General features: G+C 35.8%; 3 protein-coding genes across 6 annotated transcripts; 2 read left to right on the top strand and 1 right to left on the bottom strand.

The window, feature by feature from the left end:
* Positions 1 to 10105: 10105 nt before the first annotated feature.
* Positions 10106 to 16516, top strand: LOC120181113. Its single transcript, XM_039186316.1, has 4 exons — positions 10106 to 10622; positions 11065 to 11155; positions 16015 to 16280; positions 16398 to 16516. Exons 1-4 carry the CDS (start codon positions 10106 to 10108, stop codon positions 16514 to 16516), a joined length of 993 nt encoding a protein of 330 aa, XP_039042247.1.
* Positions 16517 to 23867: 7351 nt separating this feature from the next.
* LOC120181112 lies at positions 23868 to 24197 on the top strand. The gene has a single exon (XM_039186315.1). The coding sequence runs from the start codon at positions 23868 to 23870 to the stop codon at positions 24195 to 24197; it is 330 nt and encodes a 109-aa protein (XP_039042246.1).
* Positions 24198 to 29708: 5511 nt separating this feature from the next.
* On the bottom strand, positions 29709 to 34338 carry LOC120181099. 4 transcript variants are annotated; one of them, XM_039186305.1, is made up of 11 exons: positions 34012 to 34338; positions 33253 to 33459; positions 32984 to 33111; positions 32736 to 32844; positions 32559 to 32598; positions 31917 to 32006; positions 31703 to 31802; positions 31456 to 31595; positions 31212 to 31314; positions 30161 to 30813; positions 29709 to 30047 (listed from the first exon to the last, which is right to left on the bottom strand). In XM_039186305.1, the coding sequence occupies exons 2-11, from the start codon at positions 33395 to 33397 to the stop codon at positions 29819 to 29821; spliced, it is 1737 nt and encodes a 578-aa protein (XP_039042236.1). In that variant the 5' UTR covers positions 33398 to 33459; positions 34012 to 34338; the 3' UTR covers positions 29709 to 29818. The 4 variants fall into 4 exon arrangements, with proteins under 4 accessions (XP_039042236.1, XP_039042237.1, XP_039042238.1 ...); XM_039186306.1 differs by having other exon boundaries at positions 34108 to 34338; XM_039186307.1 differs by lacking the exon at positions 34012 to 34338 and adding an exon at positions 33853 to 33997.
* Positions 34339 to 55666: the final 21328 nt, after the last annotated feature.

Raw genomic sequence — 55666 nt, 5'->3', positions numbered from 1 at the left:
ATAGAATCGATCCCTACAGGTGAATATTTTGCAAAACACGTGCAAGTTAAAGGACTAAACAGTAAATATACCAAAAATTATAATGCATGCATGAAAGTCGGTAAATATCAATTTTAGCCCCTACATGTACTATTTTGTGAAAACAAACTTAAAGTAGGGGGACCTAAGCATGATTTACCCCTAACTTTTTTCTATAAATACAACATTAACTCTTTTTTTAACCTAATTTTTAGAAGGAAAAAACACTAAAAGCTCTTTTCTCTCTCTTTTTCTCTTCGATCGGCTAACTGCCGGCCGCCTTACAACGCCTCCGGCCGTCGTCCGACCTCCTTTTTTGTCACCACACACGGTGGCCAGAGCTCCAAAATGAACCCAAAATGAGCCTATTTCCTTTTCTTCACTCTCCTAAACCCAGATCTAGGACTTAAATCATCTGATAATACCCCTAAATACCAAAAAAATCCCTCAACCCTTCGACTACCCATTTTCCGATAAACTCAAAACCGAACCTAAAACCTCCCAAAAGCTCTGATCTAACCTCCTAGACGCAAATCCAACTACTCCTCCTCAGGTAAACTACTTGACCTCTTTGTTTTTTTTTTCTATTTCGTAAATGCTTGGTTTTTTATTTTCATTTTGCTTTGTTTCGAAAACAATAAAAACACAAAAGAAAGTACCTTTAATGTTTTGGCCTTTTTTTTTCTTTCTTTTTTTGCTTTTTTGAAAACTGAAAAGGGGGAAACCTTTTTTTACAATGGATGTCTAGGGTTTTTTTATAACCTTTGCACAATTTCTATTCCTTTCTTTTTACAAAATCAAATGATTACAAAATGTTGTTTGCGTGTTGTTATGGGTGGCTTGATTTGGTCTCGATTCTTGCTGACTTGGTATTGATGTGACAGGGGACTTGGTGCATGGTTGGTGGTAGGGTCAAGGCTGGGGATTGGTGCAACAAGGCGGCAGATCTTATTGGTGGAGATGAGCGGCGGCAAAAGACTCTTGGCGGCGGTGATGGGGGTGGCTAACCCTAATTTTAGGATTAGTCAAAGTTTGTAATAGTATGAGTCTTTAGGGTTTGGTAGTTGATCCTGGGTCTAGGTGAATTGGGCTCGAGTCTTGGGCGACATTGGGGGTTCTGGGCCGGTTCTGTTGTAAACCCATATTAAAGTTGCGTTCTTTATCATTACATGATGCTCACAATTGACATAAATATTTTTTACAAGGGAATTGGAAGCGACTCTTCGTGGTCGAATCTGAGCCTTAATATTAATTTAGACTCCAATGATTTCATTTTTCGTTAAATCAAATATTATTTTAAGGTTAAAAATACGCTTCAAGTCCATTTACTCTTTGTACATTTGAAATGTAGTCATTCTACTTTTATTTCTATGAATTTAGTTCCTTTGTTTTTAAATTTAGAAATCAAAGCCCAAGTGTTATCAACATTAAAAGCTTTATGTTAAATTTAACGGAGTGATATTTTTTAAATAAATGAACATTAACTTGGAATCCATATAACTAAATAATGGTGTTCTTAATGATACTGAACTTAATAATAGAACTTTAATATTATTAACAATTGAACTCGAATTTATAATCTAAAAAATAGATAAACTAATTTCTTAAAAATAAAAGTATATGAACTGCATTCCGAACGTGCAAAAAGTACAAGAGACTTGAGCATATTATAACCTGTTATTAAATTTAGCATTATTTATTAATATTAAAATTTAATATATTTTTTTTACAGAATTAATGGATTTATTTTAATGGGGGTGTTTGTTAATTAATTCGTTTAAAACTTATTCATTGATTACCCATATACCAAGAATATCCCTCATGCACCATGAGTTTTCTCTCTCTACCTCATAATCAATTTAATTAATGGAATCATGCAAAGCAATTATTCTTTCCCATTTTTAAACCTGAATAAAAAAATAATCAGTGAATTCTTTCATATGATGCTTAAAATATTACATAAATAACGAAAGTTAAATCATAGAAAAATATGCACGTATTCACAAGCTGAATTTAAAAAACAAAAAAATGCTTTCATTTTCTGCCATTGATAGATGAGGGACTGTATATAAGCAAGTTGAGATTGTTGGGATTTGCAAATTGAAACAAAACAAAACAAAAGATCAGTGGAATGGCATCCAAGGATATAGCAACTCACCGAGCTGGTGCCGAAGTATATCATGGCGCAACGCTTTGCAAGCATGCGTTGAAAAATAGCTGAGACATTCTCAACTAAATTTACCTTTTCAGTGCCAAAAAGTCTCCTTTTATTCGTGCAAATATCTTTCAGAAATCTAGCATATCTTGGTACTTTTTGGATTAATTTAAGAAGTGGTATGTTAATCTCCACTTTTTGAAAAACATCAAGAATTTTCTTTTCCTCGACTTGTTTGTCGCGGTTTACTAACTTGGAGGGAAAGGAGGTGGCGTGGCGTAAAAAGAGATTGTAAGAGGTGTTGGCTTTGAATAATTCTTTTTTTGTTGTTAACTCCTCATTTTCTTCTTAGGATTTCTCTTTCTTTTCTTTTTCTTCCTCTTCTGCATCAACCCCTTCCTACTCCTTCTCGGATCTCGATTTTTCCTTTTCTTTGGAATTTATGATAGATTATTTAGGGATTAGTGTGATCATAGTGCCACATTGAAGGGTAATGGCACTAAAGTTCTCTCGTGGGTTTGCCTCGGTTTGAGTTGGTATCTTTCCTTGCGATTCTATTCGTCCCACGGTCTAAGCTAGTTGACTTATTTATTTATCTATTTCCTCTAGATGTGATTCAGTTCAATTTTGAAATTTCTCTTGAGACAATGCCAAACTCTCTATAATGGATTCTAGTGAGGACTTTGGCAGTTGGTACTGCTGTTGTTGAGGTGGTGTTTGTTGATATGGTTGTTGAGAAGGCTTTTGTTTATGCACATAGCTGAAGTTCTGATGGTTCCTCCACCCTGGATTGTAGGTATTTGCGTTAGGTTTGTAATTTCTCTGGGGAGGTCCCAGAAAATTTCCAACTGTGTTTACTTGTGCGGTAGGGTCTTCTTGTAACATCATATAACAATCCGTGGGAAGGTCTAGCATTGTGCATATTCTGCAAAGTCTTGTCGTAGTCATTTTTCCTACAACAAGAGTTTGAAAAATATTAGCTAATTTATCAATTTTATTTTCTAAAGAAATTATATTTATCTTGTGAATCCATCGAATGGGTTCACTCGCAGATCCAAATTGTTGAGAATTTGTAGCCGTAGTTGAAATCAGATTTCTTGTTGCATGTGGTGTTATGTTCACAAGTGCTCCTCCGCTAGCTGCATCAATCATCTTTATCTCCAAATGAAGTAATCCTTCATATAAGTATTGAAGAAGTATTTGTTCTGACAATCCATGTTGTGGGAAACTAGCACAAAGTTTCTTGAATCGTTCCCAGTAATCATACAATGATTCCCCATTTATTTGTTACACTCATAAGATTTTTCTTCTTAATTCACTCGCTTTTGCTGCAGGGAAGAACCTGTCAAGAAAAAGACAAGTCATATCAGCCCATGTATTAACATAATTAGGATGTAAATAAAATAACCAATCTTTAGTTGAGTCGGCTAAAGAAAAAAGAAAAAAACAGAGTTTAATTTGATCATTAGATACTCCTATTGGTTTCATACTAGAGCAAACCGGATGAAACTTAGTAAGATGCTTGTAAGGACTTTCGTTGAGCAGTCCGCGATAAGTAGGTAGAAGATGGATCAAACCCGTTTTTATCTCAAATGATATTTCTCCATGATGGAATACGATGCATAAACGGTTGTTGTTCGAAAGGTTCCACATCTAATTCTCAAATTGTTTGTTTATCCATTGGAATTGGTTTCTAAAAGTCTTCTTTGGTGTCAGAAAAGTTTCTGGAGTCTAATGGTTTCTCCATATTAAGTTTTGGATTGGATTCTGATTACTGTGATTGTTGTTTCTGTTGTTTTCGCCTTTCTTATAGTGTTTCTCCATATTAAGTTTTGGATTGGATTCTGATTACTGCGATTGTTGTTGTTGTTGTTTTCGCCTTTCTTATAGTGTGTGTGACCGTATTCTTTGGGCTAGTGCTTCGATCGCAGGTACCCAATCTGCTAGTTCGCATGGATTTCTCCTGGTCATAAATCAAAACAAATTTTAATAAGTAATTTTGTCGTGATCCCCGAAAACAACACCAATTTGACAAGCGTCGTAATTGTCAAATAATTAATCTTTTTTCTTAAATAACTATGCTAAGAACGTAGTATATAGAGAAGAAGGTGTCAGTCCACAAAGATTTGGAAATTTATAATGTAAATTTGAATTGATCTTTAACCAAGAAATATGTAAAATAAGAAAATTTAAAAGATAGGGGTTTTAAATAATAAAGTAAAATAAATAATTAAAATTAAAGCGAAAGCAATAATAAAAAAATAGAAGAATTAAATTGTAAAGAAATAATAAAGATGAGAGATAGCCTCTATCTTCACTTCACCTTAATCAGTCTCGAGCACTGAAATAGATTTTATTTCGGATACTTGTCGGTTACAGTCTACAAGGCCCAACCCTTGTAACTTGCTCTTCTCTCTAGTGAACTGATTTCCAAAGTCAATCCTTGAAAATAGCCCTTGTTTGGATTAATATCGACTATTGATATTAACACAAATGTTGGTTTGGAACTTCGAAAAGCTCGTGCTCGTATTATGGTGTTTTAATGAGAATCGAACCCGATTTTGATTTCCCTTAGAAGACCGCCGCTAAGTTTGTTCTTAGGGAATTGAATTTGCTACAAGCTGATTCTTCTCTCCAACAATATATAAAAACTTCAATCAAACTGATAACTTCATAAAAAGGCTATATTTAGGATATTTTCACTAATTTATTGGTTTTCTTAAGGCGTATATAGGGTCATTTAGATGCATATATGAGCATATAACTACATTTGGTGGTTTGGATTTTTTGTGGCATATTATTATGTAAATGGTGCTATTTTACGGGGAAGGTTTGTTCTTTGCTGGTGATGTATAGGTCAATGAAGCAACAGGTGAACATGGAGGAAGGCCAATGCCATTTGAGATGACTGAGCATGAGAAAAATGTTGTTGCAGTTAGGATGGTATTTCTGGGCGCAGAAAAAGACATAAATCTAAAGATATTTTATGGTGTTATCTAGTGCACACGTGAATCTCACTTGTTAGCTCATCCAACCCACACATGTGATGTGAATAAACAAATTTTAAGAGATAAGGATATCCCATTATTAAGGAGGACTTATGGAATTTATGAGCTTGGTAGTTAAAGAGTTATTGGGTAATTTATTAGCTTCTTGGTAGTTTTTTAATTGATGAGAATTTAAGAGCCTCTTAGAAGTTATATGTGAATTTAATAGCTTCTTGGAAGTTGGAGAGTCTTTTGTTTTTAAGTATAAATAAGATAAGAGAGAAGAAGCCAAAGGGAGGCAATAAAAGGCAAAACAAGGAACTCATTTATTCTCCATTTTTCTTCCTTTCATCTTTTCAAGGGTTTCCTCCATAGCCAAGCTCAAGAGAGTGGCAAGGTAGACGTTCGAGAGGATCTAGCACGCTAAGTTTCTGTTCGTGGTATTCCGAGGAGAAACCGGAAGCACGTATTGGGAGTTTCTTCCACTATTTTGCTTTTATTTTCATTCAACAACTTGGGTTGTATGGAATGATTTATTCACTTGGATATTTCAAACTCCACTAAGAACTAAACCTTATATGGTGTGGGTTTTATGGATGATTAAGTACTTGTTTTAATGAACATTTTGAGTTTCTATGTTCGTCTATTTGTTTTTCTCACTGTGCTTAATGACTTAAGATTGTATAAGGCATGAGAGTGTCCATTTGTTAAGTAAATTGATTAGTGTTCAAGAGAAACTAGGTTATAGATCCTTAGTGTTCGAGAGAAACTAAGGGAGGATCTACATGAGCAATGGGTTTTAGTTGCTAACTGAGAGCTAATCCATCTTAGAGATAAGGATAGGAGTTCATGACTAAAACGGGTAGCACTCATTCGATAGGTTCGATGTTACTGTTCACGTCGAGAGGTATTGACGTGACATTTTTATCTATCAGGTCCAATGACTAGAGATAGCGTAGGGGCACTCTTAGTTAACTCTATTGAGCAAATAAACCATAGAAGCTTGAATCATTCTGAGAGGTAAGGCTTAGGATTCCTTAGTAACCCCATCATTCATTCCCATAGTAGCTTGTTTTTTTGAGGATTATTAAGTCTTCTTATTTATTTCTAAATTCTCAACTCATTTTACCTTGACATTTTCAGTTGTTACAATTTAAAAACATGTCCACTTGCCATGACATTTCCATCTACTACATTGTCACATTGTCATCACAATTCGCAATCACATTTCCATAATACCATCCGCATTCATTTTATTTCACCACATTATTCTCATTTGTGCATACTACCACACTAACTATACGTAGATAATTTAGTATTTGTGCTTTAACTTAACTTTTAATTTCCTTCAATCCTCATGGGAACTATACTCACTCACTCTTTAGTACTTGTTCGATTGTGTATACTTGCACATAATTTGCGTCTATATTTTAGTACTCACAACACGCAATAAGTTTTTGGTGCCATTATCGGGGATTGACAATTGAAAGTTTAGTAGTTTTTTTATAGCATTTTTATTTTACTTATTTATTTCTAGTATAGTTTTACTTTTTATTTTCTTTATTTTCTTTTTCAGGCTTTGCCATTGCATGTCCATAAGGTATGTTAAGGAACATCTTTATCCTCTAGTACCTGAGATTGAACAACTTTTCAGACAAAGGAGATGTGCTCAACGTGCTAATAGAGCCATGAACAAAGATCAAAATAAAAGTGTTCCACAAGTGCAAGATCTAGCAGATCCAAATATTGCGGCAAATCAGAATGCTGAAATTGTGCCCCGACCCTAAGTTATTCGAGATCACTTAACTCGTATCTTGGATGATCTCAATCTAGGCATTGTAGCACTCAAGATTCATGCAACCCACTTTGAACTTAAATAAGTCATGTTCAACATGTTGAACTCGATATGAAAATTTGGTGTCATGCCTCACGAAGATGCAAGGCAACACATTCGTGCTTTCTTGGAAGTTTGTGACTAATTTAGGTAAAACAGAGTGCATGAATATGTGTTGAAGCATAAATTATTTCCTTATTCTTTGCGTCATCGAACGAGGGTTTAGTTGAGTGGAATTCCATCTGGCTCGTTGGAATCATGGACTGATATGTGTAAAAGCTTTTTGTTGCGATATAATCCACCGAACATGCATACTCAACTCATGAATGACATATAATTTTTTTTTCAAGTTGATGACGAGTCTATGTATGAATGTAGGGACAGATACAAGAGATTGCTTTGAAAATGTACTAATCATGGATTTCAAGATTGGACTCAAGTTGTGATGTTTTATAATAGAGTCAATGCACCCACTAGGATGATGCTAGATGCCTCAGCAAATGGCGCTTTGCTAGATAAATCACCTGAGGAGGCTTTCGACATTCTTGACAGGATTACCAAAAATGACTACCAGTTTCCTTCATCAAGGCTTGGAATAGGAAAGAAGGCACCAGGGACGTTGGATCTAGATGCTAAGGATTCAATCTCATCCCAATTCTCCGCTATTACAAACATGTTGAAGAATTTGCAACGTTTCAATAAGGTGAAAGAAGTGAAGGTGGCCAACTCAACATGTCTATTATGTTGTGGCAATCACCATGAGAGTGAATGCCCGGACAATCAAGAATCCATCAACTGTATGGGCAATTTCAATCAAAGTAATAAGAACATCCTCTACTCCAACACCTACAACCTAGGATGGTGTCAGCATCCTAATTTTTCGTGGGGAAATCAAGGAGCCAATAATGTTAGTCATCCAGCTCGGCAATAACATATGAACGAGCCCCAAGGTTTTCAATCAAATATGCCTTGGCATAATTCTAACAAGGGGCAATGTATTCATCCAATACCAACTCATTAGATGCCACCATGCAATAATTTATAGCAAGCACGAGGACTATACTACAAGAGCATTGTACACCTATAAAAAATCAAGGAACATTACTGCAAAGTCGCAGCACATTACTGCGAGCTTTGGAGGGTCAGGTTGGTTAAATTATCACGAAATTACAAGAACATCAGCCAGTTTGTCTACCAAGTGGCACTAAGGTAACTAAATCTCATAGAAATGAGCAATGTAGTGCACTAACACTAAGGATTGGCACCCAAATCAACCAACAAGAAAAGTTTGGAGGAATAAATATCGATGATTCCAACCCTGTGAATGTTCAAGAAGAATCAAAATTGACAAATTGGATACTCGGGGAGAAGGACAATGATGAGGTTTCAACAAGTGAACCTACTGATGGGGCAAACAGAAATGCCACAACAAAAGTAGTTTCCACACCATCAGTCGAAGAAGTCAGGCCCCTACCATCCTTCCCTTAAAGGTTGAAGAAACAGAACGATGATGTGCAGTTCAAAAAGTTTGTTGACATTCTTGACAAGCTTTATATCAATGTCCCACTCTAGGAGGCCATTGATCAAATGCCATCATATGCTAAATTTCTCAAAGAAATTATCACCAATAAGAGAAAAGTAGAAAAGTCTGAGACAATTACCACCACAAAAGAATTATGCTCTGCCGCCAAAGTAAAAGGATCTGGACAACTTTATCGTTCTATGTTCTATAGGAAACAACTATGTTGGGAGAGCCTTATGTGATCTTGGATCGAGTGTGAAGTTGATGCCCAAGTAAGTTTTGAAGCTTAGGATGGGAGATGTGAGACCTACATATGTTATTTTACAACTAGCCGATCGATTCCATGTTTGTCTTGAAGAAATGATTGAAGATATTATAGTGAGGTTGGACAAATTCATATTTCCAATTGACTTCCTTATACTTGATTGCGAGGTTGATTCTAATGTACCCATAATTTCGGGGAGTCATTTCTTAACAATGGGTCGCATTCTTATCGATTGTGAGAAGGGTGAACTCACGATGTTGGTAGCTGATCAAAGTATGACCATGAATATCTTTCGTTCTCTCAAGCATGTGGATGATTATGAAAAATGCCTTAGCATTCTGGAAATGAACTCAATGATAGAAAGGGAAGCAGAACAATTTTGTCACAACAATGTCATACAGTTGGAAAAGCAAGAAAATTTCTTGGAAGGGACAACAAAAAAGGGTACGAAGACTTTCCATTGAAGGTACAACAGTCTATCTTACTCTCAGCTAGACCAGACATGTGTTTTGAACCTCTTGATTTTGATGAATTTATTCCTCCTAATCCCTCACTACAACATGCACCCAATTTGGAGTTGAAAACTTTCCCACAACATCTTAAATATACTTACTTAGGTTAGAATGACACTTTGCGTGTGATTATTTCTTCTAGTCTTAAACCTGACCAAGAACATAGTTTGCTAGTTGTTTTCTCACAGCATAAAAAGCGTTAGGTTAGACTATGGAGGACTCAAATGGGATAAGTCCTACAATTTGCATGCACAAAATTTTGCTGGAAGAATGTTACGGTAATTCCATAAAGCCACAAAGAAGGCTAAACCCTGTCATGAAGAAAATAATGATGAAGGCGATTATCAAGTGGCTTGATGCATGAGTTATCTACCCAATATCCAATAGTTCGTGCGTGAGCCTGGTACAATGTGTCACCAATAAAGGAGGCACAATCGTTGTGAGCAATGAAGATAATAAGCTCTTACCTACACACACTGTCACTGGATAGAGGATCTACGTAGACCATTTTCCTCTACCTTTCATTGATCAGATGCTTGATCAATAAGGCTATCAAGTTCAATAAGGCTACCAAGAAGGACCATTTTCCTCTTCCTTTCATTGATCGAATGCTTGATCGATTGGCGGGAAAATGATACTATTACTTTCTAGATGGATATTCGGGGTACAACCAAATTCACATAGCACTGGAGGACTAAGAAAAGACAGCATTCACATGCCCCTATGGAACTTATACTTTTAAGAGGATGTTCTTTGGTTTATGAATTGCTTCGACAATTATTCAACGATGTATATAAGCTATTTTATCATACATGGTCGATAACTTTTTGGAAATATTCATGGATGATTTATCCATCTCTGGAGATAGCTTCGACAAATTTCTTGGCAATCTGAAGAAGGTTCTCAAGCGTTGTGAAGAGGTTAACCTTGTGTTGAATTGGGAAAAGTGTCCCTTCATGGTGACTGAATGCATTTTGTTAAACAACAAGATTTCACAAAAGGGTATTGAGGTGGATAAAGTTAAAATTGAGGTCAATGAGAAGTTTTCTCCACCAACTATAGTCAAGGCCATTAGGAGTTTTCTTGGACATGCTAGTTTCTATAAGAGATTTATTAAGGACTTATCCAAAATTTCCAAGCCCTTATGCACCTTGATGCAACAAAACCAACTTTTTGTGTTCGATAAATTTCGTAATGACGCATTCACAGAGATGAAACAGAGCCTTATCTCAGTACCCATTATTGTTACCTCATATTGGACATTGTCATTCGAGTTGATGTACGACGCGAATGATTATGCCATGGGAGCAATGTTAGAGCAATGCCGAGGTAAAATCTTTCATGTCATATATTATGCAAGTCAAACTTTGAATGAGACACAACATAACTATACTACCACTGAGAAAGAATTACTTGTCGTGTTAATTGCACTTGATAAGTTTAGGTCATACTTGATAGGCACCAAAGTCATTGTTCACACTGATTGCTCAACTATCAAATACTTAGTGAATAAGAAGGATGCCAAGCCTAGACTTATTAGGTGGATACTACTCTTTCAAGAATTTGACTTAAAGGTTGTTGATAGGAAAGGTACTAAGAACCAAGTTGCTTTCCATCTTTCTAGGCTAGAGAATAATTCAAAATGTCATGATAATTTGGACATTAAAGATGAATTCCCTTATGAGAAAATCTTATATGCCACAATAATTATGTGGTACACCAACATTGTTAATTTTCTTGTTAATAGTATTTTGCCTTATGAAATGAACAGCCAGGGAAGAAAGAAATTTAGGCACGATGCACGATTTTATTTTTGGGATGAGCATACTTGTCAAGCGATGTGTCGACCAGATGATCCGAAGGTGTGTCCCCAAAGATGAGCAACCAGATTTTATATCATTGTCACACGGTTCTATATGGAGGCCATTTTGGAGGTGCAATGAATGTTGTAAAGGTCTTTCAATCAGCCTTCTATGGGCCTACCCTTTTCAAGGATGCATATGCATTTTACAAGGCTCACGATAGATTCTAACGCATAGGAAACATCTCCAGGCAACATGAAATGACATTGTACAATATCTTGGAGATAGAGCCTGTTGATGTGTGGGGTATCAACTTCATGGGACCCTTTCCATCATCTTTTTTAGATTTATATATCTTGCTGGCAGTGAACTATGTGCCCAAGTGGGTTGAAGCAATCGTGACGTAAAGGAATGATTCCAATATTGTGCTTAAGTTCCTTCATAAGTACAACTTCATGAGATTTGCCACACCTAGAGCTAATATCAGTGACGAAAGTACCCACTTTGACAACAAGTTAATTGTCAAGGGATTGCAAAGGTATGGGGTGTGGCATAAAATTGCCATGGCATATCACCTTCAAACCAATGGGAAACTGAAGTCTCTAATTATGAGATCAAACATATTCTAGAAAATGAGTTGAACCCCAAAAAAAGATTGGTCACTGATAACTTCGTAAAAAGACTCAATTTCTAGTCTTTTCACTTAAGTTATTGCTCGTCTAAACAAAGTATGCACAACATTTTAGTTGCATTTAGGTTATATTTTCTTGTGGTGGATAAGTTTTGCTTCAGAAAAATTTATTTGGTTTAACTGATGTTACTGAGGAGAAAGGGTTTGTGTGGATTGTATATGTGCAGGAAACTTACAGAGGAAGAATATTTCAGTCGTAACAACGTAATTTGCAAGGGCCAATGGAACAGAGAAGAACGTGAGAAGGAGATTTAATTCGCCAAGGCAAGGTTTATCTGAAAAGTCTGAAGTGGGTATTATGAAATTGCCTATGTCACATGCCAACTGGATGACCTTCTTCACGTGTAAGCAAGCCCTAAATATTCTGACAACCACCAACCATCTTTTCTTTTTAGTCTGGACGAATAATAACAGTTATTTAAGAAATCTCCAATCATGTGAAACCCTAGGAGATTCTTCCCTATAAATATACAGCCGTAGCCACCAAAGAAAAAAAGGAAGAAGAGAGAGAGCTTTACTGAAGATGATAGTGAGCAACTGCAGTGCTTTCCCACCATTTACCAACTGACCTCTTTTGGTGTCCTCTATAGCCAGACTATAGTAGAGTGGTGATCAGGTCTCGAGAGAGGCTGATCACCAAGGCAGACGCGATGTTGATCAAAATTATCACGACAGAGCCCCTAATTTTGGGAGTCGTTCTTCCTTTGTTCTTAATTTCTTTATATATTTGGGGTTGTATAAAACGATGATACTTAGATGAATTTTTGATAGCACCATGACTGTCTTACTTGGTGTTAATCTTTGTTTTGTCTAGACAATTATTTTCTGCTTTACGAATGTTGAATTTTGATTTTGCTAATGATTGTATTGTTCATTGTTTGAATATTTTACCTTGACACTATAAGATCTTCGAGAGAGTGCCTGGGGTTTTGGTAAAACATGTCTTACAAATGTAAGAGCATCGAGAGATCCCCTTTTATCTAGATAGTGATTCTTAGATTCGAGAGAATTAAGATAGATCTACGTGAACAATGAAATGGATCCAGGATAGTGATGCTCTAGCTTTTCTACCTTAGAGATAAGGAGCGGGTTTCAATCGACTAAAAGTGATAGACACTAGAGTAGGATAGCAAGGACTATAGTTTGCACTGAGAGGTATTGCTACAACAACAGTCTGAAAAACCAAGGGTTGTAGTTAAAACTGAGTAGTATTGTCGTAGCAACCGTCTAAGAATACTTAGTAATCCTGTCGAGCAGCTTAATCAAGTCATAAAAATTCATTCTAGACTTAGAGTAATTGTTGTCAATGCAAAAGATTAGCATAAGTGCTCTGTGATAAGTCAAAATATGTGAGGTTGTTTGAATTATATTTAAATCAACATTTGTCTTATTTTGTTTTATTTCAGTAGTTTGCATATTTATTTTGTCTCGACCAAACTTTTCTGCAATCATACATTATAGTATTTCCTTGTTTTAGTAATATTAGCTTTTTAGTTTGACAATATAGTAGGAATTAGCTTGTGACAACTAGTTATGGTTGTGGTGAAGATTAAAATTCTAGACCAATCCTTGAGGAGACGATAACTCACTTACCCTATATTACTCGATTCAATTGTGTATACTTGCACAACATTGCTTGCCTTAGCATATACTAGCGATCAAGTTTTTGGCGCCGTTGCCGGGGATTGGTAACTGACGAAATTTTTATTCGTCGTAACAAGTTTTTCTTGTCACCCTATATAGTATAACGTAGTTTATTATTTTCTTTTATAGGATTTTATTTTTGCATGACCCTGAGATCTGATGGTAAACCATTGGAACCATTTGACCCTGAAGTTGAATAATCGTTCAGACAGAGACTACGTGACCAAAGAACCCGAGAACATTTAAACCAACTACATTACAAGGCAACAACATGGGAGATCTAGGAGATCCTGATGAAGCAATTAATCTTGAAGTTGCAAGACCAAGAGCGATAAGAGATCATTTGAACCCAATTCTCGATGACCTCAATCCATGTATAGTGTCACCTGAAATACAAGCAACTCATTTTGAACTTAAACCGGTGATGTTTAATATGCTAAATTCTATTGGCTAATTTGGTGGTTCACCTAATGAGGATGCTACACAATATATTAGTGCTTTCCTTGAAGTATGCGACTCGTTTCGACAACAAGGAGTACATAAAGATGTGCTTAAACTAAATCTTTTTCCTTATTCCCTACGCGATAAAGCGAGAGCTTGGCTCAGCGGAGTTCCTTCAACTCAATGAAGTCATGGGAAGATTTATGAAAGAGTTTCCTACTTCAATATAATCTGCCCAATATGAATACACAGCTTCACAATGACATTGCAAGTTTTCTCCAAGGAGATGATAAATCAATGTACGAATGTTGGGATAGGTATACAAGTCTACTTCGCAAATGTGTCAACCATGGATTTTATGACTGGACTCAAGTAGTGATGTTTTATAAAGGAGTTAATGCACATACTCGAATGATGTTAGATGCCTAAGTATATGGCACCTTACTTGACAAATTACCCGAGGAAGCCTTTGATATCCTCGATAGGATAGCAAATAATGATTATCAATTCCCAAATACAAGATTGGGAACCGGCAGAAAAATATCTGGAGCATATGAATTAGAGGGTAAGGATTCGGTAGCTGCTCAACTTTCTGCCATAACTAATATGTTGAAAATTTTGCAACGTCCTAATGAGGTAAGAGAAGTCAAGGTGACCAATAACGCACACATATTTTGTCACGAAAACCATCATGAGAGTGAATGTCCAGAAAACCATGAGTCAACCAATTTTGTGGGCAATTACAACCGAGCAATAATAACCCCTATTCAAACACGTACAATCCTGGTTGGAGACAGCATCTGAACTTTTCATGGAGCAATCAAGGGAATAGTAATAATCAAGCAACAAATTACAGGAAACAGTAGACCAATTCAGACTATCAACATTTTCAAAATCAACATCATCAACATCCTTGGAAAAACAATAAATGTACAACTTCTTCCTCTAATATTAATTCCAATACTAACTCCTTGGAGTTGTCATTGCAAGAATTTATGTCCTCGACAAAAGATTTCATGGCCTCAATAAAGACCTTGATGCATGAGCATTCTGCAACAATTAAAAACCAAGGAAATTTGTTACAAAGCCAAGCCACACTTTTGCAAAGCCATAGTTCATCTCTAAGAGCATTGGAGAATCAAGTGGGCCAAATTGCTACGACATTACATTCTTGCCCACAAGAAAATCTCCCTAGTGATACTGAGATCACTAAACATCATGGAAAGGAGCAATACAGTGTACTTACACTAAGGAGTGGAATATAGGTCAACCAAAATGACAAGTTTAGGGCAAAACACCCAAACAGTCCTCGCCATGACATAACACAACCAAATGATCTAGTTGAAAATGAGGAACGAGATGAAACGCCTGAAGAGAAGGAATAGAATGGAGGCTCATAAAAAACATCATCCAAATAATGAGAAATTCATGGCCAAGGAAAGAGATTCCTCAAAACCAACATCAGATAATGTGAGACCTCCATCACTGTTCCTTCAACGATTGAAGAAGCATAATGATGACATATAGTTCAAGAAATTTGTTGATGTTCTGGACCAGTTGTATATCAATGTGTCCTTACTTGAAGCCATCGAATAAATGTTTTCCTATGCCAAGTTTCTTAAGGAAATCGTTACGAAGAAGAGGAATGTAGAACATGTTACCACGAGAACAAAAATCTATTTTGTAGTAAGCAAACTCCCACCAAAACAAAAAGACCTAGTCAGTTTTATAATACCATGTTCAATTGGTAATGACTTTGTAGGATAAGCACTTGTTGATTTGGGATCAAGTATAAACTTGATAACAAAATCCATATTTATGAAACTAGAATGGTAACTCGCTTGTCCAACCACAGTCATCCTACAGCTGACCGATTGGTCTTATGTGCGGCATGAGGGCATAATAGAAGATGTCCTAGTAAAGGTGACAAATTCGTATTTCCAGTTGGTTTCCTCATCTTGGACTGCGAAGCCAATGAAAACGTACCTATCATTGTGAGACGACCCTTTTTAGCCACCAGAAAAATCCTAATAGATTGCGAAAATGGAGAGTTCACAGTGTGAGTAGAAGAGTAAAGCGTCACCATCAATGTATTCAAATCCATGAAATATGTGGATAACTCATAGGAATGCCAATGCATTAGAAAAGTAAAGGAAAAGGCAATCCTTGGACATGATGGATCTTTAAGGCTAGACGAATACAGTGCTTTGTACTATGACCCTACAACCAAGATGCACGAACAAGAAATCTTTGGCTCAGGTGAATTATGTTCAGAAGATGATTATAAGAATTATGGCCCTGACAACATAAATCTGAATAAAGCACACAATGTGTGTCCTGAAAACGAAACCAATACAGGATACAAAGGAAAGACAAAGGAACAATCGAGGCTTCTTCATAATAGATCAGGTATGAAATTTGAACCCTTAGATTATGATGAAGTTAAGTCTCTAGAGATATATTTACAACATGCACCGAAATTTGAGCTTAAAACTTTGCCATCACATTTGAAGTATGCATACTTAGGAATTAATGAAACTTTACCACTAATAATTTCTGTCAATCTAACCTCCGAACAGGAGAATAGTTTGTTAAATGTTTTATCACAGCACAAAAAGGCTCTAGGATGGACAATGGAAGCTTGAAGGGAATTAACCCTACCATATGCATGCACAAGATCAATTTATAAGATAGCCATAGTACTTCAGTGGAATCCCAAAAAAGGCTCAACCAGATCATGAAGAAGGTAGTCATGAAGGAAATTATAAAATGATTGGATGCGGGAGTGATTTATCATATATCTGATAGTTCATGGGTCATCCTGGTGCAGTGTGTGCCAAAGAAGGGTGGTGTGATCGTGGTTAAAAGCGAACATGATGAGCTCCTCACTAGTAGAACAGTCACAGGTTGGCACATATGTATAGATTACAGGAAACTTAATAAAGCGACAAAGAAAGACCATTTTCCCTTACCTTTTATCGACCAAATGCTTGATAGGTTAGCGGGAAAAGCATTTTATTGCTTCCTCGATGGATACTCAGGATATAATCAAATAGTCATAGCATTAGAGGATCAAGAGAAAACTACTTTCATATGCCCGTATGATACATATGCATTTAGACGAATGCCGTTTGGGCTGTGTAACGCTCCAACTACCTTCCAAAGATGCATGATGGCCATCTTTTCAGATATGGTGGAATAATGTATGGAAATATTTATGGATGACTTCTCCGTCTCAGGTGATGATTTTAACCGATGTCTCGACAATTTATCCAAGGTACTGAAACGATGTAAAGAAGCCAACCTAGTACTAAATTGGAAGAAATATCATTTTATGGTAACCGAAAGAATAGTGTTGGGTTACAAAATTTCATATCTAGGCATTGAAGTCGATAAAACCAAGGTGGAAGTAATCGTAAACCTTCCCCCACCCACCAACGTGAGAGGTGTACGCAATTTCCTTAGACATGCAGGCTTCTACAAGCTATTCATAATAGATTTGAAGAAAAAACTTTCGACAACACCAATAGTTATCCCACCTGGCTGGATCGAACCTTTTGAGATCATCTGTGATGCTAGTGATTATGCAGTCGGAGCAGTGCTAGGGCAACAAAAAAGTAAAATCTTTCATATTATCTACTATACGAGTCGTACTATTAATGATGCACAGGTAAACTATACCACCACAGAAAAATAACTTTTAGCAGTAGTATTTGCATTCGATAAGTTTAGGCCATATCTAATAAGCACTAAAGTAATTATGCATACATATCATTCTGCCATTAAATATTTTATCAATAAAAAAAGATGCAAATCCTAGGCTAATTCGATGGATATTATTACTACAAGAGTTTGATTTAGAGATCAAGGATAGATAGGGTACATAAAAATCAAGTGGTAGACCATTTGTATAGACTAGATAACAAATCTGATTGTCATGACATAACAAAAATTCAAGAGGATTTCCCTTATGAGAAAATATTCTTTGTCATGGATGCGCTGTGGTATGCTAACATAGTTAACTTTCTTGTTAGTGGTATTGTTTCTCCTGAATTATCTAGCCAAGGCAGGAAAAAGTTTCGACATGATGTGTGACACTATTACTGGGATAAACCATTTCTATTCAAGCAATGTGGAGACCAAATAATCCGAAGATGCGTTCCAGAAGAAGAGCACAAAGAAATTCTACTTTAATGTCACTCGTCACCGTATGGAGGGCACTTTGGTGGAATGAGAACAGCGGCGAAAGTACTTCAGTCCGGATTTTATTGGCCAACCTTGTTCAAAGATGCACATGAATTCTATAAGTCATATGATAGATGCCAACGAATAGGGAACATATCAAAACGACATGAGATGCCATGTTAAAATATTCTGGAGGTGTAACTTTTCGACGTATGGGGAATAGACTTCATAGGACCCTTTCCCATATCATTTGGAGATTTGTACATTCTCTTGGCAGTGGATTATGTATCCAAATAGGTTGAAGCCATTGCAACCCCTAAAAATGATTCCAAGACGGTGCTAAAATTTTTGTACAAAAATATATTCACACGTTTTGGAACTGCACGAGCTATCATTAGTGATGAGGGCACACATTTTGATAACAAAATAATTTTCAATGCATTGAAACGATATGGAGTGTGACATAGGATTGCTATGGCATACCACCCTCAGACTAATGGATAAGCCGAAGTGTCTAACCGAGAAATCAAATAGATCCTTGAGAAAGTGGTCAACCTAAGTCGAAAGGATTGGTCGCCAAAGCTATATGAAGCACTATGGGCCTATCACACAGCGTTCAAGACACCGTTGGGAATGTCCCCGTTCAAACTGGTCTACGAAAAAGAATGCCATCTACCTATGGAACTTGAACATAAAGCCTATTGGGCCATCAAAAAGTTAAACATGGATGCTCAGCTTGCTGGAGAAAGAATACTCTTGGAACTAAACGAGATGGATGAATTCAGAGCACATGCATATGAAAATTCTCTCCTATACAAAGAGAAAACAAAATGATGGCATGCCAGAAAAATATTGCCTAGGAAATTTTATTCTTGACAACAAGTACTGCTCTACAATTCACGTCTTAAGCTATTCTCAGGCAAGCTAAAGTTACGATGGTTAGGACCATTCATCGTACATCAAGTCCATAACAATAGAGCAATATAAATAAAGAACCAAGATGATGGTTCCATTTTCAAGGTGAACGGGCAGAGGCTAAAGGAGTATAAAGGAGCCCCAGCCATGCGCAACAAATCGACATCAATAGCACATGATGCCCAAGAGTTTGTCTTACTTACTTGAACAAATATTCATTGCCTAGGCAATAAAATTTTGAATTTTGCATGCAGCGCACATGTGGCAGCATGGGGAGATAGTTCACGCATGAAAAGAGAGAAAACCCTAGGGCAAGAAGTTTGGGTGACAGAATTAAAGAGGGAAAGTAATCTTTTTCCCAACTTTACGTCCAATCAAATATCACTCAATAAATGCCAAATCTTTTCCCCTCGTGTTTTGACCAATTTACCCTAAATAAACCACCCATTATTTCCAAAAAAAAAACCACCCACACTCTATCTTCTTTATCGTGCCTTACTCTCTCTCTATAGCAAGAAACTTTTTTCTCTCTTTCAACTAAATTTCCTCAATCTCCGCCACTAATGTCACTACACCAAACAAGTATCATGGTCAGATCAAGGAAAACCTTAGCCCCAACACCGAGCTTTGAGCGTTTATAAACAGCCGAATCACGCTTCAAAATCCTCCAAAAATGACAAGTGTATTTGGAAGACAGGTTCGTCTTTCCATCAGAGGATGAAGAGCCATTTTGATCGGAGGTCGTGGATATGATTAGGAAGCACAACTGGGAGAAGTTTTCTCTCCACCCTAAAGCCGTAGCACCAGGGATAGTCAGGGAGTTCTACGCCCATCTCGAAGACCCGTCCAACCACACGGTGTATGTCAGAGGGAAACTCCTTCGATTTTTCACTTTGTCACTTAACAAATATTTCAAGTTAGGGAAAGTGGAAGAGCAGCAAAAGAAATTTGTGGCTGAGGCAGACCAGGAAACATACAGTGGAGTACTTGAAGATCTTTACTTCGGGTGGGCCAAGTTCAAAGGGAATTCTCCAACGAGGAAGAGAGTCGATCGTCGAGCCATTAAACCGATCGTTAAGTTATGAAACCATTTTATCAAGGGCAAGCTTATGCCAAGATCTCACAACACAACTGTGCTCGTGAAATGATACTCTTACACTCGATAATATACGGGAGGAAGATCGATGTTGGAGAACTCATCTTCGAGCAAATCCATGAGTGCACCAAAAGAAACTGGGGTAATTTATTATTTCCAAACTTGATAACTGCACTGTGCAGGAAAAAGAAGGTCCCCGAGAAACCCTTTGAGGATTTGATTAAATCCAATGAGGGTATCACCAAGATGAAAGTACTCGAGCTGATGAGTTTCGATGACAACACCCCGCATTAAGGTCTGGAGAGGGGAGCAAAATCTATTACTATGACCAAAATGGAAGAAATGGTTACGTACATGCGAGAGACACGTGAGAAGATAGGGAACCTAGAGGATCGCATCGAGATATTCTTCGAGTACATCAAGGCAAGGGATACATAACTCAACGCCTTTTTCAAGGAGTTGGTCCCGATCACAACCGATAATCTACCACCTTTCCCCAACGTCATTCTCAAATACACTGCAAGCGGTAATACATTACATGCCTTGACATCGAATGTCCCCCTAGAAGTACCCATAGACGTACCACCACTAGCCATCCATGTCTCACTTGTACCAGAGGAAGGCCATGGTGACACAGACGAGTTCCTCAGCTCCTCATCCTTCTCAACCTTTGAGAGCACTCAAGAGACTCCACCCAACTTCTTCTCTGATAAAGATTTCCCTCCAGCATCGCAATATCCCGGGAGAGGTCCCACACAATCCCCTGTTCGTCAAGCAACGCCAGTCCCTGAAGCAGCTCAAAGTCCAGCACCAGTTCCTGGACAATCGACTTCTACTGCTGAGCAACCAACTCCAACATGAGCCTCGACCAGCAAGAAACGCATCAAGCAAATGGCAGGTCATATCCTTCAGCCATCACCCTCGACGATAACAGCAGTAGACTCAGGATTAAAGAGTCTCTCTCCTCCCAAATGAGAACGAGGGCGTCCGGTTAAGCCACCCCACCAAAGTAAGTTTACATTTTAGTTTTTTTTTATTTTCGAATTTGCAAATAAATTCACATAGTTTTAGTTCTCATGCATTGAGGATAATGCATCCCTCAAGTTTGGGGGAGGTATTGTGCCATATTTTGCCATACTTTGTTAAAAAGCAAATGATGATATTTGGTTGAAAATTTTAGTTGTCATGACATAAGCATGTTAAGATTATTGTTTATAATAAATTAGGGATGCCCAATGATGAATGCATAATTTGATTGCCTAGGCTATAATTATTATTAAGACTGTCTAAAGAAGAGAACCAGCACTAGGCATGATTCTTTGAAATTTACAAACACGATTGTAGGATGTCCCTGCTTAAGGTAATCAGTAAAATTTTTAGGAAAGAACTTTCTTCTTGCCGAGACTTCAAAAATATTTTAAGGTTAAGGTGGAACTTCGTAGTGTTTAAAACTTGCAAAATTAAAGGGACGCTCCTCTATACAAAGGTATGAATAGAAAAAACTTCATAAGAAATTAAGAGTTATCGAGGCATATGATTGAATGAATGTAGTCACAGGATGACTCTACCCAATTAGCGTGGGTGTGGAAGGTATGCTCCCTTTCACCTAGAGTGTGGGATGCTAGGTGTGATGAGCTAACTTCCCAAAAAAAGTTGATAAATAACTAGGAGTATAAACTAAGCCTGACAAATAATTTGATGCCTTGACAAACCAGAATAACTTACTTTAGGTTTTCTAATTACCTTCATGCATAGACTGATTACAATCACGCACACACAATTGCAAGGAATCCTGACTAGGGAAGGGACTTGACTGATATGACTATCGAACATGTTGAGGCCAACTATTTTTGTTAAGGACTGAAATCTCAAACCATATGATTTTCTTAACAATGCTTTGCCATGACAATTTTAATTTTCTTCTAGCTATTGTACATTTCTTGAGGACAAGCAATAACTTAAGCTTGGGGGTGTGATAACTCCGTAAAAAGACTCAATTTCTAGTCTTTTCACTTAAGTTATTTCTCATCTAAATAAAGTATGCACAATATTTTAGTTGTATTTAGTTGCATTTAGGTTATATTTTCTTGTGGTGGATAAGTTTTGCTTCGGCAAGATTTATTTGGTTTGACTGGTGCTACTGAGGAGAAAGGGTTTGTGTGGATTGTATATGTGTAGAAAACGTACAGAGAAAGAACATTTCAGTCGTGACAACATAATTTGCAAGGCCAATGGAACAGAGAAGAACATGAGGAGAAGATTTATCTTGCCAAGGCAAGGTTTATTTGAAAAGTCTAAAGCGGTATGACGAAATTGCCTATGTCACATGCCAGCTGGATGACATCCTTCACGTGCAAGCAAGCCCTAAATATTCTGATAACCACCAGCCTCCTTTCTTTTTTTTAGTCTAGACGAATAATAATGGTTATTTAAGGAATCTCCAATCATGTGAAACCCTAGGAGATTCATCCCTATAAATATCCAGCCATAGTCGCCAAAGAAAAAAAATGAAGAAGAAAGAGAGCTTTGCTGAAGGTGTGAGTAAGCAACTGCATTGCTTTCCCACCGTTTACCAATCGAGCTTCCTTGGTCCTACATAGCCAGACTATATCAGAGGGTGATTAGGTCTCGAGAGAGGCTGATCAGGCGTGGTGCTAATCAGAATTATCATGACAGAGCCCCCGATTTTGGGAGTCGTTCTTTCTTTGTTCTTAATTTCTTTACGTATTTGGGATTGTATTAAACAATGATACTTGGATTAGTTTTTTATAGCACCATGATTGTCTTACTTGGTGTTAACCTTTGTTTCGCCTAGGTAATTATTTTCTACTTTATGAATGTTGAATTATGATTTTGCTCATGAATATTTTACCTTGACACTGTAAGAGCTTCAAGAGAGTGCATGGGGTTTTGGTAAAACATGTATTGGCAATGTAAGAGCATCGAGAGATTTCCTTTTATCTAGATAGTGATTCTTAGATTCAAGAGAATTAAGATAGATCTACGTGAACAATGGAATAGATCCGGGATGGTGATGTTCTAATTTGTCTACCTTAGAGATAAGGAGCGGGTTTCAATTGACTAAAAGGGTTAGATGCTAGAGTAGGATAGACAACGAATATAGTTTACGCTGAGAGGTATTGCTACGATAACAGTCTGACAAACCAAGGGTTGTAGTTAACGCTGAGTAGTATTGTCGTAGCAACCGTCTAAGAATACTTAGACTTAGAGTAATTGTTGTCAATGCAAAAGATTAACATATGTGCTCTGTGATAAGTATGAATATGTGAGGTTGTTTGAATTATATTTAAATCAACATTTGTCTTGTTTTGTTTTATTTCAGTAGTCTGCATATTTATTTTGTCTCGAACAAACTTTTCTGCAATCATACATTATAGTATTTCCTTGTTTTATTAATATTAGCTTTTTAGTTTGACAAGATAATAGGAATTAGCTTATGACAACTAGTTCCGGTTGTGGTGAAGATTAAAATTCTAGACCAATCCCTTAGGAGACGATAACTCACTTACCCTATATTACTTGATTCGATTGTGTATACTTGCACAGAATTGCTTGCCTTAGCATATACATTTACAAGCGATCAGTAACCAAAGATTGATAAACCACTATGGGCCTATTGCACTGCATTCAAGACTCCGTTGGGGATGTCCCCATTTAAGTTGATGTATGGTAAATGTCATCTCCCGATTGAGTTGGAATACAAAACCTATTGGACCATCAAGAAGCTTAATTTTGATGCCCAATTAGCTGGTGAATGAAGATTATTGGAGCTTAATGAGATGGAGGAGTTTAAGACACATGCTTATGAAAATTCTAAGCTCTACAAGGAAAAGACTAAGAAGTGGCATGATCAAGCCATTTTGCCACGGTATTTTCATATTGGTCAACAGGTCCTCCTCTACAACTCGAGATTGAAACTCATCCCGAGAAAGATTAAGTCAAGATGGTTTGGATCATTTGAGGTGCACCAAGTCTATCCCCATAGAGTTGTAGACATAAAGAATCTGGATGATGGGATAATTTTCAAAGTAAATGGCCAACACTTGAAGGCATACACTAGAGCCCCCATCGTGCTAGACAAGTTATCGCTTTACTTGCAGGATGCCTGAGTTTGAAAATGCCTTGACATTTTGCTTTTACTTCTATTTATAAATAACATTTATACTTTTATTTTAGTGCTTTATTTATTTTAGTTATTGTCCATGTCATTCTCCTAGGTGAATATTTTATGTTACCAATGCAAGTGACACCTAAAGTTGTCTACATCGTGTATGGAGAGCCCAACCAATGAGGAACCTGCATGAGTTCAAATCCCACCCACTGAGCCTTCTTCAGAATCAAAACCGAACTTGCCCCATTGAAGAGGCGCACAACGTGCAGCGCAGCTACCACATCACTACCACCATCTTAGAAAGCCAAGGTACCTTGTATTGCATTTCATAGCATGTAGTTTAGTTTATACTTTAGTTTATTTTGTTGTATTGAGGCCAATACACCCCTCAAGTTTTGGGGATGTATTATTCTTATTAGGTTATTTGCATGATAGGGTTAACTGAATTAATTTGCCAAGGCATTTGTAGGATTTAGGACAGTTTGTTGGAATAAGTTGATGATGTCCAATGATGATATTTTTCTTTATGACTAATGTGAACTGAATGTACGTGACTGTGGATTTGAATAGGATTTGCTTTAGGACTTAGCTGTTTGTGCTCTTAATTGTTACACGACTGTATGTTCTCTATGCTTGGGAATTTTAGAATTTTTTTTACAGAACGAAAGCTTGAATGCCTTATTGTGTATTAATGTGAATGAAATTAATTGTTAAATTAAACTCCCTTATGTTTGTGAATTGTGGTAAATTGCGAATAAATGATTCAGCATAACTGTAGAGGGGCACTCCTCTTTGTCATGGTATTTCCTTGATACTGCATTTTAATAAATGGCAGCCATAGGCATACGAGTGAATGAAAGTAGTCATGGGGTGACTCTGCCTGACTAGTTCAGGGATAAAAGGTATGTTCTCATTCATCTAGAGTGTGTGATGGTGGTTGTGACAAGCTAACTCCCCCGTAACAGTGCTAAAAAATTAAACTAATTAAGTGTTAAGGAAATGGGAGTAATGAACTTGTGCTTAAACTTGAAAACATGCTACGACAGAATAGTAGACTTTCTTTAGAATTATTCTAACTTGACTAAGTATAGATTGAATATAGTCACACACACACTCTTACAAAAGACCTTATCCTACGGTAATATTCTTGAAATCTCTTCTTTAACTTGTTGAACTTTGCCATGACATTTTTCTTTTGCTAACCACTGTCCATTTCTTGAGGACAATCAATAACTTAAGTTTTGGGGTGTTATAACTCCGTAAAAATGCTATATTTAGGTCATTTTCACTTAAGTTATTGGTTATCTTAAGGCAGTTTGAGATGATTGAGCATGAGAAAAATGCCACGGCAACTAGGATGACATTTTTAGGCGTAGAAAAAGACAGAAATCTGATGATATTTTATGGTGTTATCCAGCACACACATGAATCTCACCTGCTAGGGAATTTATGAGCTTGGGAGTTAGAGAGTTATTGGGTAATTTATTAGCTTTAAGAGCCTCTTAGAAGCTATATGTGAATTTAAGAGCTTCTTGGAAGTTAAAGAGTTTTTTTTAAGTATAAATAAGACAAGAGAGAATAGCACAAAGGGAGGCAACAAAAGGCAAAACAAAGAACTCCTTTATTATCCATTTTTCTTCTTTTCATCTTTTCAAGGGTTTCCTCCATAGCCAAGCATGAGGGAGTGGCGAGCTAGACGTCCGAGATGAGCTAGCACGTTAAGGTGTTGTTCGTGGTAGTCTGACGAGAAATAAGCAGCGCGCGTTGGGAGTTTCCTCCACCCCTATGCTTTTATTTTCATTCAATTACTTGGATTGTATGGAACGATTTATTCACTTGGATATTTTGTATCCCACCATGAACTAAACCTTATAGGGTGTAGGTTTTTATGGATGATTAAGTACTTGTTTTAATAAATGTTTTGAGTTTCTTTGTTCATCTATTTGTTTTGCTCATTGTGCTTAATTACTTAAGATTGTAGGAGGCGTGAGAGTGTCAATTTCTTAAGTAGATTGCTTAGTGTTCGAGAGAAACTAGGTTATAGATCCTTAGTGTTCGAGAGAAACTAAGGGAGGATCTATGTGAGTAATGGGTTGTAGTTGTTAATTGAGATCTAATCCACCCTAAATATAAGGATAGGATTTCAACGACTAAAAGGAGTAGCGCTCATTCAATATGTTCGATGTTACTGTTCACGCCGAGAGGTATTGCCGTGGTATTTTTATCTATCAGGTCCCATGACTAGAGATAGTATAGGGGCACTCTTAGTAAAATATGTCGAGCAAATAGACCATAGAAGCTTCAATCATTTTGAGAGGTAAGGCTTAGTATTCCTTAATAACTCACCATTCATTCCCATAGTAGCTTGTTACATTTCAAAAACATCTCCATTTGCCACGACATTTCCATCTGCTACAATGTCACATTGCCATCACAATTTGCTATCACATTTCCATGATACCATCCGCATTCATTTCATTTTGCCACATCATTCTTATTTGTGCGTACCACCACGCTAACTATACTTAGATAACTTAGTATTTGTGCTTTAACTGAAGTTGTAATTTCCTCCAATCCTCATGGGAACGATACTCACTCACTCTTTATTACTTGTGCGATTGTGTATGCTTGCACATAATTTGCGTCTAAATTTTAGTACTCACAGCACACAACACAAACCAATGTGCACTGTTTGGATTGAAGATGTTAAAATGTTAGAAGAAAGGTCGATTGTCTCCCCTTGTCTGCCAAAAATCAAGAAAGAAATCTGAAGATATGAATTGCTTTTGCAATTCTTACTAGAATGGATCAAGTCTTCGCTTAGCTATTAGCTAAAGAAAAATTTAGCCAAGCATGGTAAAGATCATGCTTGGCGTGTAGAAAGAAAGAAGATGGAGAAGAGAAATAACTTTATTAAACTAAAAACCTAAAAACAAAAGAAAAGCCAGAACCATTTTGAATTCTCAACTTGTACATCTCTCAAGCTTCACCCCTAGGGGTATTTATAGTCTTGAGCTAACCTAATGAAAATAAAATATTAACACTTAAAATATTCAAACTCTTAATTCTAACAAACTAGAAATCCTAATTAATAAATATTAAAAATCCTGAATAATAATAAACTAATAATTCTATGCAAACTAAATTCCTAATAAAATATCAAATGTTTGGTTCATCTTCCTTTCCTCCTTTGATCTTGTTACTTCGATTTGGATCGATCTTTGAATCTGATTGGCACCGACTTTTCCCAAATAAATAGGAAAATATGTTTAATTCATCTTTTAATTGTTATTTCCTAACAAATAGTCCTGCACAGATTCGAACAAAAACAGTCCAAATTAGCACTATAAAATGAAGTAACACGGATTAATTAATAACAAAATATTAACCGAATAAAAACTCATTATACGCCTTTTATGGCATTCAATTCTTTGGCAGCCTGCCATTTCAAAGAGATTACAAGTAAACTTCATATCTAATACTGTCTGTTGTGAAGATCCGTTCACCTTCATACCAAGAATTTTTTTTTTGTTTAAACTTATTTAAGGCTACAAGTTACAACATATTCCATGGAATTATTAATTGAAGTTACATAAAAATAGTTGTTTTTCGGTTTTTGTGTAAGATGTTACAAAATCCACTATGGAATTATTAATTGAAGTTACAACATATTCTATGGAATTATTAATTGAAGTTACATAAAAATAGTTGTTTTTCGATTTTTGTGTAAGATGTTACAAAACCCACTATGGAATTATTGATTGAAGTTACAACATATTCTATGGAATTATTAATTGAAGTTACATAAAAATAGTTGTTTTTCGATTTTTGTGTAAGATGTTACAAAACCCACTATGGAATTATTGATTGAAGTTACAACATATTCTATGGAATTATTAATTGAAGTTACATAAAAATAGTTGTTTTTCGATTTTTGTGTAGATGTTACAAAACCCACTATGGAATTATTAATTGAAGTTACAACATATTCTATGGAATTATTAATTGAAGTTACATAAAAATAGTTGTTTTTCAATTTTTGTGTAAGATGTTACAAAATCCACTATGGAATTATTAATTGAAGTTACAACATATTCTATGGAATTATTAATTGAAGTTGCATAAAAATAGTTGTTTTTTCGATTTTTGTGTAAGATGTTACAAAATCCACTATGGAATTATTAATTGAAGTTACAACATATTCTATGGAATTATTAATTGAAGTTGCATAAAAATAGTTGTTTTTCGATTTTTGTGTAAGATGTTACAAAATCCACTATGGAATTATTAATTGAAGTTACAACATATTCTATGAAATTATTAATTGAAGTTGCATAAAAATAGTTGTTTTTCGATTTTTGTGTAAGATGTTACAAAACCCACTATGGAATTATTGATTGAAGTTACAACATATTCTATGGAATTATTAATTGAAGTTACATAAAAATAGTTGTTTTTCGATTTTTGTGTAGATGTTACAAAACCCACTATGGAATTATTAATTGAAGTTACAACATATTCTATGGAATTATTAATTGAAGTTACATAAAAATAGTTGTTTTTCGATTTTGTGTAAGATGTTACAAAATCCACTATGGAATTATTAATTGAAGTTACAACATATTCTATGGAATTATTAATTGAAGTTGCATAAAAATAGTTGTTTTTCGATTTTTGTGTAAGATGTTACAAAATCCACTATGGAATTATTAATTGAAGTTACAACATATTCTATGGAATTATTAATTGAAGTTACATAAAAATAGTTGTTTTTTCGATTTTTGTGTAAGATGTTACAAACCCACTATGGAATTATTGATTGAAGTTACAACATATTCTATGGAATTATTAATTGAAGTTACATAAAAATAGTTGTTTTTCGATTTTTGTGTAGATGTTACAAAACCCACTATGGAATTATTAATTGAAGTTACAACATATTCTATGGAATTATTAATTGAAGTTACATAAAAATAGTTGTTTTTCGATTTTTGTGTAAGATGTTACAAAATCCACTATGGAATTATTAATTGAAGTTACAACATATTCTATGGAATTATTAATTGAAGTTGCATAAAAATAGTTGTTTTTCGATTTTTGTGTAAGATGTTACAAAATCCACTATGGAATTATTAATTGAAGTTACAACATATTCTATGGAATTATTAATTGAAGTTACATAAAAATAGTTGTTTTTCGATTTTTGTGTAAGATGTTACAAAACCCACTATGGAATTATTGATTGAAGTTACAACATATTCTATGGAATTATTAATTGAAGTTACATAAAAATAGTTGTTTTTTGATTTTTGTGTAGATGTTACAAAACCCACTATGGAATTATTAATTGAAGTTACAACATATTCTATGGAATTATTAATTGAAGTTACATAAAAATAGTTGTTTTTCGATTTTTGTGTAAGATGTTACAAAATCCACTATGGAATTATTAATTGAAGTTACAACATATTCTATGGAATTATCAATTGAAGTTACATAAAAATAGTTGTTTTTCGTTTTTTGTGTAAGATGTTACAAAATCCACTATGCTCGAGGTTGAAAATGAAGTGCCTTGCTTTCATCCAGACAAAGTCTTCTTCCAGGGTTTGAGGCATCAAGCTACCCTGAATAGAAGCCAAAGCAACAGAACCTATGCTTCCTCGATTTACTCAGCTTCTCAACATCATTTACACCCTTTTCATGGAAACCATTTGTCTTGGTGGCTCCATTTCCAAGATAATTCAAACCAACCTCGTTAGTCTCTGTTGGTATTACATTTTGCTGAGGCAATGCCGGTACTACTTTGTTATGGTTCACTTCCCTGGACAAAGAATTCGATCTTGCCGACCTGCAAGTACATCCGTAGACCGTAAAACCCATCATTAGCAGGCGTAATTTGGATTGACATGAAAACTGGGGAATGATGGAGAAGGTTAAAGATATGTGTAAATATCGTATTACCTTTCGTCATTAATGTCATTGCTATTCTTGGAGTCATCCAGGTTCTCCGTGAACATTTTGACAGCACCCTCAGCTTTTAAATAAACATCGTCTTCTGCAGCACAAATTGGGTCTTTGACAAAACCCTCTTCGAAATTTGGAGTTTCTGGATCAGAGAAACTAGGTGTCCTTTGAGTATTAAATCCGTACCGTCGTATTATTGAAATGGCCTTCTCCAATGTTCCTAGAGCTTCTTCCACCTCCGGGCGAATAGGAATCTTTTGCTTAGCATATACGCCAATTGAATCCGGAAATTTATTGGATGAAAGTTTATTTGCAGCTGTAATGCCCTCATCCAGGCATGTACTCCCTTCAGTTTCTTCTTCCTCAATTTCACCAAAAGCTTTTCTCTTTCTGTCTTGTGCCTTCTTCGGCGAAGATTCACCAGCAGGGTCATTAGCATGAACCGTCAGCTCCCCATCATGTGTGTTGTCTTGTTTGCCTTTAATTACATTCTCGTTCGGCAAAAGATCAGGTTCAGTTTTTAGCTCTTGGGCTTCAAGAACTTTGACTGATTTGTTACCGGAGTAAAGAGCTTCACGTATTAGACAAAACAGAGGCTCTCGCAAGGCCTTGCTGTAATCTTCATCGGTTTTAGTGACAGAAGCCACAGTCTGTAAAGCATTGAAAATTCGGAATGTGAGAGAATAATTGGCAGATGGTAATAATCAGCATTGGGAGAAAATAAAGTTCCTAATCCAAAAGTTCTCAGCAATGGAAGCTTTTCAGAAAAATTATGAGTTGCATCGATTTATAACCCCATCCAGGGTTTCAAATAGCGGTCGCGGTCGTGTTTCGGTCATTTCGGGTTTACCGTGATTGTGGCCGTCGCGGGCGCTATTGCGGGTAACTCGGACGGCAGCGAAACCTCTATTTCGCGGGCGCTATCATGTTTTCGCGGGTAACCCTGACCCCATCACTTCATTGCATACGGTGCCAACCCGAATGAGTGACACTTACTGGTAGCAATTAAAAAGGGAAATTAAGAAGTCATGTCAGAAGAATGTGTAACCTTTTGATAGAGTCTGAAACCGTTTCCGATAAGCTGCCTTGCGATGAAGTTTATAAGGGATGGAGGTACAAAATCAAGCTTCATATCCATATTTGCTATTGTCCTAGAAAGTTAACAACCTTTTAATGTGAAGAGGAGAAAAAGGAAATTATGAGCGAATACGACTTTCAAAATGTGCTATGGACACGGTTTCTACAGCCATAATCGCTATTGACCTTGCGGTATTTAAAGAGTTACAGCTTACCTGAAGTAGCTTCTTTCATTGTTCACCTTCTGCAATGCAAAGCCTCCAACTACATCAATTCTTACAACATCCTTTGCTTCAGGGATCCCATGATTAGTAAACCCATGAGTTGCTCTATCAATGCTGCTCACATCTGAGATCTAAAAGCATAAGAACATAAAAATATTTAAATAAAAATTTCCAGCCAATGGGAAGAAAGTAGATTGCAAATGAAGTGAAACCATATTCGAGTCTTTGAAGTAACTACCGTGTTCATAAGAATAACAATCAGATCATCTTGAAAGTACTCAAAGGAAAAAAAGTGTACTAGAGCCTCCCTAGCTGACAGTGGCCACGCGACCTTCACCCTTTCTTCCGAAAATACAAAAACAAGTAAGCATTTTACAATTCCAGGCTTCAATGTATTACTAAAAGAAGGAAACATATTTGAATAAAATGTTATGGTTCTAGGCTTGACAAACCTCACTAGAGCTATCTGTTCACCAATTCGGATCTTTCGCACACAGGTGGAACTAGTTACTTTGAAAGGTGGAAAGCTAGACTGAGGCCACCTAGGAAGAGTAAAAGAAGATTAGTATTCAACACTTTCTCTGTCCCATTAACAAAATCTTAAATCTAATGCATGTTATTCTTATATGTGTCAAGTGACCGTCTCCTTCCATCAGCCTGATGCGGAAAACTCACACCTATTTTTTTATTTATAAGTATACAAATGTAGACAAGAAACAGATATCGACAAAACATTCTGATTTACAAAGTTGAAGAAAAGAAATAAAAGTATGGCAGCAACATTAAAACAATAGCATCGACTTTGAAAGTTCTAGATGATGCCGATTTAAGGAGTTAAAAAAGAAAAACAGCATTTCAAATGAGATAATATTGATACTGCACCATGGTTTGGGACCAGATCCAAAAGTTAACAACTATAAAATCGTAGAGATATTTCTTCAACAACACGCAACCGAGGTCATTGATACGCAACACATAACTCACCAAAGATATAAAAAAGAATGAAACCGTGCAGGTTACAGTGTTTTAGCAGTCAATAAATAGCATGTTAATTCTACATTGGAATCAAGTGGAACACCAGAAACAATTCTCACCATTTCTTGTAGAGGGCCGACTCCCAAGAGATACATAAACCTGCAATTAAGTTACTATGAAAAAGGTTCCTTATACGAGGGCTGGTACTTAAGTCTTGAATTAATTTCAATTGCATAATTTTTTGCTCTTGATTTAGGATTAAGCTTGAAAACAAATAAAACAAGAGTAGAACTTACAAACATCCAAAGGCCCATCTACATAGCCTTCAACAAGTAATGTATGAAACGGGGTACCATGAGGTCCTTCACGGTACATTACACGGAACTCTTCATTATCATGCTTCAACTGTCAAAAAAAGGTTGACCGTGCATTTCAGTGAACAATAATCATGATTCGGAACATAAAAAAGTTTATTCCACTAAGATATGCTTACTAAAAGTCATTGATAGAAGTGAAATAAGGGAAACTAGCCAATAGAGCATACTTTCCATTGACCATGTGATGTCACACTGGATTCTGACAATTGATGATCATCAACAGAAGTACTCCTTAACATGTCAAGAAAATTCGATACTTCCTGAGCCCTTTTGCCCAATAAATGTTCACTAAATTCTGTTGACCAAAATGAAGAAAGAAGAAAAGGTTCCACAGTATACACATGAGATCATACTCTAAATTTAGTAAGTTCATATAGGGATTCAAAGCACACATATGGAAGCTAAAACAGAAAAAGAGGAATCAATGCTCCAAAACCTTCTTGCTCATCTTGTGCATATCGTAAAATCTGATTCTTGACAAGCGTTCCAAGCGTCTCGGGATCGGTCAGTTCAGGGGAAGACAGCGTATGGTCCAGCCTCTCTCTGTATTGTGAGATTGTCTTTTTCTTTTCCATATTCATATCTGTAAGAAAACAGCATCCAGCTCCAACTCAAGCGCCCGAAGAATCAGTTAACCTTGCAACTAAAAACCAAATTTGTAAATACAAGCATTAAATTCTCAGTCAAAACAGTTAAGGATACAGCCCAAAGCAAAAATCATGAACACAATTGGTTTCTATCTGCAGAATATGCAACAGTCAAAGACAATTAAGGCCTCCATGTGACTTGTACAGGCAAAAAGCATCATCCGCAAAACAAACTAAATAAACAAAAAACATGAATTTATACAAAAAAACTGCAAAAAAAAATAGGGGGGGCCACGGCTGATAGGAATGCTATTAAAACAAGAACATAAAGCCATTGAAAACTCCTCCAAAACATTCATATCTCTAACCTCATAAGATCAACAAAATCAAAGGAAAATCAGAAACAGATACTTTGAAGCAAAGTAAGCAGTCAAAGGAGTTCAACTTACATGAAGCTCATGAAAATCAAACCGAAACAAGAACATAAAGCCATTGAAAACTCCTCCAAAACATTTATATCTCTAACCTCATAAGATCAACAAGATCAAAGGAAAATCAGGAACAGATACTTTGAAGCAAAAGTAAGCAGTCAAAGGAGTTCAACTTAAATGAAGCTCAATGAAAATCAAACCGAAAACCAAGGATTCTTCCTCCAAGGAAAAATATAAGAAGAACCCAGAATCAGGAAAGTAAAATACACAAACCCAAAAGGGGTGCTGCAGATCTCAATGAAAAAGCCACTTCCTTTAAAGTTCCAAGAAACCTCTATATCTAAATCATGTTAAACAAGGCATGGGACAAAAAAAAAACACTTGATTCGAGACCGCTACAAGCAAAATTAACATGGCCAATTCTCTTCTCGGGTATAACGGATGCACGACAGTCGGCAGAATCACCAAATAAAAAAATTACAGCTTTTTCCTGCTAAACAAAATAGAGAATATTATTTTCGAACTTTTTTATTAATTAATGTAATTGGTTTTGGAATTTGGATACGGTACGGGTCTTCGGACAACTAGAAGGAAGGTCCACCAGCACTTATTTCTTCACCAAACCTTTACTACCAAATAGAGGTGGGTATACGGGTTATCCGCCTGTTTAGCCTACGGGTTTTGACGGTACGGGCTTAAATGGTGCGGGCTAAAAAGCCCGCATTCATAAACGGTTTTGAATTTTAAGACCCGCGGCCTGTCCATTTAACCCGCGGGTTAAACGGGCTTACCCGTGGCCCGTTTAATAAAAATAATTTTAAATGCTTTAAATACAATAAAAAATAATATTTTAACTTACTACACCTTTAAAAATGATCGAACAACTTGAAAATGAAGGTAGCACTGTCAAAATAATAAATAATATTTAAATTTTATTTTAAATAGCCGGAAATGATTATAAAATAATACTTTTTTTAATTTTTTAATCATTAATATATATATATATAATTATATAATTACTTAAACTCAAATTAAAAAAACAATATTCACTTATATCACCAAATTGAAAAACAAATAAAACAATAACCACATTATACTTTTATAAAACACGATTATTCAAGGCTATAATATGAATACACAGAAGTGTCTGAAAGTAGAAATTCAAACATAAAAATTTAACAAAATCAAACATTATACAAATCTAACAAGAAAGTTGTCAAGTGTTTCTAATAATTGTATTTTATGGATACTTTAGAGAAATACTAAAACATAATATGAAAATATAAAATAAAATACTTACAGTATAATAGCAAATTTGAAAGATACAATTATACTAAAATTGATAAAATATAAGTCATTAATTTGTTAAAATATATTTATTTTGTAAAAGTCTTTAAAAGTTGAAAAGTATATTTTCAATTTTTTATTTTACTTCTCTTTCTTATTTTTAATCCAAATATTACGTGTCATGTGATATATTATTAGAATATCACGTGACTTTTTATAATTAAAGAACAAAATGGATAACATACTTCATGAAAAAAAAAATAAAGGTCAAAATTAAATAAAAAAACTTTAAATACCAAAATGATAATGATGTATATTTAAATGAAAAAAATATCAAGCAACGGTAAAATTATGACAACACCCTAATAAATTTAAGAACTACAATAGTTATTGATCAATATCAAGCAATAGTAGCTTAAATTTATGACAATCATATTTATAAGTAATTTATTTTCTGTTTCTATAAAATTCTTTAAGTTTATTTTCTCTAAAATTTTATAAATTTTAAATTAAGCGGGCTTTAGCGGGTTTAACGGGTAGCCCGCGGTTATACCCATTAAACCCGCGGGTTTAACGGTCCGGGCTAAAAAGCTCGCAATTTAAACGGTCTTCAATTTTTAAGGGCCGAAGCCCGCACGGGTCACGGGTTAAACGGGTAGCCCGCGGGCCTTAGCCCATATACCCAGCTCTACTACCAAATAAAACTGAGTAATCCAATTAGTTTAGTTGATGGTTTAATATTTGGGTGAATTACACCATTCTTCACTTAATTTTACTTATTCTTAATTTTTTGTAATTTACTCAATGAACTTTGGATTTGCTTTTGTTTTATCATTCTGGATTATTTTATTATTATTTTTGTATGATGTAACATTTTTATTATTATTAAATATAAAATAATTTAAAATAAATAATAATATAATTTTTGATTATTATTAAATTTAAAAAAGACTTAAAATAATCACCAACCATCGTCGACCTTAGAAATAATTATAAAATTTATTTTTATATTAAATAATAATATATAAATGTCATGCCATACAAAAATAATAATAAAATAATTTAGTGTGATCAAAATAGGAGCAATTTGAAAGTTCAGTGAGTAAATTAAAAAAAATTAAAAATATAGTGAGTAAAATAGGAGAGAGTAAAGTTCAGTAAGGAATAATATATTTTACCCTTAATATTTTTGAAAATTAGCATTTCTTTCTTTTTATTCAAATAGTATTTGTTTATCACGAGTAGGGTGAGAGTTAGTCAAGTTATTTGAGTTTCTATGTTAATTTTATTATAATTATTTATAGTATTATGGTAAGGATTGGTTCCAATTTTTCAAATTTCTCTAACCATATAAGATATATATTTCATATTATTTTCACTTAGTGTTATCTAATATATGAATATAATCTAAAATTAAAATATATTCGCAATATATATTTTTAAAGAAAGTATTTTGAAGGTAAAATATTGATGAGTATAAATGAGTACATAAATTGATGGGAAGAAAGAATTTGAAAACAATTGCAGTCAAAACACAAAATTGAGTAAAATGCAAAGTTAAGGGACTAAATAAAAATAGATGATATATTTTCAGTAAAAAAATAAGAATTGAAGTTACATAGGTATTCTATAGTGGTATATGAGCATGTGGTTCAAATTTGATAAAAAAAAGAACTAAAAATAAAGGATGAATTGATGGACTAAATTAAAAAATAGAAAATTTATTATCAAAAAGAGGAATTGAAAGTACATATATATTCTATGATTGTTTAGTAAGATGTGGTTCAAATTTGATAAAAAAAATACTTAAAATGAAGGAGGAATTGAAGGAATAATGAAATAAGGGACTAAATCATAAAATTTTCAAAATTTTTTTTTTTTTGAGTAACTAAAAATTTACAATTTCAACTTAACTCGAACTAAAAATGAATCGATAATTCGATTTGACTCAAATAATTAGAAATTAAAAAATTAATTTTTCGAGTCGAGTTAAGTTTTGCTCAGTCCTAATCACGAGTATTAATATTTTTATTTTATTCAATTTTCAAATAATTTTATTCATAATAAGAGAAAGACATAATGATAAAAATTATTTTTTAAAGTTTATTTAAATATTTCTATTTTTTTTTTAATTTTTTAACATTTTACTTTATAGATAATATCTAAAATATGTTTTTATTTTGATATAGGCATTCGGGGCTTACATATGTTCAGTAGTTCTGTTGTGCATATAGGAATTCTAAAATTAATTTGCGACGAATTTTAATTTAAAATATTATTATATCTATTTTAAAAACTTATAGGTTGATAATAATTAGTGACGTTTTTTATCTAAAATATTGTATTGTTTAATCCAAAATGTTAAACAATGCTAATAATTTCAGTTATAATCTAGACTGTTACATAAGTTTTTTGACGATAACTTTTTAGATTACAACCAAAATAGTTATGCAATTTACGTAATTTTATATGGAGAGTATAATATTTTTAGTTTCAGCCTAAAATATTATTCAGTTTACTCTAAAAAGTTACGTAATTAATAAAATTTTCAATTACAACCTATTGTAGCCTTTTACTTTTTTATCTTATAAGAATATTAATCATTTATATTTTAGATTCCCCTATTTATGTTGCATTTACTTTTATTCAATTGTTTGGATGTATTCTAAATTTTAGGTATTTTGATATAAACAATATAAAGAATAAGTCTTATTTCGATATATGTAAAATTCAACTTTAGTAAAATTTGAATTTTTTATTGATTATGTAGGTCTATATTTTTGAAAAAATATATTTTTCTATATTCATGACTATATAATAACTATTTAAATTCAATTTTTATTATATTTAAATTCAAACTAATTATCCATGACAAACAAGTTTAGCGGTAAAACTCAACATTATTTTTTGAGGGATGGCATTTAAAAATTAAGCAAACGAAGAATATTAATATTGCTTATGATTTTTTTTTTGACAAAATAGATAACTAGAAGACGGATTTGATGTGGACCTGCACTCAAGTATGTTCATCAAATTTTATCTCGTTAATTAACTAGATATTTTTATATTAGCCTACGTAACCTGAGATCACGGTTTATAAATGAAAGATTAACGTTTTCAACCTCAACGACCAGAGACACAAGAGGAGATTGACTACAACAATCGATGCTCAAGTCTTAGAGTTTTCAATGACATGCTAATTTTTATATTATCTATATTTTAATTTTTTTTCGTTATAGCTTGTGTTGTTTTCTATATATAATATCAACATTTTTCTTTATTTTGTTTATCGGGCGATGAAACCAATTTTGATGTTGGTTGTCGTATGTCGATTCTTTTTTCTCTTTGTTTCTTTTTTAGTTTTGTCGTAACCGTCTTTCGGTTGGGCCCCGGAATTGGGCTTCGACTTGAATTGATTGGGTTAGAGTCGCCACCGACCACTTTAAAACGAATTTAGGTGGGCCGGACACCATCTTACCTGATCTGCGTTTCACCAGAAATATCTCGGGCTCGGGAGTCGGTTACGGTCAAGGAAGGATTAGCACCCTTGAACCGCCCTTTCGGTACCAATTAATTTGTCGGTTGTCTTTAAATGCGAAAATTGAAAAATTTAATTTGAAATTTAAAAATCCGATCCGAATTACTTACCTTTGATCAATGAAAATATCTCAAAAAAGTCAAAAATATGGTTTAGATTATAAAATAAAAAATAAAAACGAAAAAATATTAATATAATAATGATAAATAAAGTAAATAACAAAACAATAAATAAAAGTTAGTAAAAAAGAAAAATAATCAAAAAAATAAAATAAAATAAATGATGTAAGTTGTATGGGGTTGCATGGTTCCTCCACGTGCATGGTTTCCATGGCCGTCAACCTCTTGTTCTTCAGCAGCTTCCAGCGACAATAATTGAAAGTATATCCTATTGTGATCTACAGTTCCACGCATAGGATGTTCTCTCCATTCTTCTCTCTGCATTTATCGGGTTTGGCAGCACAATGTGTGGAACCTCGGTTATTTTCAAGTGTCCGGCGAAGGTGGCGAGCCACTTAGTTCTCAAGAGGCACAGTGGCCGGATCAACCACCAGTAATAGTGCTGCAAACGGATCAACCTTCTGGCTGTCAATTAGAGACGACGATAGCTACCTTGTAAAGGAACAATGGAGAAGTTGTCATTGATATTGAGTGTAAAACATATATTGGCGCCTTCAATTACAGCAAGCAGAACCCCACCAAGATCTCGAAGCAGCACCGAGTCCTTAAAAAGAAACCCTCCAGTTGCAGCACCGGCTATAATCGAGTTCCCCGTATCTTTGCAAACGAAGGTGGAAAATGATCCAGACCAAACAACCAAACAGCGAATCCACCACCAACACGATGGGCGGGCATGCCTCTGCACTGCTTGAGTTGCTCCGGCTTGTTGAACTTTTCTCTCGAGCAGTTGACTGAGCAGTTGGAAATCAATCACGAGGTCGGTGCTTCGCAAAGGAGCAGCGTGAGAAATCCTGGCGACATACTGGAGAGTTGCAGCGTCTTTAACAACGAGATCGGACCAAAATTTGATCGTAAACCCAGAACAGGGAACAAAAGAGAAAAAGAGGAGGCAGTGAGTCGATGACGCCATGGGAGTGAGGTTGGGAGTGTTTTAAAAGCAAAGGAAATCCAAAACAGAGATGGGAGAGAAGAAGGGTCCCACTGAGTCCACCAACTGATCTCCACTCTGCCTTTTTTCTCTCCCCCCCTTTTGCATTTTTACAACTAGTTTATATAACAAGCCTAGCATGTCGAGAATCATGGAGAAAGATCATAACAACCTCAACTGCCCTCTTTTTTTATGGTGTCGTGATCCTTATCCAGTAAGTGGCAACCTAAAATCCACTTTTTAAGGACCCACAAAGCCATTTCTCTCAAAGTCACCGGATTTCATGGGATTCCAAGTAGATAACTAACCCAATATATATATAACATAATAATAGTAATTAATAATAAGAATTAATTATTATAATATTATATATATATATATTTTTTAAACCCGGTCAAAAACGGGTGTCTACAGTTGCCCCTCTTTGCACATTCTTGTGTTAATAAGAATAGGGCAAAGACGAAAAAGACAACCAGTTTTTGTCCAATCTTCTCAAATGTGATTGAGCTTCCTGGAATTGGGCCTCTGTTTTCTTCTCGGTTTAAAGATTTCGGCTTGAAAATTCTTCTAGAAAGTAGTTCACCACTGTCATCGAGCTAAATGAAATCGAACTCGTTAGGTCTTTGGTTGGCAGATAGCCCTTCTCGACTTGAGCTATGTTGCAAATGATGTGCCTTGGAGTTGAGCGTAGTCGAACTCAAAGGTCTTTGTGTTTCAAGAGAAACATATTGGTTGGTATTTCAAGGGAAACTGTCTCAAGAGAGACAAAATTTGTTTCAAGAGAAACCGTCTCAAGAGAGACAAAATTTGTTTCAAGAGAAATTGTCTCAAGAGAGACAAAATCTTTAGTTTCGAGGGAAACCATCTAAAGCGACACAAAATCTTCTGTTTCGAGGGAAATAATCTCAAAGGCGACCGATAATCCACTTGTTCCTGCATGTTAAAGAAATCCTCTCAGAAGCTCTAATCATTGACTTAAGGAAGTCAAATCTGTGGATGGCATGATTGCTTGTGGGCACGATTCCCTTCGTCGTGAAGTTGAAACAGTGGGTGACCCCTTCGCCATGAAGTTGAGCCAGGAATTGGATATCATTCGTCGTGAAGTTGAAATTAGCTCTGAAACTAGAAAGTTTGTTGACAGATGCTCCTTCTTTGAGTTGGATATCCTTCGTCGTGAAGTTGAAATCCAATCTAAAGATGGATTCTGCTCGTGTGTACGATTCCCTTCGTCGTAGAGTTGAAATTGGTTCTGGAACTGGAAAATTGTTTGTTGACAACCAGCGGTCCCTTCGTCGTGAAGTTGAACTTGCATTGTCTTGAGTCCAATATCCTTCGCTGTGAAGTTTAAATTGACTCTGAAATTGGGAAATTGTTTATTGACAACCAGCGGTCCCTTCGTCGTGAAGTTAAACTTGCGTTGTCTGGAGTCCAATATCCTTCGTTGTGAAGTTGAAATTGGCTCTTGAAATTGGGAAATTGTTTATTGACAACCAGCGGTCCCTTCGTCGTGAAGTTGAACTTGCGTTGTCTGGAGTCCAATATCCTTCGTTGTGAAGTTGAAATTGGCTCTGAAATTTAGAAGTTGTTTGTTGACAACCAGCGGTCCCTTCGTCGTGAAGTTGAACTTGCGTTGTCTGGAGTCCAATATCCTTCGTTGTGAAGTTGAAATTGGCTCTAAAATTGAGAAGTTGTTTATTGACAACCAGCGGTCCCTTCGTCGTAAAGTTGAACTTGCGTTGTCTGGAGTCCAATATCCTTCGTTGTGAAGTTGAAATTGGCTCAGAAATTGAGAAGTTGTTTGTTGACAACCAGCGGTCCCTTCGTCGTGAAGTTGAACTTGCGTTGTCTGGAGTCCAATATCCTTCGTTGTGAAGTTGAAATTGGCTCAGAAATTGAGAAGTTGTTTGTTGACAACCAGCGGTCCCTTCGTCGTGAAGTTGAACTTGCGTTGTCTGGAGTCCAATATCCTCGTTGTGAAGTTGAAATTGGCTCTGAAATTGAGAAATGTTTATTGACAACCAGCGGTCCCTTCGTCGTGAAGTTGAACTTGCGTTGTCTTGAGCGACCCGATATCCTCCGTCGTGGATTTGAAATCGTGGATATTTGGCTTCGAGCTAGATATCCTTTATTGTGAAGTTGAAATCTACTCTCGAGCAAATTGTGAGTTCGAGAGAAAATTTTCAATCTGTCAAGTTGGTCGAAGCGTAGCTTCTTGCTGCCGAGCTAAGCAACCACCATCGTTCTTTAAAGACGCTTACGAATCAAGTATCCTTGACTCTAAAAGCTGCAAAAATCATGTATGCTAAAATGAGGAATGTGATGCACCTAAGTATGTATAAGATGCATGCAACATGAATGAATTATGTGTTATCTCTTCGTGCTTTGTCTGCCAATCTGGTCCATGGAATCGATCGTGCCCCATTTGCTTCCCGAGCTTTGGCTTTACAGACCTTTCATATCTAAAACTGTTCTGCTTGAAAATGTTTTTCTCATTTTTCTTGTTTCAGGAGAGAAAATGGTAAAAATGCTGTAACATATTATTCGCAATTGAATCAAATTATAAACGTGAGTTCAAAGAATATCAAAGGAATCAATAGCTCTTTTAACGTTTTCAGAGTTACAGTTTTTTTTTTTTGACCAATGTCAAATGGATGGGTTGACTTTAGCTTGGCCTCTTTTATAAGGTTTTGGTAAAAAATGTCATTTTTTTTTTGAAATATCACAACATGCTTTGGCACTTCAATTGGGTACGGACAAAATGACACAACTAGCATGATCACTTACTAGACCTTTTATTTCAGTCCTCTGAAATCTTATATTTGTTCAAGCTTTGTAGGCTCCTCTAACAAAGGCAGTGCGAAAGATATCGGTCTAAAAATGAAATTCTTGAGTGCTCGTGTGTAGTCGACTATAACAGGTGTTCCTTAACTCCCTTAGTTCAACATTACCGAAAATTTCTTGCTCAGATAAATTTGATTTAATTTGGCGTTATCTGACTAGCTGAATCCATAAAGCCGGGGCGTTTAACCAATTGCTTTAGAGGGACAACTTAATATTATAATCACAGTTATCAAGTTAACTAAAGGGTTCATCTCATCACAGAGTCTTCAGCCTGACAAGAGCAGTGGAGCAAACACCGAATTGCCAAGTGTCCGAGCAATGTCATGGTTTGAACGTAATCTACTCATAAGGCCAGGGCTTTCATGTTTCCTCTATAACCAATTGCCTTAGCGGAATAGCTCAGTTTTTACGGATTTAATTTCCTAAGATTGTCAAGAAGAACCTGTTATAGCCTAGGTGTTTTTGAAAAACAAGGAATCTCATCTTTAGAGTTCAATTTTCAAGCAACTGACCTAAACTGGATTCACCTACTCGACTCTTTCATTTGTAAAGATCATCATCGTCATTGAACAAAATAAAAAACATAGTAATTGTCATATGCAAATGATGCCCCATGTTGTCCGCACCTTATGAAAGGAAAAGGGTATATTGGTTAATTGCAAGAGCGGGGTACGGTGTTTGAGGGTATATTCTGGATAAGGTCAAAGTCTTTGTTTTAAACCATGTTACTTCGTCAAAGATCTGTAACTTTGAACCGTTAACAGAGTTTCTTAATTCAAATGATATTCAAAGAATTGCAAGTTTGCAAATGTGATTCATTGTTTAACATCTTTAAAGTAACATAAATTTATTTAAAAGTCCTTACAAAAACTTGAGAAAAAATGAAAAAACAAATTCAAACAAAATGTCTCAAATGATGAAATGGTCTTCCTCACTTGGATGCCCCCAAGTTGTTGAAGTCGATCCGATTCTTGTTACGTATTTTATGTATGATTCTCTTGATTGTGGAGTAATTCTCGATAGTACACCCTGGGACTCCGCTATGATTTTCGCAATGAGCGTTCTCATCATACTACCCGGGGTACGGGGCTTCATGGATTTCTCTGGATATGGTGACACCACGTGTGCGTCAAACAACTGTTGGTAAAGCTCCTTATATGTCATAGGATCAAAATGTTCTCATTTTTGATGAGACATGTGAATGGAAAAAAAAGGAAAAATAATGCGAATGTAAAAAAATAATAATAATAATAATAATAATAATAACAAAATGCACAATATGTCTGAATGCATGATGCATGAAATGTTCGAGGCATTGATCCAAGAAATGTGACTGTTATTATGAATAATCCTTATTGGGGACAAAAATGTTTTATCTTTTAAGAGAAAAAAATATCCTGACAGCTTCTGACATGTTGACTAGTCTTCTGCTTTCGTCTTTCACCGGTTGAATAACCTGTCGAACCGCTCCGGCCTCTCTGGATGAACCGTGAAAATGTTGAGTTGTTTTTTGTACTGGTCCAAGAAGTCTCGAATGATCGCATCTCGAGCATTTACTTTTGTTGAGCCTGTTCCCAACGAATTCGTCATTAGAGCCCTTAATTGATAAGAACTATGTGAAGTTCATTAATCTGTTTCTTGAATTCGCCGATAATGGTCTCCAATTTCAGCTATCATTTTGCCATTGTTGTGTTCAAAGGGGCTTCCGAGATACATAACCTTCATCTTGCCCCTGCAACCTCTGCCAGTCAGTTCTTCAACGATAAGCTTTCATTGTGCTTGATGTAGACCCGGTTCATTTTTGGGTCTTTTATAATGCAGCAGAGTGATATACTCTTCAATTGTGGGCACCACGTCTTCTGGATTGAATGTGACACATAGTCGCCTTGTAGACTATCCTCTGTGTTTTCATCTCTTGTATTACAACACCTTTGTCCATGGATTCAGATTATTCGAGTTTTAACAAACACGTTTTAGTGGATCAATGACCTCTTTTTAATGATGCAAGTGATGAAAAATAAAATAAAGATGAAAAGAGTTAGTGAGGTGAAAAATAATCAAAAACGATCATAAAAATGAAAGTCCTACCCCACATGATATCTACCCCACATGCTTATTATTCCTACCCGGACATGATCTCTATCCCGTATGCTAATTTCAAACAAATCCTAACCGCATATTTGTCTAGTTCGCATGCTTTGAACAGAAAGTAAAGCATGAAATAAAACAACCTAGGGTTTGAAGTGAGGTTTTGGGGTGGGCTCTAATTCTCCATAGTCTCCCGGTTTAGGTTCTAAAAAAACGGTACCCGAGTTCTCCTTGCTGGTGCCCCTTTGGGCTTGCCAGACCCTTAGTCCTAAACCCATCACAGGTTTGTGTGGACTAAGTTAAACTCGAGAGGACACATTCCCTTATGTCTATGCGGAGAATAAATTCACACGAAGACATAAGGTATATGAATCCCGAAGGCTACTTGCTAGGCATATGCGGTGAATAAATTCACACGAATGCGTCGCTTTCACCCCCACTTAAAACGGGTTCGGAGCTCGGGTTTAGAGCCATAGATGAAAAAAGACTTTAAGGGCTGAAATCATTGAGAAAACGGTTAGTACAACTAATTACTCGAAAATATAATCAAAAGTAAGTAATAAGGATCGAAATGTTACCTTAAAATTTAAACTTACCATTTTCATTAAAAAGACAATTGGAAATTACCTTAGCCTGACTCACTTACCTGTGTCCCCAGCGGAGTCGCCAAGCTGTCGCAACCGTCTTTCGGTTGGGCCCCGGAATTGGGCTTCGACTTGAATTGATTGGGTTAGAGTCGCCACCGACCACTTTAAAACGAATTTAGGTGGGCCGGACACCATCTTACCTGATCTGCGTTTCACCAGAAATATCTCGGGCTCGGGAGTCGATTACGGTCAAGGAAGGATTAGCACCCTTGAACCGCCCTTTCGGTACCAATTAATTTGTCGGTTGTCTTTAAATGCGAAAATTGAAAAATTTAATTTGAAATTTAAAAATCCGATCCGAATTACTTACCTTTGATCAATGAAAATATCTCAAAAAAGTCAAAAATATGGTTTAGATTATAAAATAAAAATAAAAACGAAAAAATATTAATATAATAATGATAAATAAAGTAAATAACAAAACAATAAATAAAAGTTAGTAAAAAAGAAAAATAATCAAAAAAATAAAATAAAATAAATGATGTAAGTTGTATGGGGTTGCATGGTTCCTCCACGTGCATGGTTTCCATGGCCGTCAACCTCTTGTTCTTCAGCAGCTTCCAGCGACAATAATTGAAAGTATATCCTATTGTGATCTACAGTTCCACGCATAGGATGTTCTCTCCATTCTTCTCTCTGCATTTATCGGGTTTGGCAGCACAATGTGTGGAACCTCGGTTATTTTCAAGTGTCCGGCGAAGGTGGCGAGCCACTTAGTTCTCAAGAGGCACAGTGGCCGGATCAACCACCAGTAATAGTGCTGCAAACGGATCAACCTTCTGGCTGTCAAATTAGAGACGACGATAGCTACCTTGTAACGGAACAATGGAGAAGTTGTCATTGATATTGAGTGTAAAACATATATTGGCGCCTTCAATTACAGCAAGCAGAACCCCACCAAGATCTCGAAGCAGCACCGAGTCCTTAAAAAGAAACCCTCCAGTTGCAGCACCGGCTATAATCGAGTTCCCCGTATCTTTGCAAACGAAGGTGGAAAATGATCCAGACCAAACAACCAAACAGCGAATCCACCACCAACACGATGGGCGGGCATGCCTCTGCACTGCTTGAGTTGCTCCGGCTTGTTGAACTTTTCTCTCGAGCAGTTGACTGAGCAGTTGGAAATCAATCACGAGGTCGGTGCTTCGCAAAGGAGCAGCGTGAGAAATCCTGGCGACATACTGGAGAGTTGCAGCGTCTTTAACAACGGAGATCGGACCAAAATTTGATCGTAAACCCAGAACAGGGAACAAAAGAGAAAAAGAGGAGGCAGTGAGTCGATGACGCCATGGGAGTGAGGTTGGGAGTGTTTTAAAAGCAAAGGAAATCCAAAACAGAGATGGGAGAGAAGAAGGGTCCCACTGAGTCCACCAACTGATCTCCACTCTGCCTTTTTTCTCTCCCCCCCTTTTGCATTTTTACAACTAGTTTATATAACAAGCCTAGCATGTCGAGAATCATGGAGAAAGATCATAACAACCTCAACTGCCCTCTTTTTTTATGGTGTCGTGATCCTTATCCAGTAAGTGGCAACCTAAAATCCACTTTTTAAGGACCCACAAAGCCATTTCTCTCAAAGTCACCGGATTTCATGGGATTCCAAGTAGATAACTAACCCAATATATATATAACATAATAATAGTAATTAATAATAAGAATTAATTATTATAATATTATATATATATATATTTTTTAAACCCGGTCAAAAACGGGTGTCTACAAGTTTTAATAAGAATAATTCTGCCTTTGTGGCACGATTTTTATTTTCTTTCTCGGTCGTTTGGTCATTCTTTTGTTTATGTTTTCTTAGGGTGGAATTTAACAATGTCACAACTGATCAAGATGACGCTTACTTGTAATCCTATTGATCTTCCCTACTATGGACCGTCAGATTGAATTTTGATGCGTGATTTTTCATTCTTGAATAGTTTCACAGCGCTCGGCTCTGATTTGCAGTCATCGATGATCTTTCAATAGCTTAATCCCCTTTTGTGGCTCATTTTGCCGATGTAGTCAGATTTGTTCGCATCTATTTTTTATTCGAGTCTTTTAGTTGAGTTTTTAAGATTTTCCATGTATGGTCCTTATACGATCTAAAGTGGCTAGTTTCAATGTTATAGGAACAAGTACAAATTATGTATTTAGTTTATGATGATAGTTGTAAACTCTTATTGTAACTTTAGATATTTTCACTTTTTAATAATACTAGCGACTTATATTTAAAAAAACTGATAATGTATTTCCATAAAAATATATTAATTTAATTTTATAATAAATTCAAATAATATATAAATTCAATCAATAAATTTTAAAAAATATATATATTTATAGTTATAAAATCAAGATATTTAGAGGCATTTTAAAATATTTTCAACCAAATAATAAAAACACATATCTTTTTGTATTTTGAAATCAAAAAATGAAAAAAGAAAATGGATGTTAACTCTTATTAATAAATAATATTTAAGTGATTTCTAAATTCTAAAGCACTATAAATATTTTTTGGGGACAATTAATTTTTTATTAAATAAAGAGGTATTACATTTTTAATGTAAATGTCGAGATTTGAACTTTCACAATGAAATAATAGGCGTTATTATATTAAAAAACCATCATTTTTTTAAGACTAACCCCCTTAGCAGATTTGTTAGAAAAATACCCCATAAAGTGCACACGTAGGACTAATGGGCGTAGGGTCCTCGCTTTCTACAAGGCGTGAGGAATGTCCTACCTGGACAAAGAAATGTTGGTATTTAATACCTCACAATGTTTTCGAGAAATTGAATCGTCCCAAGAAATTTATCGCGAGTGGTATTCAAGGTACCTCACATCTTTCAAGAAACGAGATACATTGTTTTCCAGCACAAATCAAATGTGTTGATAGGCACGTTCGGGTATTTAATCTAAAATTTTGGTGATTTATAAGATTAGAGGCTTAGTACTCAAATTTTTCTTTCACTTGAGGCCAATATGGGGACATACGAGATATCACAAGCGGGTTGAAAATCGGGTTGAAAATGGTTCCAAAGCTTGTTTTGTGCATGAAGGAAATGCTAAAATGGTTTGGTAGGCATATTCAAGGGTTTATTTTATGGTAGTTAATCTGTAAAATTGCATAATTTATAAGAGTACAGGTGTATTAATGTAACTTATTTTTCAATTGAGAGTAATATCGGCACATACGAGACATTGTAATGGGGTAAAAATCGCGTTAAAATGGTTCTAAAACTTGTTTTTCAAATGAAGCATATGCTAATAAACTAATCGATATTAGGGCGTGATTGATTAGGACATTTTTTATTTGAGTGTCCAGGATCATAAAAAGCTTCGGCTGTCCAGTTCTTTCTCGATGGTCGACCAAATCTTCATCATATTAAATCCTCATTGAGCTTGGAAAACCCATATTTTGGCGTTGTAGTACAAAATCTGGACGTATTGTAGGTTCATCATCAACATTATTCGGATCCCTTTCATTTCCAATCGGAGGAAACTCATATCGATATACATTGAATACGATTTTTAGTAAGTACACGCGATCGACGAATTGCACGTAGCCAATCCGTACAGAAGAACAAGATGCAATGGCATACAAACACAGATATTTGAATGTTTGTAATACCTGTTGTAGTTGCATGTTCTATCACGTAGATTGATAACGTATGTGTTGTGTTATATGCCTTCGAATGGCCTGGAATATTCCAAAACACGAAATTGATTTTGTTCGTAAGAGACACATGTCGTACTCATCACATTTGAGTGTTGCAGAAATGTTTGCAATTTTCGATGGAGGTATGGGTTGATTTTATGACCACCTACAATCCACTCATTTGCTTTTCTTCCCAAGGTTGCAAACAAGGTTGCCAAACGATAATATGCAACTTTGACAATGGAAGTAATAAGCAAATGTCACACTCCTTCATTGATGAATTGATTTCCTCAGCCAATTTCGTTGTCATGTGACCATATAATTTGTCCCATCAAATAACCGAAGCCATTTCTCCCTAGGGATTTTAGCAAGGTAGTTTATAGCCTCCCTAATTCCTTTGTCTCAATTCTTCAAACAACTTGTTAACGTCGCGTGCAGAATGTGAGTGGCCTACCTATTGAAAATAAAATAGTTAATTATAAATAATAAATGACAAGACATATGAATCCAAATATATTGAAAGACGAATCCATTCAAAGCACCATTACACATTCATCTTCGTTCCTAATTTTCTACAAATAATTTGTGGTAATATGGCACAAACAGTACCGGTGATAAATATGGGGAGGCTTCCAAGACGGTCTCATGCACTCGATTGCGTATCTGATCCCTGTGCCTCTGTCAAAAATAAGACATAACCATGTAGGACGCTCTCGTAAAACATATGATAGAACATATATGTGCAAGTACTTAAAGAAGAATTCCCAAGAGTCTATATCTTCCTTTTTCAACTATTGCAAATGTGATGAGAATTGTTTTCTTAATGTCGTCTTGTGTCATTGCCAACAATATTATTTGTCTTTACCTACCGTACAACCAAGTACTGTCGATCTGAACAATCAATTTACAATGCCAAAATACATTAACACACTAGGAAAATGTCCAAAAAGGCTTGTGAAATTGGCACGCACCTTATATGACACGGTCGTTTTCATACGCCAATAAAGTTTTCAGTTTGACGACCATGCCTAGTATGTGTTTTTTCATCAGTTTCAGCCATGCCGTAACTCTTTGTACGATTCTTCACATTGGCCATACACTTTTTGTAGAGAATGACCTAACGCAACATGCTTTATGGTAGTTAATAGTGTAGTCGTACTAAGATGTGATTGCATCAATACAACTAGAAACTGTAATACGTGGATTTGCTTTGACAAGTAGTATGAAGGCATTAAAAAGCATGTGAACATCTAAGTTTGGATAATCCTTAGTAAGCCTGCAGGTGGTGCATGTATGAGGTTGTTCATATTTTGTTAGCCTCCATAGGTTGTTCAACCTTTTCAAGTGTGATACACGAACCTTCCAATTACATTCGTTAGGCTTGTGGACGCATTCAACAATGTACTTATCAACGTCTATTTTTTCACAGTCAACATAATTGAACTACATATATTATAGTTTTTAATTACAACCACATCAAGTTCTTTTATTCTGAATGTTATTCCAAAATTGAGCTCACCATCACTATGTTCGTTGTATTGATCAAGCTGCAGAATTCTAGAAAGTCCAGAGCGTTTAAAGGTTCCAACTCAACTGTTGTAAAATGGGATGATGGCTGGTAATAAGAAATAAGATGTGGGCATGTGGAATGTCATCATCAAATGCTCTCTCTAGCATGTCAAAGTTATCTTGTTCTTCATTGATAGGGCCCACATCATCATCATTTGGGTCAATCTCCCTTAATGGTTCTTCGTCAGAAGTATCCCCATCAAATCGGAATAGTTTAACCTTGTCGACTATGGGGATAACAAGAGTAGTACCTGTACATCGATCATGATACCACTCACAAGACTGCTCACGAATTTTAAAATGAAGATCATAGTCGATAACACCAACACAAGAATGATTCCTCATAGATGTTGGAAAATCTTCGAATGGGTTAAATGCTTCATGTTCTTGCAACCTTATTTCCTACTGAGAAGATGAAGCACCCACGGCACTGTTGTATGGATTGTATATTCTAGGTAGTAGATTCAATTCAAAGTCCAAGCTAGTGATGCAAGAACGCCTTGGCATCGAAGACGATGATGCACCAACTTCATTTCCCAAAGCAGTAACACTAAATAAGTTCATGGCGTTACATAAATTAGTTATCGGACTATGGATATTAGGATCGAAGCCAAAATCAACCCGTCTTCAATTTGGGATAGCAGTAGCATCATTATCATACGAGAAATTTGTATACAGCTCAAGTGACCCTCGTAATGAATATTACACCTGGCAATCGATCATCATGTCCACATCACCATCATCATCAATGTTGCATATAGAGTACGTTAGTGGTTCTAACGATGTTGATAGTTGATACTTCAACGTGCTCATTTTTTTCTCGCGACAATGTGGAACAATATTATTGGCACTGACATTATGGTAATCTATGTACTTGTTATGGTAATTGCTTTTGGAACCATGAAGCAAGTTTGTTTCGTCAAGTTGTACACGACTGTCATTTTTTTTGCTCGGCATAAATAGTTTATTAATGATAAAGTCAAATACACAAGCCTAAATTGTGTGCCTCATTAAAAACCTCCTTAAACCTATGTGGAGGAAAAGAGTACAACACAATCAATCATTGAAACAAAGTTCAAAACAAACACAATCTAACTCTGCTGAACATGTAAGCACCCTGCATCTACCTGCTGTAATCAACTTAACCTTGCAACACAAACAAAAAGATTACATATTGCAACTAAAAGCACAACTAAACCCACCAAAACCTTTTCACCCATGCAAACAAAGAAAAAGAAAATACCCCAAAAAACAACCCTAATCCACTAATACATGAAAGCAGAAACAAAAGAATAACTTCATATATTCAAAGCAACCTAAACCAAGAACTAAAGCAACCACAAACCAGACCATGAAACACTACAACATAAGACAAAGAACAAAATGAAAATTCTACAGAACCGTTCTCCCCACTTTCCACCACGCTTTGATTAATTCTTGTCTACAAAGACCCGCTTTTGCAAGTTGCTCAGCCATGGAATTCTTCGTTCTTGAGATATGAACAAATTGAACTCTCATAATCTTAATCACCAATCGAGCAATATCATCAAAAAGGTTCCACCACATCCAAGGTCTAAGAGTGATAGTTGAGATCCAATTTAAGGCTACTAGAGAATCCAATTCCATGATCTATTCAGTTTTTCCGGTCCAGCTTGCCTCCACAAATAACTCGAGTGATTTTAATTGCTAAAACTTTTGCACAGTCTGACCCTAATCCAAGGGATCACCCTGAGAACATCGCTATAACAATACATGCATCTGTTCGGAAAACTCCCCCGCAGCTAGCAACGACTTCTTTGGAAGCCCCATCTATGTTGAAATTTAATTGGTCGACCATATGAGGAGACCATCTCAAACCTGAATTCTCCCGTTTGCATTCAGATGTAGTTCAATGGATTTTCCCACCAATCATTCTCATATTCAATCATATATTCTTTTATTGCTTTGTGCCAGATAAGCGTCCGCATCTTAGCATAAAAAATCTGGTCCTTGAATATTTTTTTCTCGAAAAGTTTCTCATTTATAGCAAGTCAAAAACTCCAAAGTGTCGAAGCAACACAAATAAGACAAATCGATTTTTCCTCTCCTCGCAATCGGACTTTAAAGCATAATTCTAATAATTCATCCATTATTCTTGGTTTCAACCGATCATCCACCACCAACTGCAAATACAATTCCAAAAGAAAGACACAAACCAAAAATTCACAAATAAGTGATTAGAGAAATCAACTTCAGACCCACACCACGAAAACAAGCATTGAGACTTCTCTAAGTCCGCCCTCCTATTTAGTTTCAACATCCAAATAAAATTTTTCACTTTTAGAGGCACCTTTAAATCCTAGATTCTATCGAAATTTAATTCTAGATCATTTATTCCAAACCGAGAAAGTTCCAGCTTTTTCATGGATCCAGATTAATCGATCCGGTATATTCAGATTATGACGCCAGACAGAATAATGATTATCTTGCAGGCTAGTTCCAACAAATGATTCACAAGAGAAAATTCGCCCAAAAACCAGAGAAAAAAAGTCTCTAGGGTTTAATAAAATATTATCAAATCAAAATCACACAAAATCAGTCCACAAGCCGGACTGTTATAGCCAAAAATATTGTTTATCGAAATTTTACCAAAAATAGCAAAATCTCGAAAATCACTCTAAATTGAAATACAAAATAAAATAAGCAATCTATAAAAAATCCGGCCGAAATCGGATTTAAAATGACTTCCTAATTGACAATAGAAATATTACCATAAATAGTAAAAATATCTAAATATAGTTCTTTGAAGGGGAAAATGGAAGAATTTGAGGTCGAAAAAATGCCACATGGAGCATAGCTGGATGTGGAAAGCGTGCGCGTTGAAAAGATCTTTCCGGATTGGGGTCTTATGCGCGATTCTGACACCCGTAGCCAAAGTTATGGCCAAAAGACTGAAACACACTCAAAACGGCCCCAATGAAGAACATATCACAATCAATTCCCGCCTTTGCGCTGATCTGCCAACTCATGGTATCTCAGCGCCATCATCATCATCTGCCAACTCTTGTTGATATGACCAATTTTTTAACCACTTCCAGACTCTATTTTTCATGTTCCAGCAAGCATCTTGCAACTAAACCTCCCATACAACGTCCTGACAGCTTCCATTGCCAACGATTTTTGCTACAACAACCAATTTTCTTTGAAGCACCTTGTACAAACGGGGAAAGACATCTCTAATAGGCATAGATCCACACCAAAAATCCTCTCATAATATCGCTTTTTTACCATATCCAAGCTGCCATGTTGTAAACAACTATTTAAATTAAACCAAAGTACATGGCAGATGCATTGACTGCTGCAACAATGCATTATTCCTTCGACTTATCTTTTACAACAAAAGGGTTAAAAATTGACTTTCAGTCACTATTATCTCGGACACTATCTTTCAGTCACTATCTCAGAGTTCTTTTCCGACACTACGACTTTTTTTCCACTACGACATGTTACTGTATATACTTTTAGAATCAACGCAATTTCAATCTTATGAATCCAAATTATCTTCCTTAGTTCAAAACTTTTAACATCAGAACCCATACCTCTTATGTTCTAGGATAAGATCCTCATCTCGATACTTCCCCTCTGGTTACAACTAAAATTCAATGGATTGAGATAGAGATTGAGATTCACCTTCTAATTCTTCCACAACTATGATTTCCCGAACCAAAACCTCTTCCGAGCCTTTAAACTCTATCCCTAATTCTCTGCCGATTTGTAATATTTCCTTTGCTTCTTTCTTTTGTCTCTACCATCTTGCTTGTAGGTCAAAATTAGATAGGGATTTGCCTTCAAGTTCAGTCAATTCTTCCTCGCTTTGCACCTTCTTCTGATTTTTCTTGCTTCGACAGTTTCTATTCTTCATTTGGGTATCTGTGTATTTCTCTTGAATTCTTTGAAGAGAACTATATTTTTTGTTTTCCCTACTTTTTCTCTTAGATTCTGCCTGGAATTGTGCGTAAAAATATCCTCCCTCAGTTGTGATGACAAACAAAGTCTCTCATCCATATCCTCCTAAACTATCCCCGATTTGGGTTTTCCACACACCCGATCTACCAAAACCCCATCCTGTTGGACTTCTTCTCCCTCGGATCTTTTGTTAACACAATTGGTTGTAAGGCCCATATTAACCACATTCTCCACAACCTTTGACTCTAATCGACCTTCCCATATTGTCAAATCTTTTAAATTATCCTTCATTTCCTCATTAACACATGCATTCTTAAATAATTTTCTGATGTCATCTTCTGTCTCTCTCTCTTCGTGTTTCACCACATCCTCGATTTGCTTCTGTTCCTTCCCCGATCCATCATCATTATTCCTCAGTCTCATAATTTCTTCCTCCCCTATGTTTTTTTCCTCCTCGTCCTCACCCGACAAGTAGTCGCCTCTATGTATATTCCCCATACAACGTAATTGACTGTCATCTTCCTCAGGCCACCTCTCAGAATTCTTTTCCTCCGATGAGTCCACGTTTCTTCCTACCGAAGATTCAGAATCTACTGCAACCGTAGCTTCTTTTTCTTCTCGCTTTTGAAACAATGAGTCACTTCTACTTGTGGAAAGTTCCACTACTATAATTTTAAATATCTATCTACCTACATCCAAATCTACCTTCATCAATTGATTCTTTCTTATTAGTTGCTATAAGGATAGACATCTCCTCACAGCACATTGCTTGAAGTGAGTTTTCTCCCATTGCTAAGCATTCTCCCCATTGCTCTGTTATCCTCTTAAAAGTACAATGATTCCAGCAGTGTAGCGACATTCCAAACAATTTAATCCATGTTACTCTTTCCGATGCTCTGTATGATTCTGACCAAGGTTGAACTTCCTGAAAAACTTCATTTAAATACGACCAGTTATGCTCCTTCAAGATTCTGTATAACTCTTCATCATCTATTTGTAATAAGAAATCTCTCCCTCCCAGAAACTTGGTCTTAATTTCTCCTAGATCTCTTGCTCGTAACCTATCTTCCACCTGACTTGAAGAACAAACCGTCGCCATCATTCCTACCAGGCATTTTTGAAGCTTTCGAACAACTTCCTCATCAATCTCCCCCTGTATTAATC

The sequence above is a fragment of the Hibiscus syriacus genome, unplaced genomic scaffold (genome assembly GCF_006381635.1).
Source record: "Hibiscus syriacus cultivar Baekdansim isolate YM2019G1 unplaced genomic scaffold, ASM638163v2 tig00112508_pilon, whole genome shotgun sequence".
Classification (NCBI taxonomy): domain Eukaryota; kingdom Viridiplantae; phylum Streptophyta; class Magnoliopsida; order Malvales; family Malvaceae; genus Hibiscus; species Hibiscus syriacus.
The sequence above is the reverse complement of the archived record's forward strand: the minus strand, read 5'-3'. Positions and strand labels throughout refer to the sequence as shown.

Coding starts and splice junctions, on each gene's coding strand:
- LOC120181113 (XM_039186316.1), top strand. CDS start 10,106: ATGGTCGATAACTTTTTGGAAATATTCATGGATGATTTATCCATCTCT. Junction 11,156..16,014: donor GTCGACCAGATGATCCGAAG/GTGTGTCCCCAA, acceptor CCAATGCATTAG/AAAAGTAAAGGAAAAGGCAA. Junction 16,281..16,397: donor GCTTCTTCATAATAGATCAG/GTATGAAATTTG, acceptor ATGCATACTTAG/GAATTAATGAAACTTTACCA.
- LOC120181112 (XM_039186315.1), top strand. CDS start 23,868: ATGGAGGAGTTTAAGACACATGCTTATGAAAATTCTAAGCTCTACAAG.
- LOC120181099 (XM_039186305.1), bottom strand. CDS start 33,397: ATGAATATGGAAAAGAAAAAGACAATCTCACAATACAGAGAGAGGCTG. Junction 31,596..31,702: donor TTGTTATTCTTATGAACACG/GTAGTTACTTCA, acceptor TTATGCTTTTAG/ATCTCAGATGTGAGCAGCAT. Junction 30,048..30,160: donor AATGACATTAATGACGAAAG/GTAATACGATAT, acceptor ATGTACTTGCAG/GTCGGCAAGATCGAATTCTT.